At 35.5% G+C, this 72,089-nt stretch overlaps 4 protein-coding genes and 1 long non-coding RNA gene across 5 annotated transcripts; 4 read left to right on the top strand and 1 right to left on the bottom strand.

Annotated features, from left to right (window-relative positions):
• Positions 1 to 22,796: 22,796 nt before the first annotated feature.
• LOC111191767 (uncharacterized) lies at positions 22,797 to 24,388 on the top strand. The gene is made up of 3 exons (XR_002649652.2): positions 22,797 to 22,913; positions 23,030 to 23,111; positions 24,117 to 24,388. It is a non-coding gene; the product is annotated as an uncharacterized LOC111191767 (long non-coding RNA).
• A 3,463-nt stretch (positions 24,389 to 27,851) lies between these two features.
• Positions 27,852 to 29,048, top strand: LOC107196949 (C-C motif chemokine 24-like). The gene is made up of 4 exons (XM_015601398.3): positions 27,852 to 27,961; positions 28,113 to 28,224; positions 28,387 to 28,467; positions 28,584 to 29,048. The coding sequence occupies exons 1-4, from the start codon at positions 27,886 to 27,888 to the stop codon at positions 28,693 to 28,695; spliced, it is 381 nt and encodes a 126-aa protein (XP_015456884.2). The 5' UTR covers positions 27,852 to 27,885; the 3' UTR covers positions 28,696 to 29,048.
• Positions 29,049 to 34,437: 5,389 nt separating this feature from the next.
• Positions 34,438 to 35,578, top strand: LOC111191769 (C-C motif chemokine 5-like). The gene is made up of 4 exons (XM_022667656.2): positions 34,438 to 34,563; positions 34,717 to 34,828; positions 34,980 to 35,060; positions 35,182 to 35,578. Exons 1-4 carry the CDS (start codon positions 34,488 to 34,490, stop codon positions 35,264 to 35,266), a joined length of 354 nt encoding a protein of 117 aa, XP_022523377.1. The 5' UTR covers positions 34,438 to 34,487; the 3' UTR covers positions 35,267 to 35,578.
• Positions 35,579 to 38,644: 3,066 nt separating this feature from the next.
• On the bottom strand, positions 38,645 to 39,802 carry LOC111191773 (C-C motif chemokine 5-like). The gene is made up of 4 exons (XM_049463175.1): positions 39,660 to 39,802; positions 39,395 to 39,506; positions 39,163 to 39,243; positions 38,645 to 39,041 (listed from the first exon to the last, which is right to left on the bottom strand). Exons 1-4 carry the CDS (start codon positions 39,733 to 39,735, stop codon positions 38,957 to 38,959), a joined length of 354 nt encoding a protein of 117 aa, XP_049319132.1. The 5' UTR covers positions 39,736 to 39,802; the 3' UTR covers positions 38,645 to 38,956.
• Positions 39,803 to 51,656: 11,854 nt separating this feature from the next.
• ccl34b.4 (chemokine (C-C motif) ligand 34b, duplicate 4) lies at positions 51,657 to 54,592 on the top strand. Its single transcript, XM_049463154.1, has 4 exons — positions 51,657 to 51,829; positions 52,288 to 52,414; positions 52,521 to 52,588; positions 54,559 to 54,592. Exons 1-4 carry the CDS (start codon positions 51,748 to 51,750, stop codon positions 54,579 to 54,581), a joined length of 300 nt encoding a protein of 99 aa, XP_049319111.1. The 5' UTR covers positions 51,657 to 51,747; the 3' UTR covers positions 54,582 to 54,592.
• The last annotated feature ends 17,497 nt before the right edge of the window (positions 54,593 to 72,089 follow it).

Raw genomic sequence — 72,089 nt, 5'->3', positions numbered from 1 at the left:
TATCTCTTCACTATTTCTGGTTTTATCTAAAAGCAGCTGAGGTAGTTACTCTGGCAACAGCCAAAACATCAACAAATCACTTTTATTTGTCAATGTTTAATAGGGTTTCAGGACTTCCAATCAATGAAAATTTTAATCTGATAGTGTATTGTTGTGTCACTGCTTTCACCTGTTTTATGTATATTGGAATAATTCATAACTTATCTTTCCCTTTTTAACAGATCTGTTTTTCCCCAGCTTAATAAAGACAGAGCACGTGTCTCTGACTGCACTGCTTCCTATCCAGCTTCCAGTTTTGTAGTACACTAACATTTGTAGGAATAAATGTGGTAAAGTATGTCAGCAGTGCAGTGCGAGAAACTTGCCTAAAAAAGATGCTCATTCCCGCAGCTTAAAGGACCATTAAGAGTTATATTTTCTGTCTTAACTCATAAAATAATGAGGATGTGTCATCAGATATTTAGGAAACATGCTGAGTTAAAGCACTGTCAGCTCTTTTCAGCAGAGCTTCAGACAGTATTTTCTTATTTAAACTGTGTGGTGCCCAACGGCTTTCCCTCTGTCCCATTTCCACACTCAGGGTTGCCAGGTGTACACAATAGCATCAAATTGTGTGCTGTAGCCATTGAAATATGGGAGCTGGCTATTTTCTTCTGAACAGCTAGGTAATTATATTTATATATATATATATATATATATATATATATATATATATATATATATATATATATATATATATATATATATATATATATCTCACCAAAACTAACATAGTAGGGGTGCACATTTTGGACATTGAAACATATATTCACTAATCAGCTACAGCTACAGCTACAGAGAAAGACTCATCGCTGCTTGCCACAGTGTGTTAATCTGGCAACCCATGTGAGTTTTGCATCTGGGGAGGAGTGGATGAGACATAAGACTGAATATCTGTTAGTAAATTGAAATTATATAGCCATTTTACATACTTACTCTCATTTATTACTGATTGTTCCTTTAAATAATGATCTTGAACCTTAAAATAAAATAAATAATTTAATTAAACCACCAAGCCTACACCACAGATATGAAAGTTACAAGTCAATACAAGTGCAAAACTAGTTCTAGACTAGTATTGTCTGTATATCAGATTATTCATGTTATAGAAAAATAGATGATATACCCTGATATGTCCTGTATATGTATAAGTGTGTATGTGTATGTGGCCAGTCAGTCAGCAGTGGATATTAGGTTGTCTTTCCAAAGTAAAAAAGCAGATGTTTACAATAAAATTAATACACATGTCCCCTGTACATAAGAATTTGTGTGTTAGAACTGAATCAAATTGGTTCTTTGTTCTTATATACAGCTCTGGAACAAATTAAGAGAGCACTTCAGTTTCTAAATCAGTTTTTTCTGATGCTGCTATTTATAGCTGTATGTTTGAGTAAAATGAACATTGTTGTTTTATTCTATAAACTACAATTAAAAATATCGTCATTTACAGCATTTATTTTCAGAAAATGAGAAATGTCTTAAATAACAAAAAAGATGCAGAGATTTCAGACCTCAAATAATGCAAAGAAAAAAGTTCATATTCGAAATCAATATTTGGTGCAATAACCCTGGTTTTTAATCGTTTTTATGCATCTTGGCATGTCCTCCTCCACCAGTCTTACACACTGCTTTTGGATAACTTTATGCCACTCCTGGTGCAAAAATTCAAGCAGTTCAGTTTGGTTTGATGGCTTGTGTTTATCCATCTTCCTCTTGATTATATTACAGAGGTTTTAAATTTGGTAAAATCAATTATTTCCGAGCAGTATGTGACCCACTCTCCCCTCCTGCGGACTGTCCACAATGTCATTTACTTTTTTAAAGGAGGGCGATGTGGCTGAATTCGCTAGTTGCTTTTAAAAGTTAGAATGAGAACTGTATTGGCTGTTGGCTGTACACTGACAATCAGTTCTAGCAGGAAGACTCTAGAGACAAATGTGCAATAAGAAAAGTTTTAATTTCAATAGAGAGTGTATAACAATTAGTATTAGCAAAAGTAAAGTCTTTGGCGAAGGCCCGTCATTATTTCAGATCCATAGCATCAGGATCCTTGCAGATCCTTCCATATAGGTATGGCCGGGGCGGAGCCAGCGGAGCCAGCGGGACCAAACTGTGAGACAAAAAACGCATGTCAGCATCTGCGAGCAAAAGAGAACAGGTATAAGGTCTTATAAGGACAGGTGGAGGCTGGTGATTGGCTGGTGAGGTATGAGTGACGTGTTTCCGAGTTTCCTGCTTCCTGCGCAGAGCTTATAGTTCTGGATGATGCATTTGGCCTGGCACATCAACATCCACCTGACGTCCATATCTGCCATACTTTTATATTGATTTCGTAAGAGGCGGAGCACAGGTCTGCCAGGGTCTGTCTGCACAACAAGGAGACACTTTTGAAAAAAAAACTTAAAACACTCGAAACACTTGAAAAACCATCAGTATTAAGCTGAAGATGAATGCAGCTCAGTGATTAAGTGGACAAGCAGTTTGAATGACTGCATAACAAAGGTCACATTTTGCCTCAAAGGGAGTTTATAATGCATGCATCATCATTACTTCCCTTTATCCTACTGGATATAAACAGACACCTCTGAATCAGTGCAGTTTTACAGAAGATCACTAACATCTCTACAGCCTACAGACCTCCAGACCTCATCAGCCACAATGCGTTTCTCTCTGACCTTCCATCAAATGGCCTGCATCTTTTTTATAACAGTGTTTCTGTCCAGCTGTGTGCTCGGAGGTGAGTGCTACTTTTATGTTATCAGGTTTATTTACTGCATGCGTGTGAAAAATAATCTGATATTAGATTAAACAAATAGAAAAAAATTACACAGCTGATACAGTTTGTTTGGTTTATCTAACCAGATATTGAATGGTATCTGGTAACCTCAGACCTCCTCAAAGAAAATGTTTAAAAATAGGTTAATTAACGGATAGGTTTTATTAACAGCTCATATCTCTCAGTCATTAATCGTATTATTATATTACCACTAAGTGGTACTATAATAAAGTATAGTACAGTAAACACATTAAACACCACTACACTAACATAACTAGGGATGTCCTGAAGACCGATTCATTTTATTTGATTTGATCTGCCAATACCAAGTCTCATAGTTTGACAATGCAGTAAATTAAATTTAAATTAATTTTGAAACAAAGGTATCAAGACAATTTAGCACAAAATAAACAAGTACTAAATAAGTACTAAACTTAAATTATTTTTAATTTAAATATGCATGGATTCATAAATAAACAAATGAAAAAAGTCACACAACAACAAATCTGTGATTTATGATGATTATTTTTCCCTTCATTTTTAGTGTGAGGGACAGTAATAATAGTGTGGTGTGTAGTGTTTAGGCCTGGAAGATTTAGACTAGACTTTTTTTTTAGTGTATTTTAAGATCTATATTATAACATAGTGAAGTTATATGATTTTTAATTATAGTATTGTGTATTGTGAGTTACTGAGTTTAACAGAGCTTTAATGGAGAAAATTAATGCTAGTGTAGCTGCTTATATTATATATATTTGCAATTTCAGCTTTGAAAGATGAAACTTTGTGTTTGTGAGTGTGTGAGAGTGAAAGAGTGAGAAAACGCAACCTTTAGCAATTTATAGTGAACTCTATAGTCTATAGTGAACTCGTGGAGTAACAGCACAACATTACTCTCTTGATTAATTAGTGATTCTAATCTTTCCAAACAATTTAGATCCTTTAAAAAATGTGATTGAACATGATTTTCACATTGTCAGATTAAATATGACTAATATAAGCTCCTGTTAAATCAGTGTTAAATCATTCAGAAACTATAAAACATTTTCTTTACAACACCTGTTTTCAAGTCAAGGAAAGTAGATGGCACATGTTATTATAGAATAAATACTATATATGTTAGTAGTAGTAGTAGGTACTGTGTGTGGATGGTGAACTGAAGTGTGATCTTATTGGCCAATGTATTTGTAAATAATAATAATTATTATTTTAAAGCAGTATTGCCCATATCTTAACATTGCTTGTTCTGTTTTGCAGTGTTCTCTAATGACACAAAGAAGAAAACCTGCTGTCCCAGAGTCAGCAAAGCCGCTTTACATAGCCAAATCGAAATGTGTGCACGTGTTTCTGGCAGAAAAAATATCTTCGGCAAAACATTATGCCATGAGGCTTATCTGTAAGTTAACTGACTCTTGGAAAATTACTCTTTGCATTAGATGATTATCTCCAGTTAATCATTAAATCTAATAAAACACAGGCAGCTTTTAACTCCTGGTTTCCTAATCTGTATAGGTTCATCACAAAGAATGGAAAGAAGCACTGCATCGATGTAAACGCCAGATGGATCAATGAAATACTGGAACAATTAAAGGAGGTAAGGTGGTCAATGGATCTGAGTTATATTTTTTTGAAGAAGAAAATGTACGTAAAAAATACTGATGTGGTGTAATGAACATCATACAACTTATTATTATCTGTGTATTGTACACATCTTAGAAAACAAATGTAAAAAATGCGCTAAACACTGTTTAAATTGTTTAAAATCTTTGTTCTCTACAGGACGGATACCCGTGTAAGGGTACAACCAATTAAAAACGCACGCAGCCTAGATGGTCACCACTTCCGTCACTTCCTTCAGTTCTCTGAGAACCTACCTTCATTCCAGCAAAAAAAAAAGAAATCATTCTGTTTACATGACATTTAGCTATCAACTTTGTATTCATACAGAGTATTTGTATATTTTTGTATCTATTTAATTGTTTTGAAATACAATCACTGTTTTCAATATGTATTTAAATGTGACTTAAAAAACATCACATGTACATAGAGATTATTTATTTTTAATTAAATGAAATTGTTTAATAAATTATACCAGTATTCACTGTCTTCTTTATAATATTTTACAATTAAAAAAAATCCAAGAACTGACAACAAGACAGCTTTCCATAGTTTATAAAAACAATTCTGTGTGTCTTCAGTTTAGCAACACTCGTAGTGCACATCTGATATGAGTGAAGGCCTGAAACCATGACTGTGTGCAATCAAACACCTGGGAAGTGTAACAAATCTTCTATAGTTGAATTGGACCTAAATATAAAAATATTATAATTTATTGCTTTTATATTTTATTAGTATGCATGTGTTTCAGTAAATTGTTGGTTTCTATATACGTTTGGACACATGTTATAATTCAGTGTTTTTATTTATTTCCATATTTAATTTGTTTTCTACATAGAAGATTAATATCAAATAGATGAAATTGATTAATGGACACATTATGGAATTACATACTATTTGTCCTCCACAATATTCTGTCCTAAACACAACTCCTTTAAGGTGCTGAGAAAACTATTCCAGGTGACTCTCCCTCATGAAAACACAGATTAAAATACTAAGAGTATGCAGATCTGTCCTCAAAGCTACAGTGGTACAAAGTTGTTTGGGCACACATGATGAATTTCATAATTTTCCTTTATAAATCATTGCTTGTTCAGATCAGCAATTTAAGTTAAATATATCATATAGCAGATGAACACAGTGATTTTTGAGAAGTGAAATGAAGTTTATAGAATTTACAGAAAGTGTTAAATAATTCTTTAAACTAAATTCGGCAGGTGCATAAATTTGGACACCCCAAATGAAAGATTACATCAATATTTAGTGGATAGAGAAATAACAGCCTCTAAACTCTTCCCCTATAGCTTCCACTGAGAGTCTGTCTTCTGGTTGAAGACATTTTGGACCATTCTTCTTTACAAATATTACCAGTTCAGTCAGGTTTAATGGTTTCTGAGCATAAACAGCCCACTTTAAATCACACCACAGATTTTTTTATAATATTTACGTCTGGGGACTGAGATGATCATTCCAGAACGTTGCACTTGTTCCTCTGTATGAATGCTTTAATAGATGCTTTATGAATCTGTTGATATCATTAAAAAAATCATAAAAGGAAATAAAACACATTGAGAAGAGATGTGTCCAAATGTTTTGACTGGTACTGTTTTTTTCAGTATATCAGTGCTTGTAGCTAAAATGGTAAATCAAGTTATTGTACACATACATAGGTTCCACTGTTAATTCTAAGAACACCTGGGCAACATTACCAGAGCTTATTATTAAGAAGACCAGCCACTGACCGCTGTATGAATGGGAGTTTTAGTAACACTAATCATAAAAAAAAAGAGCCAAAAAAAAAAGTTAAATCAACTTACTGGCATCAAATTTTTACATATGTGGTCCAGCGGGTTAAGCGCTGCCACTAAGATCAGAAGATCGCCAGTTTGAATCCTGTTCATGTAGCTTGCTATCGATTACCGGAGCCCCGAAAGAGCACAATTGGCCTTGCTCTCTCTCTGAGTGGGTGATGTTGATCAGCACAAGGCGTCTGTGAGCTGGTGTATCGGAACTGAGTTGCTGTGCTTTCCTCCGAATGCACTGTGATGCTACTCAGCAAGTTCAAAAAGAGGCGGTGGCTGACTTTACATGTGTTGGAGGAGGCATGTGTTAGTCTTCACCCTCCTGGTGTTGGGGCATCACTAGTGATAGGGGGAATCTTAAGTGGGTTGAGTACTTGGCCGTGCAAATTGGGGATAAATTAGAAAAAAGAAATAAAATAATAAAAATGACTAAATGACCATCACATTCTAAACATAGCTTGACTGTTGTGCAAATGCAAAAAAATAATTACTGACACAACTATGAGTTGTTACCCAGATCAGTGTCACTTGAATTGTAACTTCACCTGTTACTCATGAGCTGAATTTCAAAGCCTAGGCTATCTAATGTTAGGGCAGATCCCTGGTATGACACTACTGTGTGACTGTCCTATGAAGTCGTATTATTAGCCTATTGGTCACTGAAATGGAACCGTCAAACAAGATAGCACTAGAAAGGTCCCGCCTCTTGCAGTTGTGGTGCAAACCTTGTAAGTGAACTTATTAGACAAAATGGAATTGTTTGTATTGTGTCACATCCTTGCCCTGTTCCCCAGTCATTTCCTTTCTGTGCTCGTGTTAACTTTAACCTAAACATAACATAACCATAATCTAAAAGTAACCAAAACACTCAGCCTAACCCCTACCTTAACTCTAACCTAAACTTAGCCAACCGGACATGGGGTGATGTCACCACAAAGCCGTGTTCGACTGTTCCATTTCAGTGACAAATAGGCTGCTAATAATATGACTTCATAGGACAGTCACACAGGACAGTCATACTAGGGATCTGCCCTAAAATAAGATAGCCTAGGCTTTGGAATTCAGCTCATGAATAACAGGTGACGTAGTTACAGTTCAGGTGACACTGATCTGGGTAACAGCTCACGGTTATATGGGAGTCATATTCAGTGATGTCAGTAACGCCTTACTTAGTAGTTACTCTAATCTGACCCTTTTTTTTAGTAACGCGTTACTATTTCCAATCCAGTAATCAGATTAAAGTTACTTATTCAAGTCTCTCTCTCCACCTCACACACTCACACACACAAACACACACTGCTCTCCCCCCATCACACGCGTCTCGCTTCTGTTAATGAGGTACAACCATTGGTTTACTCACTGCACTCCCCTGTTTCACTATTAACTTTACATTTCTCCCCTGTCTCTCTTTCGCTCTCGGCGTGTCTTTAGTTTTATCCTGTTCTCGTTTTTCCACCAGTTTTCGGGCTCCCTATCTCTTTATAAAGGCGTTTTTCCCGGCCGCGTCCCAATTCACTAGCCAGGGCAGCAGTCTGCGCAGATCTGATTGGCAGAGGAGAGCGTTTGAAGATTTTACACCACATGTGATTGGTCTGCAAGTTTACTGTGCCGCAGAGCGCGTATACCGTAAAGACAAGAAAAGTTCCGGTGCTTTAAATGAAAACTGTCAGAATTAAATCTTTCTCAGTAGTTTACTGGTTTGGGTCCGTATTGGACAACGTCTGGGTCCCGACCTGGACCACAGTCCGCATATATGTGATCCCTGGTCTAGACCATATACACGGTTCTGTTTTATAAAACCACTCCTTGCTGCCCTGCAGAGAACAACAAGTTCAATGTTCAGTTTTACAGTGTTAAATATGTCAGGTCAAGAAAGACTTTCTTTATTTAATATTTTTTTAATAAAAACAAGTATTTATCTTAAGTGAAATTAAGAAAGATCATATTTTATTTTTTATAAAAAAATATTTTATTATAGTAGAACTTTAGTAAAATAGTTAAACTTTAAATGTCTAAAGACATATTGTTGTTGTTAAAAATGCATTTTCCAATAAAGGGAATACTGGCAAAACTGGTTATAATGTTTATGTTAAGGCGGCGGGAGGTGGTGTCTGCAGCTGCTGAAAGTAACTAATAAAGTAACTTGTAAAGTCACCCTTGTGTGGTGTTCGGGTCTGTGAGACCCGTTTTCATTTTTCATCAAATGATACTAAAAATATATTTTTTCTAACTCAAACTCATTGGTATTGGCTCATTTTTTGTGAAAAACATATCAAAACACATTTTCGATAAACACACACTGTGCATCCCCCACCCCCCCACCCCCCCCACACACACATTTATATTACATACAGTATGTTTAGCCAAGGGCTAATAAACATTGCTTCATTTGTAAATTTGAAACTAAACAAATGTTTTACTCATATCTTGAGTTTAATTCATTTTCTTTTTAATTTTTTTTTTAAAACTAATAAACAAGAGTAGCACTTTTTGAAAGAAATGTAACATAAGAAAGGTAAATGGCAAATATTAACCATGTAAGCTGTTTATATTGCTTGCAGTTTAGGTGAAGCAAGCATGTGTAAAGCAGGCGGGAGGTGGTGTCTGCAGCTGCTGAAAGTAACTAATAAAGTAACTTGTAAAGTAACTTAGTTACTTTTAAAATCAAGTAATCCATAAAGTAACTAAGTTACTTTTTAAAGGAGTAATCAGTAATCAGTAATCAGATTACTTTTTCAAATAACTATTCCATCACTGGTCATATTGGAGTCCAGTCTAGATTCTGGGAAATAGAGTACGGTGAAGGTGAGTGGGTCAGTGGGAAGAAACAAGACAAGCTTAATAAAGCTCTCATTTGCAGATGAACTCCCACACTGACGTCTGTCATATGTCAAACCCACACTTTTTATCATATTTGTTTGGGTTTACATATGTAGCTGTGCAATACGCCTGCATCAGAGAGGAAACCGTATGAAGTAATGAAGATTCACGGTTAAGCAATCAAGCTGTTTGAGTGACTGCCCAACAACAATGCGTCACAACTGGCAGGGTGGTCAAAGTTTGTTCCTTTGATAGTAATTATAAGAAACAGAAATTAATGCATCATCATGACTCTGCTATACCCAACACAATATAAGCATGCTATATCTGAGGGAGTTCAGTTAAACAGAAGAACAGCAGCATCTCTACAGTCTTCAGTTCTCCAGACCTCCAGACCTTATCAGTACACAATGCGTCTCTCTCTGACCTCCGGACAGATCACCTGCATCTTTTACATAGCCATGTTTGTTTCCAGCTTTACGCTTGGAGGTGAGTAATTTATGAACTTTCTTACAGTTCGAATAGAAGTCAGATTAAACTTGATATTTTTTATGAAACAAAATATAAAATATATATTGTATAATATACAATTTTATATTTGTTTAGTTAATACTTTATGTAGAATATAGATTTTAATTTTGTTAGTGAATTATATTTTGTAAACTTCTTTTAAATAGTGTAAACACTTACACTCCAGATTAACCTGATTTGAGTTTAATTGAGCCTTCTTTTAAATCTTTACTTAAAATGACCTTTTAAGGGGTGCACACCATTATTAATTTACCTTTACTTGTAATCCTTACTTTACTATATGTTATTCAACATATTCTTATCCTGTTTATATACTTTTAAGATATTTTATATGGCTCTTATTTTATGTAATCTTTCTTGTTTTGTTTTTACTCCTGTTTTTATTGTTTGTTTTTATTATATTCTATGTTTTCAGGTTTAAATTTACATTATTTATTTTGTGTATTCTACCATATGTTTTTGAGATGCTCTAAGCTTTCAGAAAAGGTGCTATTATTATTATTATTATTATTATTATTATTATTATTATTATTATTATTATTATTATTATTATTATTATTATTATTATTATTATTATTATTAGTGTAAGCATGTGTTTTATGGTACTAATTAACTCTTGGTCTCCTAAAGACGTTTAGAGGTGGTTAAGCTAACAAACTGCAAACTGACTCCTTGAACTCTGGATTTATTTTTACTCACCTTTAGCTTGTAATTCAGTAATTAAATATATGATTTATTATATACTTCTACTCAAATTCAATTAATATATAGTATCAAATTTGCCAAAAGTTTGGACACACCAGTCCTAATGAGAGCCAGTTCCATCATAGGTTTTGATGGTTGTTGAAGTGTTTCAGATTGACTGACCTTCATTTCTTAAAGTATTTTTTTCCTTTATTTAGTTGAGTAGTTCTTGCCATAATTATGACCAGAACATTACTCAAATAGAGCTATTCACTGTATACCAACTCTGCCTCTTCACAACTTTACAACTGATGCTCTCAAACACATTAAGAGGGAAGGGAATTCAATTAATTAACTTTTGATAGGTTTAGCACAGCTGTTAAATGAAAGCCATTTCAGGTGACTCTACCTCATAAATATGTGCAAAGCTGTCATCTAAACAAGGGGCGCTACTTAAAAGAATCTAAAATATAAAACATATTTTAGTTTGTTTAACCCTTTTAACATTGTTTTTTTTATTGTAATTTGATGACTTTAGTATTAATCTACACTCCAGAACATTTAAAAACCATGAAAAACAACAGACTTTAAGTGTGAGGCCACAAACTTTTATTATTCAAGCTCTCAGCATCACTGACTTTTAACAATTTCTAACAAATGTTTCATATTTTTTGCGGTTGTTTTGTTTTACAGCATTCGCTTATGATGCAAAGGTATCCACATGTTGTCACACTTTAACCTCAGCTGAAGTGAAGGACCCTATTCAGAGCTGTGCACGTGTTCCTGGGAGAAGAAGGGGGAGAGGATACTGCTATGAGGCATATGTGTAAGTTACCAGACTTTATGGAAAGGAATGACTGTGTGTGTGATAGATAAAACACTTTTAACACTGTCAACTCCAGTTAATTAGCAAATCTACATTTCATATAAACTCTGAGAAGAATGTCAGAAATGCAAGTTTTTAATCCTGGTCTCTTAATCTGCTCAGGTTATCCACAGAGGGTACAACGAGCTGCATCAATATAAATGCCCCATGGATCGAAGAAACACTGGCGAAACTGAAGCAGGTAAATTCCAATACTTTTACTGATCAGCATGAACAGATAATCCTGGTTTAATATAGTAGATGAAATGTAATGCTGTTTTTTGTGGTGTCATGTACAGTATACATATTAAATCTGTGTGTCATTTTTATTTATATAAAAAGTTTATACATCATATTAAAGTGTATAAATCTTTCTTTCTAACAGGACGGTAACCCGTGTAAAGGTACACCCCAGTAAATGAGTATGCAGTCTAGAGCATCCGGAATTATTTCACCACTTCCTTCACTGATCTATCTGAAGCTCTTCTTCTTTACTTCCAGCCACCACCAGAACCCACAGCTGTAGAAATACATCTTCATATCAGCTTGGAATCCATATGTTTACATGCCTTTGTTTTCAGAAATGTAGCTCAATTTTGCATTCAGTATCAGAGTATTTATCTATTTTTGTATTTATTTAACTATTGTGCAAACACTGGCTGTTTTCACTGTTATTTAAACATTAATTTAAAACATCATATTAACATGTATTTATTTGTACATCTTTATTTTTTTTAATATTGGCAAATAAATTGTGCAAAATGTATTGTTTTTGTGTTGAGTACCTTTTTTATATAAAAAAAAGAAAAATACATAATAATAGAAAAAAACACTGTCATTAATAAACACAAGCTGTTTTCACACTAAATGCAGAAAACTGTTAAAAAAACATTGCAGTAACAAAAATGGGAGGTGCCTTCGAGGGTGGGTGCGTGTGTGTGTGTGTACTGGCTATTTGTACACAGAATGTTACCTGATCTGTATTTGTCCACATTTAGTTGCAGTGCAGCACAAATAGAATTTTTAATCATTTTTAACTTTTTCCTCCTTCCATGTAAAAGCAGCTTTAGACAATATAGATCATTTAATTGTTTTACACAGAATGATCTGTAGCATCTTCTATCTGTTGTAAATGTATTTAATTTACTTAACCCCTTTAACAGGCCAGGATTTTTGTCAGTTGTCTGCCTGACATTTGTTCTGGATCTGAAATTATTAAGTGGAGTAGAGAGTGAACAGGCAGTTTCTCCAAGTGTCCTGTAGGAGATTTCAAAGCCCTCAAACTTTCAGAATGTAAAAAAGTTGTTTTAATGCAGAACAAAGGGTTTTGTATCACCTACACCTGTAGCCCCTAAACAGGACAAGGCATGTTAAAGGATTAAACATCCATTTATGAGTCAAATTGGAGTCACACCCCAAAATCAGATTTTTGTTCCTCATACAGAGCAGGGGAACATGGCATGTCTTGGATCATTGAGCATAAATGATAGTTGGGCAATCGTACATGATCCGAATGGTCAATATAAATCAATACACTTCAGGAAGTAACAAAGATTTTATACTTTTTAGCTAAGTATATTTTCATACTTGTTTGAAGGGAGTTTCATTTATTTTTCCTTCCACGATCCGTAAGATTCTTGGACTGGGTCCTGTGCCACTGGCTGCAACACAAGTTCCACAACAACTTCCACAAAACATCCACAATTCACCCCTACATTTAAAGTAGAAGTCCGGTGTGAAATGAACTTGGGTTTAGTGGAACATGCTAACACATACAAACTTGAGTCGCTGTGCTTTTCTCCGAGCACGCTGTGATGCTACTCGACAATGCTGCATCACCCTCCTTGTGCTGTGGCATCACTTGTGATGGGGGGCATGTTGAGGAATGGATGGGACAATTGGCATAGCTAAATTGAGATAAAAATGAATATGGAGAAAATTTATATAAAAGGGTTGTAAAAGGATTAACAAAGAAGCTAAAGACACATATCTGTATAACCAGATCTTATTCAGATTGACAGATTAATCAATGAACAAAGCAGGCATGGGCTAGACTGTGGCATAAAAGTAGATCAGAAAATGAAAATAGGGAGAGAACCAATCAACAACCCAATCAAATGGGCAAAAACAAACAGAAACAGGCAGAAATGTATAACTAGCTGTCTAAACAAAGAAAGGAAGAACGAGTGGTATGCCATTGTTAAAAGTTGGCAATACTTCATAAAGAGTGGAACAAACTGAAAGGGTATTTATACAAAAAAAGGTACATTGTCCACAGGCAAAACAGATCAGGACCAATAATCTGGTGATGTAGAACGTGAGGACAGGTCATGATTAGCTGAAATCATGTGTGTGACATGACACCTCCATGACAGGTGAATTATGGGAGTTGTAGTTGGAATTAGTTAAGAGAGAAAGAGAGAGGGGGAATGCCAGGGAAATGTGACACATTTGTCAAAAATTTATATATTTTGTTAGATGTGAAGATGAATGAACCAACAGGAGGAATAGGAAGTGTGACACATGCCAGAGGGGGAAAAAAAATCAGGCAGTTGCAGAATTAATTCCATCCCTAACAATTTTTTTTGTAGATGGAGAAGCCCACCATTTTTCAGAATATTGTTTTAAGTTCGCACAAGTGCACATGCAACAAACAATGCATAAGTCTGCTACAGTATTGATGCACCAGAGAGGAACCTGGAGGAACTGTCAAAAGTGAAAACAGTTAAAATGAAGTAAGAATGTAGATCAGTGATAAAGACAGTGGACAGGCAGTGTGAATGACTGGACAATAGTGTGTCATAACGGACAGCGGTAGCTTCTTCCATTGATGGTATTTTTAAAAGAGACACATGTATGCATCATCTTTACTTCCTTTTATCTAACACAGTATAAACATGCTGTCTCTGAATGAGTGCAGTTAAAGAGAAGAACAGTATCATCCCCACAGCCTCAGACCTCCAGGCCTCATCTGCAACAATGCATTTCTGTCTGACCGTTCGTCAAATTACCTGCATCTTTTGCATGGCGATGTTTCTGTCCAGCTGTATACTAGGAGGTGAGTTTCTTAAATATTTACTGGAATGCTTTTTCTAGTGATATTTGGGAACTATTTAGAAAATATGATTTTGTCTGCATTATATTTATGAGGCACTGATGGTCTTATGCTTGCACCTATGTAGGATATAGGACATATATTCATGGTTGAATTAATGTCATATCAAGATTGAATCAACATTTAATTATGTTTGAATTTTTAAAGATAAATCAACACTTTATATTCTACTGTATTCTTCCAAATTTAACATTTAATTGTGCACTCTTAAAACTATGGTTCTTCAAGAGTTTAACATAGAACAATAAAAACTCAATAATATTTACATGCAGAAATTGTAAATGCAAACCTTTTACAACTTTTAAATTGTTATTGCTGTTTCCTATGCTTATCACATAGTGTACATTACATTAACCTATTTGAAGTTGTTTTCTAATCAATTATATCCTAAAATCATAATAATTATCAAATTATTAAGACTAAGACATTAAGTTAACTTCAAGTAAAAGTTCAAATGTTGAGGGGCTCCGAGTGTTCCAGTGGTCTAAGGAGCTGCCACTATGATCAGGAGATAGGTCGTTTGAATCCCGGCCATGCAGCTTGCCATCAGCTGCCGGAGCCCTGAGAGAGCACAACTGGCTATGCTCTTTCTGGGTGGGTAGATTGCGCTCTTTACCCAACATCACTTGTCTGTGAGCTGATATATCAGAATCGAATCAGTGTGCTTTCCTCCAAGCGTGCTGGCTACTCGGCAAAGCTTCAGTCTTACAAATTATTTCTGTTATGTTACAGGCTAAGCTCCCTGCAACCTTTACAAAATGTTGCAAAATGCTCTTATAATGTTCTAAGTTAGCTGAGTAACTCTTTTCCAACCTACTGTATCTATAACAAATTCTAACATTGTTGTTTTGCAGTGTTTTCTAATGATGCAAAAAAAGAAACATGCTGTCCCAGAGTCAGCAAAACACGCCCGCAGCGCCAAATTAAAGACTGCGCACACGTCCTCGGCAGAAAAGAAGGCAAAATCGTATGCCATGAGGCTTATGTGTAAGTTACCTGACTTTTAGAACATCAAAACTCTTTATTTGAATTTATGCTGTCTCCTAGAACAGGGGTTCTCAACTGATATCAGCCCGGGACTGATTGGTCTTTTGGTCATTAAGTGACAAGCCACTTTTATAGAATACAAACCAAACAAATGTATTTTTGGAAAATAGACAACTATGTGTATATTTATATGTATATAAAAGTTACTATAATAAAATGAAGTAAAACTTCACAAAATAGAAAATTCTCTTCTCTGCATATCTCTGCATTCAGAGTACACTTTTGGGTCCTGACCCACCAGTTGAGAATCGCTGCTTTAGATTAAAACACATCATATAGTCATCTCCAATAATCAGTAAAAATAAGTGTGTGTAAAAGAGTCATAAGGGCTCATAAAAATGTTATGTGATGAACATCAGAAATGCATTTTTTAACCATGGTATGTTATTCTGTCCAGTTTCACCACACAGAATGAAAAGAGACACTGCATCAATGTAAATGCCACATGGGTCAATGCAACACTGGAAGCATTAAAGAAGGTGAGTTCCAATACATGTGCTGCACAAAAAACATGACAATGGACAAGGGACACCTGGAGAAGTAACTAGGGGGTGGAGTTACAAGTTAGACAGACAGAGGACAGGAGCACATGGGACCCAAAGAGGGAAAAACACAAGACAGACACAGGCTAATGTGTGACACCATCAGCTTATGGCTATGCAGAAAAACAAGAAGAGGGAGAAAACTCTAGAGAACTTTGTGCTGAATGTATATATATTTACACATGAGGGAACATTGCTGTTTAACTTTTTAATTTTTTTCTACTTGTGTCCTTACAGAAACGCATCCCATGTAAAGGTACATCCATCTGAAAGTGCATGAAGTCTAGATAGTCACCACATCCTTCACTGCTCTGGCCAGTGTTCTCCTTCACAGCTTCAACCCACATCCAGCTCCCACAAACCCGGAGAATCCACCTTCATACCAGCGGGGGAATCAAGAGAATCTGTTTACATGACATAAACTCAGGAGGAATATAGCTTAACTTTACATCCAGCATCAAAGCATTTATCTATTTTTGTATTTAATATCTATTTAAATGTATTGAAACAGACTGGCTGTTTTCACTATTTTTATATTACTTTAAAAACATCATGTGTATTTATAGAGATCCTTTATTTTTATTGAATGATAAAACAAATAAATTATTCAAAATGTATGTCTCTGTATTCAGTACTTTTTTTTTGTCAATAACTAAACTTTTTCAATGCATGCATCTAAGAGGCTTCAATACTAGACTGATAGTACAACTCCAAATAATATAAATAAATTGAAGAAAAATAAAAATCAAAACAGAATAAAATTTGTGAATTTGTAAGACCCATGTTTTATTCACAATAGAACAAACAGCGCATATGATGGCCACAAAACTTTTATAAAAAGTTGAGACGAGGCTACTAAAGGTTTGAAATTGTTGTACTTGTAATAAGTTGTACTTGTATAACTGGGTATAAAAAGAGAATTTAAGATTGTCTAAATTTTGTGGAACAATTCCAGAAAAACAATGTTACTCAACTTTTTTTAAGATGTTTTGCTGCAGTTGTGAGTTTATAAGTTATAAAGTTAATATTTTTCATTAAATGTTAAAATGTCTCAATTTCAACACCTGATATGTATTTTATGTTCTATTGCGATTAATACAGTGCCAGTCAAAAGTTTGGACACATCTTCTCATTTTAGGTTTTTCTTTACTTTCTTTACTTTACTACCATAATCATATCTCTATGCAGTAGATGTATATATTTCTTCCTTTACTATATATAATTTTTAACTATCTTTTATATATTTCCAGTAATTGTTTTTTGTATATATAGATTTATCATTATTTGTTTATTATATTATTTTTTTTCCTGACCTGTTTCTCTGTCCTTTCTTCTGTACTGCTGTAACATTGTAAATATCCCCTTTGTGTGATTAATAAAGGATTATCTTATTTTATTTTATATCTTACCTATATTTTATTTATTTTCTACATTATATATTAATACTAAAGACATAAAACAATTAAGGGATACATGTTGAACTAAGTAGTAATCAAAATATTTGTTGTCCACAATCCCCTGACCTAAACCCAAATGAGATGGTGATTTGGGATGAGCTGGAGCTTCACAGCCTGAAAGAAAAGCAGCAACTATTGTTCATCACCTCCAGAAACTCCTTTCAAGAAGCTGAGAAAACTATTCCAGGTGACTCTCCCTCATGAAGTCACTGACATTAAAATACAAAGAGAGTGCAGATCTGCCCTCAAACCTAATTGTGATACTTAGAAGAGTCTAAAGTATAAAACATATCTTGGTTTGTTTAACACTTTTTGTTAACATATTAATCATAATAAAAAAAACATTGAATGGAAAGAGATGTGCCCAAACTTTTGACTGGTACTGTATATGGGTCTATAAGATCTGCAAACCATTGTATTTTGTCTTTAATTAAACTTATTAATAGTTTTTTTTATGTAAAACATTATACAATCTCTAGCCTTGTTGAGTTATGTTGAGTAAATCACAGTGAGTTTATTTAAAGGGCCATAGACCACTGAAGTTGTGTCATCATTTTGCAGTTGGCACTCGTTATCTTGTCATGTCCATATTTGGCACTCAGTTCTTAATGGCAGAAATAAACTGTGTAGAAAAACAAAAGGGGGGGGGGGGCAATATTAATGTATTGACTCATAAACTACTTTGTAACACAGATGATCCAGAGATGTACAGGAGAGAACTGTGCACAAAACAAAATTTTAAGGGTTCTGAATATATTTATTCGTCACAAAATGTGATACAGGCATTTTTAACTCAATTTTCCAGTGCCATATATGGGCATTATGAGGACTACAGAATTATGCACAACGTCAGTGGTCTATTTTGTCACACCTCATGTTTACTCACACTGAGCAAAGCAGTGTGCCCAGTCTTCTGTGGTAACTCTGACATGTAGTGCTTCTCATAAGTCTTAATATACACTACCAGTGAAAAGTTTTAGATACGCCTCTTCTCATTCAGTGTGGTTTTATTTCTATTTATGATTTTTACATTGTAAAATTAATATATATACAGGAACACATGCGGAATTATTCTGTGTACAAAAAGTGTTAAATAATTCAGAATATGTTTTATACTTAGTTTTAGATTATTATAAGTCACCACATTTAGCTTTGAGGACAGATCTGCACACTCTTGGTATTTTAATCTCAGTGTCTTCATGATGGAGAGTCACCTGGAATAGTTTTCTCAGTGTCTTGAAGGAGTTCCTGGAGGTGCTGGACAATAGTTACTGCTTTTCCTTCACACTGTGAAGCTCATCTCAAATCACCATCTCAGTTGGGTTTAGATCAGAGGATTGTGGAGGACCAAATTTTTTTTGTTTTTTGTATTATTTATTTATTATTTAAATAAAAAAAATATATATTTAAATATTTATTATTTAAATTGTATTATTTACTTATTTAATAAAAAACATTGAGTGAGACGGTGTATCCAGACTTTTGACTGGTACTGTTTATAGCTTAGTTTGAATTAGCCAACATGACTAAGCTCAGGCACCTTTGAAAAGCTTTAAAAACTTTACTGTATTTTAGATTGCAGATCTCAACAAATCGAGAGTTTGGAGGGAGACTTGAACTTTGAAAACCACGAAAACCAAAGACACACATCAGACTGCACATACTGCAATCTTGACAAAATATAAATGAAACAAACTACATTACTATTAATACAGTTTTTCAAGTGCTCTACTTATGAAATTTGGTAAAACAAATGCAGACTTAAATGTTGGTAGGCTAAACTCAAATATTTGATGTTTGAATTACAGACTTGAACTTCAGGAGTAAAGGGTTGGATAAATAAGTGAGTTCTGGTCTGGTGGCTCAGAAAGCCTAGCATATAACAGTGCAAAAAACATTCAATTGTCCTCTAATTATCCTTGCCCACGTGTGAGAGGATTTGTCCATTGTAAATCACTTTTTTTTACAGAATGTTTTTTTTTTTTTTTAAACAGATCCTCAACTGTATAGATAAAATGCTGGGGGCATCATTCTTAATCATAGGTTATTAAATATCAACCACATTCATATTCTCATTGTCTCATTATAGTCACTAAAACATTGACAGAAGTACATTCCGATACTGTGGAATTTAATCATCATAATTCTGACTACAAATATTCATCAAGTTTTAAGGTATCACTTTAAAATAAGACTACCTTTATAAAGGGTTTATAAATGGTTTACAATTAGTTTATTAATGGTTACTAATTAGGTTGTAAATGCCTTAGAAATCATTAATAATCAGTTATAACACATACGTAGAAAGGGCAATAATGACCTGTTGTTTATAAATGACTAAAAGAGTTAGTGGTAGAGTGAATAAACTTGGGAGTTAAATGGTTAAAGTGATGGAGAATATGGAGATGGAGAAGCAAGTTGAGTTAGATGGAAAAGACAAGTAGTAAGTTGAGTATCTGACCAGATCTGAAATTTAACAATATAGATGGCTGTGGGTTCACTATTTGGCAAACAACAGGTCATTGTTGCCTTTCTACGTATGTGTTATAACTGATTATTAATGATTTTTAAGGCATTTACAACCCAATTAGTAACCATTAATAAACTAATTGTAAACCATTTATAAACCCTTTATAAAGGTAGTCTTATTTTAAAGTGGTACCAGTTTTGTCTGTTGAACCTAAAGATGAATGTTTGTTTTGCTACATACAGTATAAGAAATTCTTAAAAAAAAAAATAGTTAAAAAAAGTCAACAAATTAACTCAAATGATTTGAGTAGGCTTAACTTATTAGAGTTTACAGTGCAGAGTGGGCTCTGTAGGCATAAGGTAGAGGTAGAGTAAGATCCCCAGTAAAGAACCTCAAAGAACAATTAGAAGTTGAAGCATTCTCCCCGTGTGTAAAATTTAGCTCAGTGATTAAGCAGACAAGCTTATGAATGACTGTACAGGAGTGTGTCACTGTGCGCTATAACTAGCAGACCGTGGTTCTCTATACAGCCAGCAACTTATTCCCGTGATGATATTTACGAGACGGATGCATGCATCACCACAGCTTCCCTATTTCCAGCACAATATTAAGGTGCTCTGTGTGGAGGAGTGCAGTATTAGGGGATTTCTCCACCGCCTCCAGTCCTCCAGAGCTCACCAGCAACAATGCAATTCTCTCTGACCTCTCGCCAAATTACCTGCCTCTTTTACACAGTGATGCTTCTGAACTGCAGTGTGCTGGGAGGTGAGTACGCCTGTTCTTTATATAGTACAGTGTTTTTACACCACAGCCCTGCAGTGGGCATGAATACAGTGTGGTGCACTTGAGTACAGGGGGCTTATACACTACAGTGTAGCCAGCTTATTTAGAGTAGCTGTACAGTAAGTGTGGGTGTTTATTTGTAGAAACTTGATGCAGCATTAAAATTAAGATGATTAAAGAGAATATAGCTGTAAGATAGTGGTCCATCAGGTTAAACGCTGCCACTATGATCAGGAGCTCCTGGTTTGCATCCTGTTCATGCAGCTTGCCATCAACTGCCAGAGCCCTGAGAGAGCACAGTTAGCTTTGCTCTCTCTGGGTGGGTAGATGGCACTCTCTCCCCACATCACTCCCAAAGGGTGATGTCGATCAGCACAAGGCGTCTGTGAGCTGATGTATCAGAACCACTTCCCTTCGAGTGTACTGTGATTTTATTCGGCAATGCTGCATCAGCAGCAGCTTGAAAAGAGGTGGTGGCTGACTTCACATGTGTAGGAAGAGGCATGTGCTAGTCTTCACCCTCCTGGTGTGTTGGGGCATTACTAGTAATAATGGGTTTGGTAATTGGCCTCGTAAATTAGGGAGAAATTGGAATAAAAATTATAAATATATTTAGAACTAAACAAAGAAAAGTAACTGTTTTGTTAACTGCTTAAAATAATTTATAATAGTCTCAATACAGTTATCCTTGACACCCCTGATATATTAAATGGATTTTTCAACTTCAACCACAGTAAATTACCCAAATACTGGGTTAGGTCAGTTAGAGAAATGAAAATTGCTAAAAAAAAAAATGTGTTTTCCTAATGTATTTGTTATTTATTTAAATGTATACCCTTGAAAATGAAAATTTTCAACTTAACAACTTATGGCTGCTTAAATATATTTCATTTGTAATTTAACCATATTTAAACACAACATAAAAGCATTTAATTGTGGTTTTAAATGCTTTTTTGTACAACTTCTGTGAACTTAAGTATATTTAAGTTTGTGTTTTTTAAACACCTTTTGAATACACTTGAAGTATATTGTAAATGCACTACTTTGCATATTGATGCACATATTGTATACACCTTAAGGCTACTGAAAAAAAATACGCTAAAGTGCACTTTAAGCAGTATTTAATGGCACTATATATATTTTCAATCAACACAACGTTTACTTTACAGCATATTGCTTAAAAATACATTTTATGAAAATATAGAAAATATATATAATGCATATTTTTATAAAGTACATACATTGAAAATGCACCTTTAGTATTCTTTACCTAATTTGAACATATGTAGGTATATTTCCTTTTCACAAGGGTATTTTGAGCAAATACAGGCCAAATGGCTCCATATACATAATAAATATGTTCTGTGTTCAGTAAATGGAGGATTTTCTAATGCTTTACATGCATTTTCATTAGTGTTTGCATGTTTGCTCTTAAATTAAACATATTTTTGACAGTAAGAAATTTCAGGTCAATTTCAGGGTTTTAAATGTTGCTAATTAAGATGTGAACACTATAACCTGTCACCTTTGCCATCAGCAGTCAGAATTAGAGAGAGCACAGTTGGTTTGGTCTTGCTCTGTCTAGGGTGGGACTCCGCCTAGTGAGGCTGCATTGGTGGCAGTTCAGTAAGAGGTGTTGGTGATTTCTTATGTGTCAGAGGAAGTAAGAACTTCTCCTTACCCCTCCTAATGTCCAGAGCTTTGCAATCATAGTGGGAGTCCTAGTAGTGAGAGGATGTGTTAATTGGCTTGGCTAATTTGGGGTGAAAAAAATGTAAAAAAAAAAAAAAATGGGTATGGGTAATGTATTTATTAGACTTTTAAACATTTCTTCAAGGAATTCTGCTATTTTTTGTAGATATCGTGCAGTTTTAGTTTTGGCTGGTTATATCAGGTGTGCTGTTGGTTGATTCATATAAGTCTTTGTGGTGTTAGGAGATATTGAGGAGAAACATGGAATCAAAACAAGAGCTCTTTATGCTTTTAACTAACACAATATTCATATTTAGATTTCTGTTTATAATGTCACTGTTGCGCAAAAACCTACTTATTTGTGATTTTTTTTTTGCACTTTGACTCACTGAATCTGCCATTTGTCAAAATTACACAATGAATAAAATGTTTTTTTTTTCTTTCTGCTATAAAGTTGACATTTTTGATATATTAGGTTTGTGTGTATTTCACGTCATTTTCAAGTCATTTTCATGTGTCATATCTAGATATATTTGTATTGCTGTTTTGCAGTGTTCTCGAGTGACAACAAGAAAACCACATGCTGTGTTGGAGTCACCCATGTACGAGTTAAGGGCCAGGTCTCACAGTGTGCATACGTCACTAAAAGAGGAAACTGCTCTGAGGCATATGTGTAAGATAAACCTACATATCTCAAGATCTTTATCTATTTGTTTATATTTAAAAAAAAAAAAAACAATCATTAAAAAATGTTGAATATATGAATATATGGTCTTTTAATCTGCTCAGGCTTGTGATGGAGGACGAAACACAACACTGTATCGCTGTAAACACCAAATGGATCAAACGGACTTTAAAAGCCTTAGCGATGGTAAGGAGTGGTACTTTTCTTGGTACTCAGATTCAATCAACAAAGAGGAAATATTCTGTCTGTTTTGTAAAATTTGGGCAGAATACTCTAATGAAAAAAAGTAGATTTAGTTGCACTAAAGTGTACTAAAGTGTTCTTGTAGCTACATTATTAATCAGTAAATTTAAAAAGGGGACAAAATGGAAAATTTAGAATGGAACAACTTTTTTGCACTTTAATTGTGCTAAGTGTACTTGACTGTACTAAAATGGAACTATTTTAAATATACTTTATAATTTAAATAATTTAAACATACATGTATGTAACCCAATATTTTAAATATGCTTACAGTACAAATATAATACATTTAATGAGTATTACAACTGTATCACTATTATACACTGGGTATATTACAAATGTACTAAGAATTGATGTTAAATATATTTACATTAAAGTACAAAAATTCTTCTTGTTCCCGTCTTTTGTAAGTAGAACACTTCTAGTATACTTCATTTGGTATAAAAATATATTTGAATATACTGTACTACGATTTTTAGCACGTTACAAATTTACTTAAAATTTTATAAATGTAGTAATTTTATTTACCTATTAAAAGTGGCATGATACATCGCACTTTAAGGGAACTACTTTAACAGTTTTTTTAACACATTTTCCTAAAAATGTACAAATGTTTGGAAATAAGTATTTTAGATGTATATTAAATTAAATTTAACTAAAAGTGTAATTCATAGTAATCAAATTTTTAAAAATATATTACTGTATTTTTACTGTAAATTTTACTGTATTGTATAATCTAATTTTACTTTCAAACATTTGATGAAACGTACACAGGAGCCTTTATAAAAGATACAGACTGTGAGCTGCATGTGTAGCTAAAACACCAACAAAAAAAGAAAAAAAAGAAGAAAAAAAGCAAACAACTCTATTCAGCATATTCTGAACTTTCAGAACTTTTCCCACAGGATAAATTTTAGTTACTAAATCTAAATCTCATCTTTCCTACAGAAAGGTAACCCGTGTGAGGGGACCACCAGGAGACTTCATTAGAGGAAGTAAAGAGCAGCTGAACAATTTGTCAGATATTCTTTCCCCACTTCCTGCACTGGTCACATTCATACTTTCCAATCCACTGTCACCATCCACGGAAAAGGATTTATCAATGTAGGAAGAAGAGATCAGCCTATTCACATCCTTTTACTCAAGAATTCAGCTCTGAACTTTGTATCCACTAACTATTTATTTTTATATATTCTTATATAAAGTGTTTAATTTAATCCTTAATTGGGACACAATTCATGTTTTTATTCTTTATTTAAGTGTTAATTTATCAACACCATATTTATTTATAAATATTTTTTATTATTATGATATAATAAATGTGTATTTATGGAGATTTCTTTTGTATTCTGTGTATTTTTAAATACAATTTAAACAAAGAAACACGTGTTCATTCATAATCACAATTAAAAGCAGAAGTACTACTTACATATGATTATTCTAAGAATTGTGTGAAACAAGGCTTCATATTTCTGATCTGACATCAGTGATTATAGTGATATGTAAAATCTAGGCACCTTTGGCCAAAATATCAATTACTGTAAATAGCCAGGCAAGAAAAATATGACCAAAATGATCACACAAAAATGTGTAAAATTAAAGATGGCATGTCTTTCTCATTTAAAAATGACTGGTAGTAAATCCATAACAGCACATACTGTATATTATTACCTAATATAGTGACATACATGTTTAGTGATGTTCAAATGTCTATTTGTTATTTATGTTCTGTAGGCCTCATTGACCTCTGAGTTCTTACAATTTTTTATTTTATTTTATTTTTACTAAAAAGAGCATAATCTAGAACATTTTAACATCATTTTCAATATATATAAAGTTTTACCATAATATTTAACATTAATATGTTTTATAGTGGCAAAAAACAACATTGTTGTCGCCAGTAAAAATAAAGCAGCATAATTTTATTTAATAAATAAAGCACACACATCCAAAAGTTTATTACTTCTGGTAATTAATTAATATTTTAGACAATGCATCACAATACTACAAGGGCACCAAACTCTCAGTCTTTACCTTACATTAGCGGTAATGTATGGGCAGGATTTTGCCACTATAAAATCACATCCATCATACAACCATACATCATCATACACCCCTGATAACTACATACATGCATCATGCTACCGTCCACCCATCAAACACTTCTGGCACTTCTGTAATTGAAACAGCCTGCCCCACATCCTCTTCACTTTGTTTGATAGGGGACACTTCAACCACAATGCACTAACATTTCCAAAAAGACAAGGAAAAACATCACTTAGTGGGAACACTCACTCACAGAACATATAGAAATTAAAAATATATAATATCTCATAGACACATTAACACATTCTTTCTTTTTTTCAAAGGAAACTAATAAAACAATTAGAGAATTTTAAAGAAGAGAAAAAAAGGAAAGACATATCTAGCTTATCTACACACTAAGAAAAGTAAGTACAGATTTGTACTTAATAGAGTACAAAGCTTGTTGCTGAGGCTGTACCTTTTATTGAGGTACAAAAAAGTACCTTTCAGTGAAAGTCCTTTTTTGTACCCATGGTTTTTATGCAAGTATAGATCATATAGATTATAAACATTATCATCAACTGAATATGTGTCAAGAACTTAATGATGCAAAATTGTCTGGCTTTCAAATAAAAAAATGTGCAAATACAATATATATAGTTTATTAGTACAGTCATACAGAATACAGAATGTACCCTTTGGCTGGTTAAATGGTACAAATTTGTACTTATTGCTGTTAGAAATGACTTTGTACTTCAGAGGGCACAAATCTGACCCTGTTAAGACCAATATTGTACCTTTGTGGGTACAATTATGAAGAGTGTACCTTTGAGTAAAAAAAAAGTACTCGTTTCGTACCTCTGTTTTTTAGAGTGTAATTCCATATCCATAGTCATTATTTCTGTTAAATTGTTCTCACTCAGTTCTGGACTGTTTGAATTTCTGGCTTGGTTATATGTTTATATTAAATGTGGGGGGATCAAAATGATTATCAACAGATTCCAAATTTCAACATAATTTTAAAGTAATAAACTGAGAAATTATTAGAAAAAGAAAACAGAATGTTAAACTTATACAGCCTCCATTTACATTTTACTGGAGTTTACAGTTGAATACTTTCTATTTTTACTCATTTTTACTCAGTTTCATCAGGAAATACTTTCACTTCCACAGACATAGAGGTAATTTATTATTGGTTTTATTCTTTTTAATATATATAGTAATGGAAAAAAGTTCCCATTAATGCCCTCAAATTATACAATTCAACGGAATTCACAGAAGTGAAATGCTGAAACATCGCTAATAGCCTGTGTTGTAGTCAGACTGGTTCAAGAGGGTTAAGAAGTGAACTTTCCCACTTCCTGATTTCCTCTTTTATTTCCACTGGTCTTCTGTCTGTGTATATTGCTCAATGTTCATGCAATTTAGAAGGAAAGGGAGTTGTAATAGAAACTGAAATGAATGGAAATCAAAAGTGAATTCTACACTGTAACAAAGTTTTGGTAGTTTTTACAGCATTACTGCTAGATATTGAAGATAATCTTGCATTATGTCCTGTATACAGCATGTCACTGTTAATCTGCAAAGTTATGGTACATTGTTTCATTATTTCATTATGGTCATATCCTCTGTAACTGTATATAGACACAGACACAGATGATATAAGGCTGAAAGGCAGCCAGTCTAATATTTGTAGTCTAATGTAGTCTAAAGCCCTATCTGGACGAGATTAGTTTCTCAGGGGGTCCTGGGGTCATTTTCTCTTTTATGGATTTGTGGATTTTATTCCTGTCCGGAAAAACTTTGTATATGTTTTTCTCAGACGTCCTCTGAGTTTTGTCTCCTCACGTTTAATAAAATAGCTATTTGTTCACCATCTAAACACAACAACGAGTGGAAATGGAGGAGCTACTGAACGTGATGTCACATGACCGAGAAACTCAAAAAACTCACTGTTCCTCTTGTTTTTTCAATCGCAGTCCGGATGCAAGAGTTTTATCACTGAGTAGAATAAATAATAGTAATAAATAGTTTGCATACTGAAAAACTTACTTTAGGCTCTTACTTGCTAATTGCTGACAACAAGTTACTGTAAATTTCTTACTGTTCTTATTACAGTGTAACAACTGACAACAATCAGTCAGTCCATTTTTAGATTTTTTGATCTTTAGATGTAAGCGTTTCCTGTAGTCAGTAATAATGTGAAGTCTACAGTCCGGTGTTGTAACTTCCAGTTCGAGGAAACACTAATGTTTCCACAGTGAAACTTCAAGCTGTAAGTTCACCTCATTTAAGAAACGATTCCTTTTGGACTTGCATTAAGGAATTAAGGAAACGAATTTGGAAAGAGAAAAATAAGTAAATGACATTAACTGTTAAAATTTGAATTAATTTTTCTCACCTTATCATATAATGTAGATTATACAATGTGATTCACTGGGCAGTGTCAGTGATCCACAGCCCCTCAGTCACTGTCAGTTTCAGCTTAAGTTTTGTGCTTGGTCATGAACAATGAGCTCATTTCCAGTGCAAAGCTGGAAAATACCCAGCTCAACCATTTATGGTGACCGGGCAGAAAAAAATGTAGGTGGTCTTCACGCTATGCAGTTCCTCTTTTGTTGCTACTTAAGGCCTGCCTTCATCCTTCGCTTATCAGTCGCTTCAACCGACGAGGTAGAGATCAGACGAGAACATGCAGATCAGTGCAGCAGTCATGAGGAGCCTGGCCATGGTAGCAATCATTGCTTTATCCATCTACACTCCAACAGGTAGAGTACTTTAATCTGTTTTATTTGTTAATTGATATACTGACATTGATCAGTCTATACACAAATGACAGTTGTTCAACCAGGGCTGAAATTATGTATTATTAAATAATGAAAAGAAGCTTACCGTGTTGTTGGTTTTGGTTTGACGTAGGCGCTGAGAAAGTCAGTCCATGCTGTGTCGCTGTCTCAAGATCCAGGGTTGTGGAGCCCATCCTAGACTTCAAGCTTCAGAAGAAGGACGCTCCATGCGTTGGCGCTATCATGTAAGGACCATTTCTGCCAAACAATGAGCTTTCACTGCACATCTCAAGCTATAAATACAATGTTACATACAGTACATCATCTTTAAGAAATACAATATACAGAATATACAGTATGTAAAGAGTCAGTCAGTGTATTGATGGCTTTTAATCTGCTTTTATCAGCTTTGTGACGGCAAAGAAACAGTACTGCATTGATCCAAGACAGTCCTGGGCACAAAAGACAGTTAAAGATATGGTGCAGAGGTGAGTTCAACATTTATATTCCAAATAAAAATAAATGCGGCATTTTGTAAAATCACCTTTTCATCATACACAATCAACTCTTGATTAACATTGTGTTTTTACTTATTTCTTTATAGCAGGAAAAACGCAACTGTGACTCCAACTTCATTGTCTCCTCGCCTGACATCCACCGTGCCACAGAACTCCACCAACAGCAATTCAATCCTCAAAAGAATTTTATTAAGATAGACTTCTCATCCTATTCCTATTTCTATTCCCTTTTAAGAAGTGCTTCCCATCTCTAAAACTCTAAACCCAAGTTTCATCCAGTTCTGTATCTGTTGCAATACTACTCATTTAATATATATATGTGTCAAATGTTAAAAATGGAGTAATTTATGCTTTCCTTTTATTTATTGTTTGTATGCAAATGCTGTTTGGCCTGTAAAGCAATGTGTATTTATTAGAACATTATAGAACAAATGTTATTTTATATTTATAACCTTTAAAATGTGCTATGTATCTACCCTAATTTATTTAACTGTGCTGAAAATGTTGAAAAATGTCTATTGAAAGACAATAAATCAATCTTATTAACTTAATTATTGAGTGTTTACTGATCCTTAATGAGTGGTGGATAAAAAAAAAACTCAAATTGTGGTGTGTCTAGCCTTGTTAAAGAAAAGTGCATTTAAGTATATTTTTTGAAAGTTTACATAACATGGAAAAGTACATACTTTTAGCATTAAAATTTATACATACTTAAACACATGTAATAAATGTACTATTCTGGAACAACATGGGGCAACTTAAGTATATTTCAATTGTCATTAAGCTATAATTAAATACAAGTATGTGTTTCTTAAACATAATTTTTCAATACACTTGAAGTATCTTGCAAATGTACTACTTTGTGTATTGATGCACATATTGTGTATACCTTAATGCTAATGGAAAAAAAAAACACACACACACACTAAAGTGAACTATTAGCAGTATTTGATGACACTACATATATTTTCTATTAACACAATGATTAATTCAAATCATATTGCTTAAACTATTACAAACACACAAACTATTATATACAGACAGATAGTGAGATAATAAAATAAAGCTGTAGGGCGTATATTTTTATTTATTTTTATATTAAACATTTCTCCCATATTAACTGTGGCAGCATTATCTGATACACATACAGACAGTACTTAATATAAACACACATACTGACCAATGGCAGCAGAGCTACCCTTGTGAAAAGGAAGTATACTTAAGAGCATTAAAAGTGTCTTAAAATTCGGTAAATAATACTAAAAGTATTGGCTAACAGTTAGCTGGCGATGCTAACTGTTTTTTGAGCTGAATTAATCGCTGTTTTATTAGCAAAATGATGTGACTGTGCTGGCTAGATAATGTAACTTCTGCTGGTTCATATGATATGTGTACTGTATCTTGTACATTACTGTGGTTCTCAGTTATTAATGTCAGAACAGAATGAATGTCAGAATTAAAAAAAAAAAATTATATTACTGTTATTGAAATATTTTATAGTGAAAAATATCAATATTGAATGATATATCATACAGCCCTAGGATGGAGTTTAGACATATCTAAGGCCAAGTCTTGCACACTGTTACATTTCCAGGCTTTTAAACCTGAGGTTACAGTCAATCTGGAAGATGGAGGGACTTTACTGTCACTTTGTGTTTGGTGGACTGCTATCTTCATAGATTGGAAACTTTTATTATTATTAATATTAATTATTATTATTACAATTATAAAATTATGATTGCCGTTTGATTGTATTATTTTTTTTCATTTTCTTTTTCTTTTTTTATTTTTTATTTATTTTTACAGATTATGAGCACTTTGAATACATACTCATGCCATCAGGGGGTGCTGCAGCTCCCATACTTCCCATGTTTATGGTGTTCACTCTCTCTGCCCACTCTATTCTCATAGCTGCTCCATTTTGTAGATGTGAAACCAGAGACAGAATCAAGTTTTTTATATAACATACTTGTTTAAAATGAATAAAATGAACTCAAATAATCATAATAAGTCAGAAGAACAAATAAAGTAAATTATTATTAAAATCCTATACAGCTCCCAGCTGGACCAGAACCTTCATTTGTCTCCAGCTTTATTTCTGCTTGGAAAGGGTTCTGCTCTTAATATTAATATGCAGGAAAAAAAGTGTTAATGGCTTCTAGTACATCTTATCATTCAGGATTAATCAGGGTTACTTTTGAAATCTTTTTCCTGGACGTTCTCATACTGGAATGAGTCACTGCCAAGATTGCATCATGTAAGGGCGCCACTGTTCAACAGGGGTCTGATGCTATAGAAAAGATTTGTCTAATCAGTCATAAAGATGTGTGGAGAGCAAAATTGTATTTTCTTTTATTTTATAATTTCTTTTTATTTTATTATACATTTGTAATATAGATTTAATTGCTATACACTTTGTACCATACTGAACTATTCTGCTACTTTCATACTATCTATAGAACTTGTAGCTTGTTTTAGCTATCTGTATTTAATTAGATTATTATTGTCACCCCTATTTTTACCATTTGTTTCAGACTTCAGTAAATGTTTGAAAGATAATAAACTAAATACTGTATTCACAAAAAATAGCCTGTAGAACAGTTTTTTCATTGTTTAAACTTGATTTAAAGTATAGGCTATACTAAAAAGCATTGGTTAGTACAGCATATACAACCGATCATTGTCAGTCACATGTGTTTACTACTTGTAACATCATATAGCGCCCTGTTTAAGGTAGTGTTAGTGTGAGCAGTACAGTGAAAGTAGTAGAAACAAACTAACTTTTTAATCTTTGGAGAGTTTAAAGCAATAAAACTGGAGAAACATACATCAGTTGTGGAAATAGCGCTTCCAGATGAGATAAGCAAGGAGGCCAGAGACTCTACTTTGTATTATTTAGCATCTATTAACATCTCTGATAAATACAACCTGGCTATAACTAGCTGCAATGCTACTTTTTCTGCATCCAGTCTCATAACATTCCCTGGATATTACTGGTATTATTTTATTTTCAGCATGAGTATGTACACTTGTGAAACTTGTGAAAACCAGCAGACGTTTTTCCACTTTAGCTGAAAGACTAAAAATAAAACAGTCTGACTGTATTAGCAGTAAAGCTAAGCTTCTCTAATCAGTGAAACTTGTGATTAGCAATGCAATTTTTTTAGTTTAGTTTTTTAATTTTTGTACATATGGATATGTGTGGATATGTGTGGACAAGCCTGAACAAATACTTTGGGCCCTGTCACCCCGTCAACAGTCTATTTTCACGCCTTGCGCACTCACCTTTAAAATAGCGCCAGAGTTTATGAATATATCTACGTTGATGGGTGTGGTGGTCTGGAAGTGAGATGTGTTCAGGTAAATCTCTGGTGTGTTGCTACCTTTGCGGCGGAAAACACGGGTGTGCTACTGACCAATTTAAACAGATTTAAACAGTGACAACAGTGACAACCTCAGGATCACTTATGTCCCAGACTGACGGAGTTTCTGAAGTCAGCTCTTCTCCATCACCCACCACAGATCAGCTGCCCATCATCCATCTTACTCTCCACTACGGATTACATCCAAGCTTAAATGAACTCTATCTGCTTCCATTACTGGTGCTGCTATACTCTTGAATACATAAGCCATATGTGGATGTATAAAATACATTTTAAAATTTATTTAAAAGCTGTTCGACCAGTGGTAGGATGGTCCTCTCCTTATATGTGAGTCTTGGTCCTTCCAAGTTTCTTCCTCCTCCTGCAGCTCTCAGGGAGTTTTTCCTTGCCTCCGCTCTCACTGGGGGTTCTGTATTCTGTATTTTTTATGTTTAATATTTTGCCTGATTCTTTGTCCTGTGATCATGTTTCTGTAAAGCTGCTTTATGACAACATCAGTTGTAAAAAGCCCTATACAAATAAGTTTGATTTGATTTGATTTAAAGAGTCAATAATCATCCATCCATGCCTTTCTTAGCCATGCAGGTGCACCATCCACGTGGCATGTGCTCAAGGCATGCTTTTTGCATCCTGACTTCACCAAAGACACACTGACACACTTTACATCAGGCTGTGTGATGCGCGGTTGATAGCTCACCTATAAAATGCTAAAATAGGCCCCCATGTCTTTGGTGACTGTAACTTGTACAAAGCCCTGCATGTCTGTGTCCACTATTTTGATGACATTTAATTCTAAGAACAGGTTTTAGATGCAAAATCTTACTAAAAATTAAAACTGATAAATAATCAGTGTGAAAATTACAAAAAAAACTCTTAACAAGTACAGCCAAAACTAGACAGCATACAGATTTATCCAGGCCATATTTGCTCGTTTCTGCTGCTTTTCCCTGGTGTCTGTGTACTAGCCTGGCTAATCCAAAACAATGCATGGGTGCAATGTTAGTGTTAGCATTAGCTACTTTAGAAAAATCAGCCCACATTAGAGCACCATTATAAGAAAAATTAAGAAAAAGAACTAAAATAAGGCAATATAAGATACTGCAGTACAGCCTGACTGCAGAATAATTTCAGCATGGCACTAAACACGAAAAAACCCTCACCGTGACATCACCTGTCAATTTCACCTAGTTTGGTTAAAGCAATTGTTTGGCATGCTTTTCTTAGATAAAATCAACTAATTGGATTATACAGTGTAGTAACATTTGTAGATGTATTCTTTCTAAATATTTTACATCAGAAACACTTCCCATACATGCACTGCAGTTTCGCAATTGTACATTCAATGGAATTCACAGAAACCAGTTGATGCAACATCACGAATAGCCTGGGTCAAGGTCAGGCTGCTTTAAGCAGTTGTGGGACTTTTCTACTTTCTTACTTTCTTACTTCCTGATTCCCCATGCCATGCCCATTGAACTCATTTCTCCTGCTACACACTGCTTAGTGTAATTTAGGAGGAGAAGAAACTTAAAAAATAGAAGAAAAAAAATCTGTTAAATACAATACGTTGATTTTTAAAAAACTTAAAATGTCATAAAAAAGCACTTATTTTGTATCCTGAGCTACTGCACTGAAAACCCTAATAAGTTAAGTCTAATCATTTAAGGTTATTCATTGCCTCAAATGAATTAAGTTAACTCTTTTTTAAATATTTTTTTAGTCATTTCCAATACTGTATGGTGTTGAACAAACATTCAACTTTAAATTCAACAGACAAACCACAAGTACTCGACACGCAAAATGGGGTGTACCTGAAACTTTCTTTAGTTAAAGTAACAACCAGTCTTATTTTATTTGTGTAAGTTTATTGCAATGATTACATTAAGTTCTTTTCACTGAACATGCATGCATATTGTAGTTGTTTTTACAGGCAAAAATCCTACATTAATTCTACAATCTAAACAAACAATGACATTAAAGTTAAGTGAACATAGACTCTTAATAGGATGCAGTAGACAAAACAAGCTTACACTAGTAGTCTTTTATCAAAGTCTTTAATCACCATAAACTAGCTATTGTATTGCAAACATTATAGAGAGCACAGCCAACACAGATTTACTGCAGCCCAGAAGAGGATGCTTGTTCTTAAAGCCTACAACACAGAGGCCATGCCCACAAATGTTAAACTAACTCAAAATAGTTGAGTAATGTTTATACATATATAATTTTAAAACAACGTATGGGTTTACAGTGTGTCTGATGAAATATCTAGGCTTCCACTGGGAAATGGCGAGCTGTAACAGTTTGTTAATGACAGGGTTGTGAGTTTGATACCTGAGTTCAACAAGCTACATTTTTTTATTTCGGAAATAAATGATGAGCTCACTCACTTCCATCCCCGAAACTGGAAAATGTCCAGCTGAACCATATATGGCGACCGGTAGCCGAAAAAAAAGGAAAACTGCTGACCTTAACATGTGCTATTAGGAAACAGTGTAAGTCGTGTCTTCACACTTCCGCTTTTTTGCTACTTAAGATTGAGGTTTTTGCACTTTGCTATTCAGTCACTTTGCTGTTCTGTCTGGAACGAAAAGATCAGGAGAGAAAATGCAGATCAACGCAGCTGTAATGAGGAGCCTGGCCATCATGGCAGTCATTGCTTTTACCGTCTGCACTGCTTCAGGTAGAGTATCTTAAACTCTTTCACTTATTAATAGCTACATTAGTCATTGTTTGGTCTAGAAATCTAGAAATATTGAACAAATTGAAGGTTTTTATCAGAGCTAATAGAAAATGAAAAGATGCTTCATGTCTTTTTGTTTTTTGTTTAATGCAGAAGAAAAGAAAGTCAGCCCCTGCTGTGTCGCTGTCTCAAGAGCCGCGGTGGACGAGCCCATCATAGACTTCAAGTTTCAGGCGAAGAGCCTTCCATGCGTTAGAGCTATCATGTAAGGAATATTTCTGCATACCCTGCATATTTAGAGCTATAAATACAATATTACATACATTATACAATCTTTAAAAATATATAATACACAGAATATACAGTATGTAAATAGTCAGTCAGTGTATTGATGGCTTTACATCTGCTTTTGACAGCTTTGTGACGGCAGAGAAACAGTACTGCATCGATCCAAGACAGTCCTGGGCACGAGAGAAGATTAATGAGCTGGTGCAGAGGTAAGTTCAACATGCACTTTACAAACGAAAATTGTAATCTAAAAAAACAAACTGTAAAATTTGGTGAAATCCCTCTTTATGAACTCCTGATTCACGTGTTCTTTTATCTTTTTCTATTTAGGAGGAAAAATTCAACTATGACTCCAACTTCAGTGTCACCACGCCTGACAGCCACCATTTCACAATACTCAACTGACAGCAATTAAAAGCTCAGAGGAAAGATGAACCAAGTGCTCCCTATCTCTAAAACTCTAAAACCATGCCATGTGGCTGTTTTTAAATTATTCCTTTAAAATGTATGTTTAAAATGTTTACCATGGCATTATTTAAGCTTATATTTTATTATTGTTTGTTGTGCCTTAAAGCAATGTGTATTTATTAAAATGTTCTCAGATGTTATTTTATATTTATGATTGACTTGACTGAAAACTAAAAACTGTCAAATGTATTTTAAACTGTATTTTTTTTTGATGGAGCACATTGTACAATTGAAGTGGAAAGAAAATAAAATCATTGAATCAGAATTATTTTTGTGCTTTTGTTATTATTATTACTATTTTTATTGTGTTATCAAAAAAACACCTCATACACAACTAGACAAGGCAAAACAACCATGTTCACCATATCTGAGCACTGAACTCATCCTAGCAGTCAATGTAACGTAATGTGACAAAAATGAGGACACCACGTTAAATCTTTTAGAATTCACATATATTTAATCAACTAAACTTCATTTGAACAGTATTATTTCAAACCGCCCAACAGCATCTCAATAGGATTAAGATCTGGGCTGTAACTTGGTCATTCCAGAACTTTCCATTTCTTTCTTTTGTTTTTTCCATCTGTTCTTTTTTTAGTTTTTTTTAGGGTCAATGTCATGTTGCATGGTCCACCTGTGCTATAACTTTTTTTTATAAATTTTGAACAGATAGCCTTTTTTCTTTAATTATCCTTTGATACAGTGAATAAATCATAGTAAATTTGAGATGCCAGGCCCTGCTGGTGCAAAGCAACCCCAAACTATGACATTTCTGCCTTCATGTTCAGAGTATGTATGGGTCCTGTGTTCAAATGTTAATTCAATTTTGAATTAATCTGATTAATCTGTACAAAACACATGTAGGAGGAATGATGCTTTCGTTAGTCTGATGAAGTGTTCATTTACTTATCATAAAATGTGAGCATTTCCTATAGTCAATAATGACTAACACTGATGTTTCTACAGTGAAAACTGCAACTTCAGTTCCACTTCAGTTCCACTCAATCATTGGTTTGTGTAAGAATTCCATTTTTCCATCCCTATCATCAAGTACTTTGAATATTCTGTGATTAATGTGACCAGATTTTAGTAGAGTTAGTCAATCCAGAGTAATGCATGGATGCATTGTTCGCTTTATGAACTGTATCCTACCATACAGCTCTGGAAAAAAACAAGAAACCTGAAACCTGAATAAGTTTTTCTGATTTTGCTATTTATAGGTATATAGTTGAGCAAAATTAACATTGTTATTTCATTCTATAAACTACAGGCAACATTTCTCAAAAAATCCAAATAAAAATATTGTCTTTTAGAGCATTTAGTTGCAGAAAATAAGAAAATGCTGAAATAAAAAAAAAAGATGCAGAGCTTTCAGACCTGCTTTTGGATAGCTTTATGCCACTCCTGGTGCAAAAATTCAAGCAGTTCAGCTTGGTTTGATGGCTTGTGATCATCCATCTTCCTCTTGGTTATATTCCAGAGGTTTTCTATGTGAGAGGTTTTCTATGTACACTGTAAAACTTGACAAGTTAAATAAACTCAAACGATTTGAGGAAACTGATTACCTTTAACCATTTAATTTTAATAACTCAAACAATTTGAGCATAAATTATTCTCTAAAATGAGTATGAATAATTCACATAATCTTTGTTATATAGAATTGAGTAAATCAAGTGACTTGTGCTAACCTTGTTCACAGTGTAATTGTTAGTTTATTTAAGTATTTTGGACTTGTGTGCACTAATGTGTAAACCCTAATAAGTTAAGTCTACCCAAATCATTTAGGTAATTTGCTGTCTCAAGTGAATTAAGTTTTTAAAACTATTTTTTTTAGTTAATTTTAACTGTGTGAATGAACAAACATTCATTCTCAAAATTAATTATTCACATAAATTAGCTACAGAGTGAACAGTATTGAGAGCACAGCCAATAGAGGGTTACTGTGCCAGCTCAGAAAAATGATGCTGCTTGTTCTTACAGCCTAAAACAACACAGAGGCCAAATAGTTATTATTATATATTATGATATATGAGCTACAAGTTTACCTATAAGGTAGCCCACACTGAAAAAAATAAATCTGAGCGTTAGTAAATGTAACGTAATTAAATCTGTGTTATTAACAACAAAAAAATATGTTTCTACCTTTACATAAATATATCTAGTTTTTAATTACTCCATATTTGTTCAAAATACAAGACATTGTGTATTTTTTCCTTAATATAATGTATTTATGTAATCCCAACAAATCTTTTTAGGTATACCTGCACAACAAACAAAAATCTTGTTATATTTACTAGGGTTAAACTCATCATTTTTTAGTGATCTCTTATTTTTTCTAGAGCTGTATACTTGTTTTAACACTGGTCTACAACTAAGAAACCTGGGTGGCACGGTGACTTAGTGGTTAGCACATTTGCTTTTTGCACTGAATCGGTTACTCTAAATTGCCCTGCTGTGCGAAATGTGAGAAAATGTGTATGTCTGTATGCCCAGATATAGATTGGCTCTCTGTCTGGGGTCAGTGCCTTAGTGCTGGGTGCAGTCTATTAAGTAGGGTAGACATAGTTTCGGTTGAAAGTACACTGTGTGTGTTGGTAGATTGTAAATGAATGTGTGTACAATGTTATTGCTAAGTGTCCATGTGTGGCTAGAAAGGCACTACATAAGTGTATCATCATCATCCTCATCTTCTAATCAGAAAAATGACAAAAAACTGTATCCTCTCCATATTAGGTCAACACAGTCTATTGTAGTGTATTTTTGCATTCTGTCCAAAGTGCATCTCTCTGGAAAATTAAATGGTTAAAGGTAATCAGTTTCCTCAAATCGTTTGAGTTTATTTAACTTGTCAAGTTTTACAGTGTACATAGAAAACCTCTCACATAGAAAACCTCTGGAATATAACCAAGAGGAAGATGGATGATCACAAGCCATCAAACCAAGCTGAACTGCTTGAATTTTTGCACCAGGAGTGGCATAAAGCTATCCAAAAGCAGGTCTGAAAGCTCTGCATCTTTTTTTTATTTCAGCATTTTCTTATTTTCTGCAACTAAATGCTCTAGAAGACAATATTTTTATTTGGATTTTTTGAGAAATGTTGCCTGTAGTTTATAGAATGAAATAACAATGTTAATTTTGCTCAACTATATACCTATAAATAGCAAAATCAGAAAAACGTATTCAGATTCAGGTTTCAGGTTTCTTGTTTTTTTCCAGAGCTGTATGGTAGGATACAGTTCATAAAGCGAACAATGCATCCATGCATTACTCTGGATTGACTAACTCTACTAAAATCTGGTCACATTAATCACACACATAATTCTGATTCAATGATTTTATTTTCTTTCCACTTCAATTGTACAATGTGCTCCATCAAAAAAAAATACAGTTTAAAATACATTTGACAGTTTTTAGTTTTCAGTCAAGTCAATCATAAATATAAAATAACATCTGAGAACATTTTAATAAATACACATTGCTTTAAGGCACAACAAACAATAATAAAATATAAGCTTAAATAATGCCATGGTAAACATTTTAAACATACATTTTAAAGGAATAATTTAAAAACAGCCACATGGCATGGTTTTAGAGTTTTAGAGATAGGGAGCACTTGGTTCATCTTTCCTCTGAGCTTTTAATTGCTGTCAGTTGAGTATTGTGAAATGGTGGCTGTCAGGCGTGGTGACACTGAAGTTGGAGTCATAGTTGAATTTTTCCTCCTAAATAGAAAAAGATAAAAGAACACGTGAATCAGGAGTTCATAAAGAGGGATTTCACCAAATTTTACAGTTTGTTTTTTTAGATTACAATTTTCGTTTGTAAAGTGCATGTTGAACTTACCTCTGCACCAGCTCATTAATCTTCTCTCGTGCCCAGGACTGTCTTGGATCGATGCAGTACTGTTTCTCTGCCGTCACAAAGCTGTCAAAAGCAGATGTAAAGCCATCAATACACTGACTGACTATTTACATACTGTATATTCTGTGTATTATATATTTTTAAAGATTGTATAATGTATGTAATATTGTATTTATAGCTCTAAATATGCAGGGTATGCAGAAATATTCCTTACATGATAGCTCTAACGCATGGAAGGCTCTTCGCCTGAAACTTGAAGTCTATGATGGGCTCGTCCACCGCGGCTCTTGAGACAGCGACACAGCAGGGGCTGACTTTCTTTTCTTCTGCATTAAACAAAAAACAAAAAGACATGAAGCATCTTTTCATTTTCTATTAGCTCTGATAAAAACCTTCAATTTGTTCAATATTTCTAGATTTCTAGACCAAACAATGACTAATGTAGCTATTAATAAGTGAAAGAGTTTAAGATACTCTACCTGAAGCAGTGCAGACGGTAAAAGCAATGACTGCCATGATGGCCAGGCTCCTCATTACAGCTGCGTTGATCTGCATTTTCTCTCCTGATCTTTTCGTTCCAGACAGAACAGCAAAGTGACTGAATAGCAAAGTGCAAAAACCTCAATCTTAAGTAGCAAAAAAGCGGAAGTGTGAAGACACGACTTACACTGTTTCCTAATAGCACATGTTAAGGTCAGCAGTTTTCCTTTTTTTTCGGCTACCGGTCGCCATATATGGTTCAGCTGGACATTTTCCAGTTTCGGGGATGGAAGTGAGTGAGCTCATCATTTATTTCCGAAATAAAAAAATGTAGCTTGTTGAACTCAGGTATCAAACTCACAACCCTGTCATTAACAAACTGTTACAGCTCGCCATTTCCCAGTGGAAGCCTAGATATTTCATCAGACACACTGTAAACCCATACGTTGTTTTAAAATTATATATGTATAAACATTACTCAACTATTTTGAGTTAGTTTAACATTTGTGGGCATGGCCTCTGTGTTGTAGGCTTTAAGAACAAGCATCCTCTTCTGGGCTGCAGTAAATCTGTGTTGGCTGTGCTCTCTATAGTGTTTGCAATACAATAGCTAGTTTATGGTGATTAAAGACTTTGATAAAAGACTACTAGTGTAAGCTTGTTTTGTCTACTGCATCCTATTAAGAGTCTATGTTCACTTAACTTTAATGTCATTGTTTGTTTAGATTGTAGAATTAATGTAGGATTTTTGGCTGTAAAAACAACTACAATATGCATGCATGTTCAGTGAAAAGAACTTTGGACAGAATGTTGTTCCAGACACCAAGCATGTTTGGCCTGGGTGATGTTGACCATCACAGAATCCTCCTGGCAGTCACCCCTGATCTGCTGATTTGAGCCAAACCTGGACCAAGTAGGAGAGTCAGTGCTAAATGCCCTAATCCTAATCTGGTCTAGTGTAAATTTGCTGTCTGGGTACTAATTTTACTTGTTTCTCTTCCAGGAAGCCAATCAGGTGCTTGTGCACTTCCCCACTTCCCCAACCTCACTTACATTCAAGTACACTTTACTCATGATTGGGTATTCACATTTTCACATTCTCTTTTTAGAACTGTCTTCTAACGTATGCATATTTATATTATATTATATTTCTACGTCACATCAGTCACTTCCGTAATCGATGTCATTGCACATTGCACTTTACTCTGTTAATTATTTAATTATTTATGACCATTAGCAACATCTACTGCACTGCTCTGTTTACAGATAGATCCTTACCTTGTATAGTTAGTTTTTTTATGGCCTTATATATTTTCTATTCTTCTGTGTTTTGATTTGTCTGAGTATGTTTCTTATTGTATTGTGTTGTTGCTGCTGGATGCCTAAATTTCCTTCGGGATAAATAAAGTATCTATCTATCTATCTATCTATCTATCTATCTATCTATCTACCTATCTATCTATCTATCTATCTATCTATCTATCTATCTACCTATCTATCTATCTATCTATCTATCTATCTATCTATCTATCTTTTGTCACCAGGGAAAGGACGCACACCAAATCACAAAATAACTTTTTTTGGGTATTTTATTCTGAATTAGTTGTATTTAAAACAACAAAAATAAAAATTAATACACTGTAAAAACCCTAACTAAGAACACAGTACAGTATTTGGTAGTGGCACTAATTACAGAAAATACATAAATAACATTAATACCACCTTAATACCATTAACAGAGCTCTTTTTATATTTGTTTTTAAGCTCACCTCGATTTACTCAGCTTTACTCAACAAGATTTGAGCATTTCTTTAAGAGAACTTGGATAAACAGCTTCTGTAACCCAGAAAAATACAAGGCTTGACCACGAGGAGCACACTACCCCACAGAAACAATGCCATCTGCCCGCATCTGGTTGTGATTCATTCAAAATACATGTTTAGAAAGGCAATATAGGCATCTACTACTGTTATAGGCCACCTAAACCTTATATTGTTCAGTATTTCCTGATTTTTACCTCTTATTTCATTAGGATGGCTCTGGATGGATCCTAAAATGGAGCACCACCATTCACTGCAGCTTGAGCCTCCTTCTCTACCATGCTCTTAGCTCCTCCCTTTCCTCTCTCAGGGTGACAACACTTCTGATTGTGTTTCTTAAAGTTACAGACACACATTTTAAAGGTGTATACTCAATTCACCACCTGGCTACATTCTCCCCTGCTCAGGAGTCAACGTCCTCGGTGACCTCATAAGATTTCTTTACCTCTTTCACAGCTTCTCTGAAAAATGCTGTACCCAAGCTGGATAAAATTTGTGAAACTGTCACTGAGTCAAGAGGGACGGACTCTAATATGGATCTGGGTTCATGATGCAGGTTAGAATGATGTCCTGCATTAGTTCTTTTGCTCCTACGAGGAGTAGGCACAGGTAATGAGTGAACCTCAAGATTGGACCCAGTATCTGATTCCACTGTCTCTGCTTCAGGACCAACCTCAACACTGGTCGGATTTGACTCTGTCCTGTCATAGGAGGGAACAGCATGACGGTCCATTTCTATCTGCAACCTTGGAACTCTCAACTCCTCCAAAACCACACCCTCCTCAATACATTCTGGATCTAACTCAGTGTCATTAACAGTAGTCGTCTCAGATCCTTTTACCATCCTGTTGCTGACATAAGACAGCTCCTAAACCGTGGCTACTCGCATCTGTCTCTACAGTGAAAGGGCAAGTAAAGTCTGCAAACCCGAGCACCGGAGCACTAACCAGCTTCTCCTTTAAAACATCAAAAGAGGTCTGACACTCAGTACTCCATAAGCTCAACAACCGCTCATTTACTCTAGAGGGAGGTCCAACCATTAGACAGTTATTTACCAGATCATGCAGTGGACCAGCTATCTTTGAAAACCCCTGCACAAATCTTCGGTAATAGCTACAGAACCCTAAGAATGAGCGTAAAGCTTTCAGAGTGGTAGGTACTGGCCACTGCTTCACAGCTTCTACCTTATCAGGGTCGGTCGCTATACCTTCTGCGGAGACCTGATGTCCTAGGAATTTTACCTTTTCCTGAAGGAAATGACATTTCTCTATTTTGATTTTGAGACCTGTCTCCTGGAGTCGTCTCAGTACTGTCTCTAATCTCTCAATGTGCTCTGAAAATGTCCTAGAGAAGACTAAAATGTCATCCAAGTATACTAAAATTATTTGAAAAATTAGGTCAGTCATAGTTGCCTGCATCAACCTTTGAAATGTAGCTGGTCCATTTACAACCCCCATCGGCATGCATAAATGTTCATATAACCCATATGGGGTTGTGAATGCAGTCTTGTGCCGGTCACGTTCATGTACTGCCACCTGGTGGTATCCACTAGCCAGGTCTATAGATGAGAAGAACTTTGCACCTCTCAGAGCATCAAAACTTTCGTCTATACGAGGTAAAGGAAATGCGTCTCGCTTAGTTTTTAAGTTTAGCTTACGATAGTCGACGCAGAGTCGTATACTACCATCAGACTTCCTCACTACTACCACAGGTGAAGCATAGGAGCTGGTACTCTCCTGAATCACTCCTTTCCTTAGAAGCTGAGAAATGTGATCTTTGACCTCCTTGTACTGGGTCGGTGGGATACGACGGTATGGAAGGTTCACTGGAGTGTCATCAACTAACACAATCTCATGTTTCACCTTTTCTGTGTAGCCTAGCTCATCATCTCCAACAGCAAACACATCTGAATATTTACCAAGTAAGGCCCTTAACTCTGCTTGTTCTTTTTCAGTGCCACCTATATCCAGCTTACTCAGTATATCAGACACCTTTTGACTCTTTTAAATCCACTGAAACCTGCTCTGTATTGGCTGAAATGTGCTGAAACGTTACTTCACAGTGCTGATTATTGGTAATGCACTGTACAGGTGATAAGACACCTATGCGAGTTCTTGGATTGAGCCACACATCCTCTCTAGAGAGATTAACTACTTGCACTGGAACCTGATGTCTGTGTTCCTTAACCAAAGAAGGCATTACTACAATACCTCCTGGTAATGGTAGTTTACCAGGCTCCAACAACCACAAACCTTGGTTTGGTGACTTGTCTGAGAAACCTCTGACCATGACAGTGACTACTGATTCAGCTGGGACATGTACAAAATCTTTCCCTGCTATTCGAGCCATCTTTGTCTTGTCAACATCACATGTATGCATCTGTTGGAAAACAGTCCTCCAATCTGAGTCTAGCTTTGCATCCAAAGTTCTATCAAATTCAGCCTGAACTAACTGACGACAACGACTGATGATGTTCATGCCTATGATAGCAGGTAGGGATGACTGAGAACTCTCAGGGTTTTTCACGACTAAAAATACACAATCAGGGATTTTAATACCCATGGTATCCATCTCTAACTCCAAATAGCCCAGGTAAGGAATATCTAATCCATTGGCGGCGGTTAATTTAAGCCAGCAAGAGGTCAAAAGCATGTCCCCCTCTTCTCCCCCTAACTGCTGGCGGAAGAACTCTTCTGTAATAGTGCTTACTTGGCTGCCTGTATCCAGCAAACATGAAAGAGGAACATTCCCAATGTTAACATCTATTGTAGGGCAAGTTCCTACCGCACGCTCCAACACCTGACCTTGGCTAAACTTGGCTTTAGGTGAGTCTGTAGTTTGCCCCTGAATTGCCCGACTCACAGCAATCGGGGCCTTTCGTTTCCCTGTGCATCAGTAAAGGCTGGATTTTTAGTATGCCGTTTTTGTGGACAATTTCTGGCAATGTGTCCCTCCTTCTGACACTTCAGACAGATAGGTTTGCCATCATCTGTAAATCTGAGTGGAGCCCTTGCCTTAGAGACGGGTTTGAAAGTGTGAGTTTTCTGAGTGGTCAACTCCATTCCTGCCTGCGTTAGCTCACTAAGCTGCTTTCCCTGCTCAGTAACAACCTGCATGACGTCATCCAAAGTCAATGGTTTGTGTTCACCAACACTTACTACAGCACAGTATGCACCCCTCTCAGAATCAGACACCTTGCTTCTAGTTCTAGATGGTTTTGAATTAGTAGGCTCTTCCATATTCCATAGGCAAGCTTCCTCACGTACTTCTACCATCGAGGAATCAGGTTTGTTTCTAACCCACCTCCTAAGCTCTCTCTTAAGTGCAGGGTCCCGAACTCCCTCGACAAACTGATCTCTCAATACTACCTTCATATTTGGTACTGCATCAGGTGTTTGTCTCAATACATTGTTAAGTGCTTGTGATAAGGCATGTGAAAATTCCAGTAAGCCTTCACTCTCTCTCTGTTTGCGGCTGTAAAAGTCATGCAATAGCTGAGCCCCACTTCGCCTATCACTAAAAGCTTCCCAAAGGTAGGTGAACAGGTCACTAACCTAAAGAGAGAACAAAGTCATACAGCTCAGGAGGAGACTGACTGCGTGCACGTAAGACGCGTTCAGTTTCCTCAATGAAATCATCTACTAGTCTTCCATCTTTTTCAAAATCACCAGTAAACGGAGCAATGTGACGCTCTCGTGGCACATAGACGTATGTTCTATCAGGCATCCTATTCAAGGAATCAATGGTTGCCATTGCTACAGCATGTTTTCTGTTCAGTTCACCAATTTGTTTCTGAATGTCCGATTCTTCTGGCTCAACCCCATCATCAGAGTCCCTCTCCTGCTCTGAATGGTCAGACATTTTAGGAAAAATAGTCTTTGCCAGATAAAGGATAAGGTTTCTGGATCAGTCCAGGAAGATGAACAGCAGCAGCCAGCAGCGATGAGTCCTCCACTCCACCGTCTCTGCAACTCCGTCTGCAGTCCGACGTCTGGTCTCTAGGTCCTCTATCACCACCACCAGGTCCTGGTTCCACTCTCTCCCTCTCGAACCTGCGACACTTCACCACTACCAAACAATTGTACTGTGTTCTAATGTGTATCACTCAAAGAACCTAACCAAACTATCAGAACCCCACTCCTGGTACCAATTTTTACCAAATCTTTTAATATTTGTTTTTAAGCTCACCTCGATTTACTCAGCTTTACTCAACAAGACTTGAGCATTTCATCAAGAGAACTTGGACAAACAGCTTCTGTAACCCAGAAAAATACAAGGCTTGAACACGAGGAGCACACTACCCCACAGAAACAATGCCATCTGCCCGCATCTGGTTGTGATTCATCCAAAATACATGTTTAGAAAGGCAATATAGGCATCTACTACTGTTATAGGCCAACTAAACCTTATATTGTTCAGTATTTCCTGATTTTTACCTCTTATTTCATTAGGATGGCTCTGGATGGATCCTAAAATGGAGCACCACCATTCACTGCAGCTTGAGCCTCCTTCTCTACCATGCTCTTAGCTCCTCCCTTTCCTCTCTCAGGGTGACAACACTTCTGATTGTGTTTCTTAAAGTTACAGACACACATTTTAAAGGTGTATACTCAATTCACCACCTGGCTACATATCTATCTATCTATCTATCTATCTATCTATCTATCTATCTATCTATCTATCTATCTATCTATCTATCTATCTATCTATCTATCTTGTGCAGTCTCTTGTCATCTCAAGACTTGAATACTGCAATTCTCTTCTGGTTGGTCTTTCACTGCGAGCCACCAAACCCCTACAACTCATTCAGAATGCGGCAGCACGACTCGTCTTCGAACTTCCGAAGTTCAGTCATGTGACTGAATGTGTGTATCAAATTCAAAACCCTGACGCTGGCCTACGAAGCCAAAAACAGACCAACTTCTTCTTACTTGATGGCAATGGTCAAAGCCACATCTATACCAAGAGCTCTTAGAGCTTCCAGTATGGCTCAGCTCAGCTCAGCTCAGCTCAACATCCACTGGGTATCAGGACAGCAGAGTTGCTTGCGGCCTTTAAGTGCTGATTTAAAGAGTACTTAAACTAAAGAGGGGGGGGGGGGTTCTAAACATTATCAAGCTTTCTGTATTTGTGTAAGATCCTAGTCTCTGCACACTATGGATATTTTCAAGTAAACAACAAAGCCCTGTTGTAAGTCGCTCTGGATAAGGGTGTCTGCTAAATACCGCAAATGTAAATATACCCTGATGTTTAATATTTAATGTTTAATCACACTACCACAGAGCAGGTATTGCTTGGGTGGTGGATTATTCTCAGCACTGCAGTGACACTTATATGGTGGTAGTGTATAAGGTGTTGGATGGATCAGACACAGCAGTGCTGCTGGAGTTTTTAAACACTGTGTTCACCCATTGTCCTCCACTCTATAAGACACTCCTAAGAAGCTGGTCCACCATATAGATAAAGAAAAATAGACAGAAGCTCTGAATCTGTTGAATCTGTTGCTCTGGAAGCTCGGTATCAGTTAGTCATCATCAGTGGGCACACAGGATGCTGCCCAAATGACCCTGCCTACAAGACACTGTTGACTGGATATTCCTTGTTTGTGGGTTATGCTCAGTTCAGCAGTGACACTCACTAATGTGTCTTTTATTCAATATCTATAACAATAAACACTGCATAAGGAATACAGTGCTTTCCATTATGTTTTGGAACAAATATATTTGTGATATTTCTCCTCTATAGTGTAAGGTAGGGCTGCACGATATTGGAAAACTTCAATTTATATAGTAGATTTATATTGCGTTATTAAACAATTTAAACAGTTTGTGAAATGTAAAAAAGAACAATTTTCTGGGATTAAAATTGTGATTTCGGCTGTAACTGGAAATATCTGCGCAAAAATGTGCACTGCTTTCGACAGGCTGTCAGCCGCTGTGTTTACAAGCATGTGCCCAACCATGTGGAGGCCATGCAGTTACCTCATTTTTAAGCCTGCTCCTCAGGCAGCAGCAGCCTGTCACTCACACAGAGGCAGAGAAAATCACAAAACATTGCAAACATTGCATGATGTGTTTATTTTTATTGCCTTAGATGACATCGCACATCTGCGATGTGATGATTGTGCATGCACACGTCGTGATGACAATGCTTAAATGATAAATCATGCAGCCCTAGTTTAAGGCCTATAAAACCATCGTCAATTGAATTTAAATTAGTTGACTGGTGACAACCTACCCCCTTTTTGAAACACTGAGTTTGGTAATACCAATGTTTGATAAATGTCTCTAATATATTCTTGTTTATCAACCTCAGAATAGTTTGTTTGACATTCACAGGCCCCTGCATGTCCTTGTGTTGAACAATGGCGGCTACTAAGTGTTCATTAATAAATTGTTGTGACTTAAAAAATTTACATATCAATCACATTTGAATTTTGGATTTTGCACTTTGCACAAAAAACTAATCAAATGAGCAGAGAAGATCAATGAGCGTACTCTGTCAACAGATCAAGACATTTATAACAAAATACTAATGAAGCACACTGATATAATCAGATCACTCTCGCCACAGAAATCATCTCCTCCAACCACTTCCCTTTGGTAGAAGATAACCAAGTGCTATGAAAGCCACCACAACTAGATATGCCAACAGCTTCTTCAAGCACGTATCAACTACAGTGTTGAGATTTGTATCTAGCTCAAACCATTGTGACTTTTTACACACTTTTAATTGTTTTGTTTCCATCTTTTTATTTCCAAATGTTAATCTTTCCCTATACCTTTCCCTGATTCAACGTTAGAGAGGAGAAATACTGCTCTGACCCCAAACAGCCTGTTAGATTCAAAGAAGACAAAAGGTTTCACAAACACTACTGAGGCAGGAGAGCCTGCCTGCATCTATACACACTACAGGAAACTGAAACTAGGCTTGTTAGAGTTACCAGTGAGATCTCTGCACTCTTGAAACTGAAGATGCTACAAAGATTTTTCTTGATCGATACAAGAGAAGATAATTTAATCATCTCTGCTACATCCATTGTTCTTCAATCTAAATGTGGTTCTTTATTGATATTCACATGTCAAGTCCATTCACACATCATCCATAACCATTTCATTTGGGTTGTCCACCTTAAAAAAACAAGCCAAACTTACAGCACATAATAGCACATAATAGAAGAATACAGAGAAGAATAGAGAAGAAGAAGAGAAGAGAACAGAAGAATAGAGAAGAAGAAGGGAAGAGTACAGAAGAATAGAGAAGAAGAAGAGAAGAGTACAGAAGAATAGAGAAGAACAGTGTGTGCAATCTGCTAAAACTTAATGTACAGTGGCCTGCAAAAGTATTCATACCCCTTGAAGCTTTTTCACATTTTGTCACCTTAAAACCACAAACCTAAAAGTATTTTATAGAGATTTTAAGTGATGAACCAACACAAAGTAGCACATAATTGTAAAGTGAAATAAAAAAAATGATACATTGTTGATTATAAAATAAAAATCTGAAAAGTATAATGTTCAAAAGTATTTAGCCCACTTTACTCTGATCTGCTTAAATAAAATCCAGTTTGATTAATTGCCTTTAGAGTCCAGATGTGTTTAAATTAGTCTCAGTATAAATACAGCTGTTCTGTATGGACCTCAGTGGTGTGTTGGAGACCCCTAGTGAACAAACAGCATCATGAAGACCAAGGAATTCACCAGACAGGTCAGAGATAAAGTTGTGGAGAAATTTAAAGCAGGCTTAGGTTATAAAAACATATCCCAAGCTTTGAGCTTCCCAATGAAAACTAATCAATCCATCATCCAAAAATGGAAAAAGTATTCTACAACTGCAAACCTACCAAGACATGGCTGTCCACCCTAACTGACAGATCAAGGAGAGCACTAGTCAGAGAAGCAGCCAAGAGGCCTATGGTCACTCTGGAGGAGCTGTGGAAATCCACAAATCAGGTGGGAGAATCTCTATAGAGGACAACTAAGTCATGCACTCAACAAATCTGGCCTTTATCGAAGAGTGGCAAAAAGAAAGCCTGTGTTGAAAGAAAGACATAAAAATTTCTCTTTGTACAGCAAATATGCTCTCCATCCAACCTGGCTGAGCTTGAGCTGTTTTGTAAAGAAGAATGAGCAATGATCTCAGTCTCCAGATGTGCAAAGCTGGGAGGGATATACCACAAAAGACTTGCATCTATAATTGCAGTGAAAGATGAGCCACAAAGTATTGATCTAGGGGGGCTAAATACACATCACACTTTTTTTTTTTTTAAATCTATGTATTGTTTTTGTTCCACTTCCCAATTATGTGCTACTTTGTGTTGGTCAATCACTTAAAAACTCAATAAAATACGTTTAAGTTTGTGGTTGTACGGTGACAAAATGTGAAAAAGTTGAAGTGGTATTAATACTTTTGCAAGTCACTGTACATATATAACACAAGACTAAAGAAGCACACTGAATCCTCTCACCACAGACATTAGCGCATCCAACCACTTCCTTATAACACATCTATACACGCTAACAGTTTCTTAAGCACTTATCAACTACAGTGGACTCCTCATGCTTCACAAACACTAACATATGATATAAATCTGCAAAAATAGTGTAAATAATGGTAGATTTTTAATTTCCTTCTATCTACACGTAGGCATATATTCATTAACATTCTACTTTTGGCTGTCATCTATATTATTTTATTTCCAGACAATTATCTTGGTGAAAAAAGTGATTCGAATCCCTTAACTAGTTTATATAAATGCCACCATGTACAGCAAAAAGTTGTCAGTGTTGCATTTTAACACTGACAGCTAACACTAGTTGTTTTTTTATTAGTGAGAAAATCCAGTATTTCAATGTGTTAATATTAAATTGTTGTATTTGAAGTATTCAGCTTTTTTTACATTACATTACATTACATTACATTACATTACATTTGGCAGACCATTTGTCCAAAGCGACTTACAATAGTCAAGTACAAGTAATAGGAATTAAGATAAACCATCTTTAGATAGGGCTTAAAGGAGGTCGAAGGGAAATAATGGGATAGAAGAGTGAAGGAGGGGAAGAAGGAAATGAGGTTAGAAGTAGTTAGTGTGTTAGAGGTGTTAGGAGAGTAAGTGCTCTTTAAAGAGCTCTGTCTTCAGGAGTTTCTTAAAGATAGCGAGAGATTCTCCTGATCTGGTAGTGGAAGGTAGTTTGTTCCACCATTGGGGAACTCTGTATGAGAAAAGTCTGGATTGCTTTGTGTGAGTGTTTGGCAAAGCGAGGCGACGTTCATTGGAGGAGCGCAGCAGCCGGGAGGTAGCGTAAGCCTTCAGGAGTGAGTGCAGGTAGGAAGGAGCCTGTACTGTCGTCACCTTGTAGGTGATAGTAAGAGTTTTGAATTTGATGCGAGCATCAACTGGTAGCCAGTGGAGCTCAATGAGCAGCGGGGTGACATGTGCCCGTTTTGACTGGTTGAAGACCAGACGTGCAGCTTTTTCCAAGTTCTAAAGTTGAATACTGATTGGTATTGTGTGTAAAACTAGCATCACAATGGCTGTGAGCTGCCATTATGCACTATGATTAGAAGATCATCAGTTTTATATTCCAGATCATGCTGCTTGCTATCAGCAGCCAGAGTCTGAGAGAGAACAACCGCCCTGCTCTCTCTGACTCTGACTGGGTAGGTAGATGGCGCTCTCTCTCTTTCCTCACATCACTCCTATTTTGATGTTGCTCAGCACAGAGGTCTGTTAGCTGATGTATAAAAGCTGTATCACTGCTCTTACCTCCAAGTGCGCTGGTTACCAGGTGATGTTGCATCAGCAGCAGTTGTAAAATGCGATATGCGATATGAGATAACATTAAAAATTAAATAATACAAATATTACAAAATGTTACAAAAAATGTTACAGCTGCAGTTAAGGCAAAATATATATATATATATTTTTTCTGACTAAATCTGTGCATCTATGTCATGCATCTACGAGCAAAAATCCACCTTTTACACATTCCCCCATCTTCATCATTTACCAACCTGCACACGCGTTGGCTGCTTGTTTTTTGCTGACTGCAGTGACGCTGGCTCAGTGTGGGTTCGAGGTGTGAACCGTAGTTTTACATGTGGTCAGAAGCAGAGTTGTGATGCTGGGGCTTCTTTGAGAAGGTGCAATGTTTGTGACGCAGTTCAATTTTTTTTCTACTTGAACAGGGTTGGCAATAAAAGAGAAGTCTCTAGATCACTGATAATCACTGACTGATCAGCTTTACAAGACCACCAGAGAACTATGCAGTGTTGGAGTTTTAAACTTGCTGCTTTGGCAGCACTGCTCGTACTTTTCGGATGTCTTGACGGTGTATCTGCTAACTGTAAGTGTCTGCTTAAGACTTTTTAACATATCAGTGACAGTGTTAACTGCTCGTATTTTGATTCCATGTTTGTTGGTCTGATAAACATTTAATAATGATTATATTTATTGCGTGTTGAAAAGGGCAAAGCGGGTATGTACTTCGATGCTGCGCGTTTGTTTTTGTCATGACAGTAAAAGTGAAAGGGTGAGTCGCTTTAAGTCATGCCAGTGCTTTGTTAAAACGGCATCTAAGCATGGCACTGTGGGCAAATCAAAGAATTGAGTATTTCTGCATGTCTATGAAGCAAATTTGCAAGTATTATATCAGCACTGTTATTGTTAAATCAGCTAATAGTGTTAATACTGTAAAATTGTGAGCTGTTTTTAACTGTTACAAACCGTCCTTCATGTCGTAACTTTAATGGGGTCAGAGTTATTCATTTGGAAATCTTTTCTGTGTCTCTGTTTCTCTTTCAGATCGCCGGCCTACTCGAGTCGGTCTGTTATGCTGTGATCAGGTGTCTACTGCACCTATTCCACGTGAAATAAAGCTCACCGGATACAAGCACCAAAATGCCCTGGCTCCTTGTGTTGAAGCAATCATGTAAATACACCATTTTTACATCAAATCTACTAAAAAAATCTCCAATAAGCACCACTTCCACACTTGAAGAACATATTATTTTATTACTTTTTTTTTGTTTTTGTAGATTCTTTGCCGGCGAAGACAAGTACTGCTCTGACCCCAAAGCCCGCTGGATCCAAAGGAGACAAAAAGGTATTTATGCCCACAAATACCCTTGTGTGGTGTTCATATTTTTGTTACTCATTTACTTTGTTACTTGTATTTAATTCAGCAAAATTAAGCAATTTTACATTAAAATGCTTTACACATGCTTGCTTCACCTAAATTACAAGCAATATAAACAGCTTACATGGTTAATATTTGCCCTTTACCTTTCTTATGTTACATTTCTTTCAAAAAGTGCTACTCTTTTTTTATTAGTTTTTTTAATAAAATGTAAAAGAAAATGAATTAAACTCAAGATATGAGTAGAAAATTTGTTTAGTTTCAAATTTACAAATGAAGTAATGTTTATTAGCCTTTGGCCAAACATACTGTATGTAATACTGTATGTAATATAAATGGTTGGGGGGGGAGTGTACAGTGTGTGTTTTGATATATGTTTTGAGTTTGAGTTAGAAAAAATATTTTTTTAGTATCATTTGATGAAAAATGAAAACGGGTCCCACAGACCCGAGCACCACACAAGGGTTAAAAAAAGAGCCTGTCTGTATATAACTGCAACAGAAACTGAGACTGGGTTTGTTAGAGGCACCAATCAGATCTCTGATTAAGGTGCTACAATATTTTTTAGAATGATGCCGCAGCAAAACCACTCTTGGTTCCCTAAAACAACCATGTTTGTGATAGAAATGAGTGTGATGGTGAAGAATCCTGGTTGAGCTTAAATATAAACCCTTACTCACATTTATTTTACAAGAATTGTTCTTCTGGGAACCAAATGTGGTTTCTTTGAAGGCATTGCTCAAAAACCCTTTGTGGCATCTTTATATTTGTGTTTAGTATGTAAGACCAAACTGCAATGGACATATAAACCCTAAAATTTTATAGTTTATGTGACCGAAAGGACCCGTTTTAATCTCCAATACTCTGTATCTTACATTTCTTTACACTTCTTTACCTTTAACACCTACATTTCTGTCACAATTAACATCAGTTTCATAGCTCCAAGAACCCTGAATAGAACAGAACCCTGGGGTACTACACAAACTATTCTAAATCAAACAGAAAACAAGTCATATACAACAGTTTCTGCAAGATTATTAAGATTAATAACTGAATAATAAATATAGGGTTCAAGAGGGGGACCCTATCACTGTTAAAAGTTTAAGTTCCTTGAGGAATATTTAGAGGTTCTTTAATTTAAAATTATGGAAGAATCTTTCAAGAGGCTTTGAGGAACCTTCAAGAAAAGTTCTAAAAGTTCCTCAAAGCACCTTTAGGGGTTCTTCCACAGTTTTAAAATAAAGAACCCCTAAATGTTTCTTAAATAACTGAAACTTTTAATACTTTTAATAGTAACTAGGCCCATTTTTTTAGCCAACACCCCTGGCAATGGTTAAAGATACTGGGTAACAATGTGAACTCTGGGTTTTCCAAGGACCAGCTAAATCTTTCCAAAGATCGACGTCCCCCAAAAACTTAAATATATTATTTATGGTTCATTTGTCAGGAACAGCAATGGTGATCCCTGGTCAGTTTAACCCGGTGCATGTATAACCATCCAAAATATGTCTGAAACAAAAAACATCCTTACCTCCAGTGTTAATATTCCATTACTAACTCCATTACTAATTATTCTATCAATAATTAGTGCAGTGGTGGTCCTTACCTCTAACAGGTAATGCTTCAATTAGAATAATTCACTCATTTTTTATAAAAAAAAAAAATTCTAACTTTTTTTAATGTTTCACTGCTTTATTAATTTTGAAAGACCAACATATACAACACAATAGCTTTACACTAAAACACTAAAACATAACATTGAAATATTGTTTTAGTTTTAGTGTTTGCAGGTGGTGGTTGCAAATATGTTAGATAAACCATTTTCATGTTATATGCAGAAGTTTTATACTGAAAAAAACACTTTTAACTGTTTTTCCTAGATCTTCAAACTTGAACTTCAAACACTGAACTCTTACTAACTCTACTCTGTCTTGCAGGTCTGCCAGAATTCAAGAACTGAATACACCAAAAGATGAAGCACAAATGTATTATTCAGCTTTCGGCTGCCTATAATTTAACATCATTTATTATGCATTATAATTTCTATTTAGCTGCTTAGCTTTAACATGCATGTATGTTGCAATCACTGTGACCTTGGAAATTATTATAATCCTATTTTCCTTCTTTTGTCTGGATATTATTTCATTATAACTGTTGGCACTAAAGGTCTGTAAGCAATAAACTGGCATTACTTTGCAAAAAAAGAACTGTGTGTAATGTGTTTCACTTCCCTTACTTATTACTTGTGCGTATAGATGACGATGCTTCCCATGACTAATGTCCTGTTCCGTTACCCAGTCACTGACATTCCACGTCAGTTCTAAGAAATGCAATCTGGATTAAATATAAGATTTATATTTGCATCACGTGTGTTCTGGTAAACAATGTAAAACATTGAAGTTCATTATAAACAGTATTTAAAACAAATTATTGTAACTTAAAAGTCTGTGATTACAGTTTTGTAATCATATAAGGTATAATAATCTACATATTAGAACATGTAAATTGGTAAATAAGATAAAATATGTCATTTTACATAAAAAAAACATTGTGGTGGTTACAAATAAGCACAGATTATTTAAATCATCCTTTAATTACACATCCTCTTTCTGAGCATCCTATGGTCTCACACTTTAGTTCATAATGTATTATGATAAACTGCAGGTCGATTTTAGATTTTTAGAAATCCAAGCGCTTTCCAAATCTTCTCATGTATATATTTTTAAATGTATATACAGTGGGGTCCAGAAGTCTAATGTGACTTATTTTTCCCTTTAACCTGGCAATAAATAACAGAGTGTTCTAGAATAAAAATATAGATAAGAACATTTTAATTAAATGTTCAGACTAATCTTTAATTTTCTATTTTATTTTAATCATTTTTTACAGCATTAGCAATAATAAATGCTGTATATCAAATTGGAGCAAAATACAAAGCAGAAAAGGCAATTATGCAGGCCCGTAGCCAGCATTGTGATGGGGGGGATCTTTTTCCCCCAAAAGTGGACTTCATTTGGCTCTCTACTCCAATGCCCCCTAAATACATGAGCACACTTCAAACCTTTTAATTTAGACATATTTTATTTATTATAAGTTTGTTGTGAATCTGTTGTTGCTGTCCTTATTTGTTCATCTGTTGCTCCCCACTGTTAACATACATTTGATATAAATGTAAGTGTTACTCAAACTTCCTACATCTGTGATGTGACTTCATTGTCTGTCTCTGTTGCTCACCTCAGTTGTCTGTTGCTTTGTTCCATTGTCTCTGTTGCTGCCCTCCATTGTCTGTCTCTGATGTTGCTGTCCTTTATTGTCTATCTCTCTACTATTGACATAAATAGATAAGAATTACTTCATTAGGAACACTATCGGTATGGTCATTAAAACTTAAACATGAATTAATAATAATATAAACTGAAGTGTTCTGTCTTATTAAAATCTTCCTATAACTGTGCTGGGACTTCGTTGCCCCCCCCCCCCCCCTCCCTTCAGCTCGCTGAACTCGGCGCCTGTTTGGCTGACAGAGCTCATTTGCATACCGTCTGGTCTGTGAGGGTCTGCTGATTCATTAGATATGCGTGGATTCATGGAGCGACCAATAATCAGCTTTTAATAACGCGTTAAAGTTGATATTATTTTTTTCTGCCTAAAATTATTTCAAGCACTGTTTGGATATATGTGAGAATTACTGGTGACTGGATTGATGGATTTTCTTAAATTTGGAGGCGTTTTGAAGGTAAGAGTGTGGGGGAAGCGCTGGAGGGGGTTGGGTGTGAAACACAAGCAGATTTAAACTCTAAACACAGTTCCGTAATCTGGAGAGGCAGACGGTTCGAATGGTGTATAACATGTCCGCTTTCGACCAAATATGGACGTACGAAAAAATCAACTAAAATCCAGACTTTGAAGTTATCGCAATAATAACAGTAATAATCCGGTGTTAACTTTCCCCTGATTCTTATTCTTTCCACAAGCTTAGAACAGAAATGGGGGAATTACCGCCACCTACTGGATTGGTGTAAAACAGTCTGAACAAAATGTGTAAAGAGAAACATTAACAATTTTTCTTACTCGTCACTACTCTGGGGGCAGGCGGGGGGGGGGGGGGTTGGGGTGGCTGAGGGGGGGTTGTGGGGGATGGGGGGGGATTGAACAAACCCTTCAATCCCCCCTGGCTACGGGCCTGTTATGTATGAATAATCCATGGAAAAATAAAATTAGTCCACGTCATGAAAAATCTAAACTTTTGGCATAAAAATAATTCGCAAACAATGTCAATATTTGCCCAGAACATAACACTTTAGTTGGGTTTCATTAATTTATAACCTTTTTTGTTTGTTTGTTTCTTTTGTTTTTAATGGTTTTTCCTGTTGTTTATGCTTGTTGTTTGGTCTTAAAAATAAAAAAATGAATAGTTTTGATGTGTATGCTAGTTGCTATTTTACATTAAAGATCTATGTTTTTTTTTGGTTCCCACAGGAAAGCAAACATTGAGATCAAGTTTATGATAAATGTATTAAACACTGAGGTAGGAAGGACCACCCTCATGCAACTATATGACTCAAGAGCTTTTCAAATGGGGACTCTGCTTACATAGAAAGTAACATTACTCTGTTTACCAGCAGAAGAAAAAAGTGATGAGGCTAGTTCTAAGCAAGATTTCAAAATGCAAATGCAGGAGGGATGTGGGGGGTGTTGGGGAAGTGGGGTGGTGGTGGTGGGGGGGGGGTGGAAATTCAGATGAAGAGCACAACTGTTTCTCTTTAACTAAGTTGAATGACATGTAAAGAGAAGATGCCTCTTTGGACAATTTGTAAGCATACCATCCAGGAATCAAAGTTTTTATTTCAGCAGTCTGAGGTATCTGTGTTCTACAACCATACTTAAATCCCCTGTACGGTCTGTGGATTTCATATCTGAGGTGCCCTTGTGTAAAAAAACAACTAACCCTTCATTGCTGAGATTTCTGGCCACTGTCCCTCATCACTAATCCCTAATTAGTGACTAAAATCTAAAGACTAATCGTCTGGGTAACACTTCATTTTAAGGAACACAAATTCGGCGCTTAATAATGTCTTATTATTTGCTTAATAAAGCCTTAATTAGACATTTGTAAACGATTTATTCAGTACTTATTAGACTTTGTTCTGTGCAAGTGTTATTGGTGCTTAATAAAGGCTCTGTTATGTGGAAATGATTAATAATGGCTGTATTAGTTCTTACACTGCACAATAAACAGTTATGTTAGCACCCTGTTAAGCAGATTAGATTATTAAGCAAGGTGACGTAGAACTGGAATCTAGCAGAACTTACGCTGCACTTTCATGTTTGTCTGTCTGTCTGTTAGTTAGACTCGCCCTCCTCTCCTTCTGAGTATAGTTCCAAAGTGACTTTCATTACTCTGCAAAATAAGTGTATGATTCAGTGCTTCTTCCATGTTACTCATGTGTTAGTGGAATCAGGTTTCCACTATGAACTCTGACCTGCATTATAGTTCTGAGAAATGCAATCAGTTTAATACATCGTTTGAATTTTAGACTAATTCTCTGGACTGGTCTCAATGCTTAATCCTCCTTTTACCCAAATAATTACCTCGGACATTGGAGCTCATATTTTACGCTTGACCTCCACATGGTACTAAAAGCTTCTTAGTAGATCTGGACTGACTTCCTGTGAAAAACACTTTCATTATTTTTTTACATGTTTATATATACATTTTCTTCTTCTTCTTGCATACATCCCTTACACTACTTGTTTGTTTGTGTTATTTTTATTTTATCGCACTTTTTCTACCACAATTTTAGCTATGCCAATTACTCCACCAACTCAGCTGCACCCCCCCCCCCCCCCCCATTACCAGCAAGACCAATTGTGTTCTCTCAGACTCCAGCAGCTGATGACGAGCTGCATGACCCAGGATTCAATCCAGTGGTCTCCTGATCATAATGACAGCCTTAGTCTGCTGGACCACCCAGATCCTGTGCAAAGAGACGTGTTTCTATTGTTTACCTTATGTTACTTTGGTCTTCTTACTGCATGGAAAACTCTACATTTGCAAGTTCTGGGCATGCCCTAGTGTGTTTAGTTTAAGGACAAGGGTGTCACAAAGAAAAGATGTCCTCTATTCTCACTGTGCTCTTCTTTAAATGATGATTCTGAATGTAATCATCTCAAAACGAACAAGGTCAATACTGGTAAACAACAGCCAGAGAAAAAAAAAAACATATCAAACACAGTTAACAGTCCAAAGGTCATACACAAGAAGGCAGCAATGGAGACAAGGTAAAAATCAGGAAAAACGAGGGAGTCAAGAGAAAACAAAAAAAACAAAAACAAGGTCTCAACAGGTAGGCAAAAAATGAGGGTGAATAGTGCTGTGAATCGGTGATCATAATACTCAGGTGATTAACTTCCTGTAGTTGTCGTGTGCAGTGTCCTGCTATCGTGAATGGGTGTGATGCTATTGTGTGGTGCATTCTGGGTATCGTAGTCCATCGACTGGAGAACGCAGTTCGAGCTAAGTGTGGGAGAGACAGGAGGGCCTTTGGCACCAGGTGTGCCACTAAGATACAAAGTGCTAAAAGATCCTTAGTATATCTGGTCAAATGCTGCTAAGAAGGTGGGTGGATGTTATGTCAGTTTGTGGAGTTTGTCCATTTAGAGAATTTGTGTAAAATGTCCTTGTATTTATAATCCTCCTTTAAATAAAATAAATATATATACTTGATCACAAAAAAAATACCTGAGCCAGACATTACTTCAAGGGTTGAGTTCTGTAAACACAATAGCTGTGTTAAAAAACGACACCTAAATAACACCTAAAATAACGTTTCAAAGACAGATGGAAGATGCAGACCACTCCATCTTCATATTTTCACACCTACATGCTCAAAAGAGATGATACGTGAAACACCACACGTTTGCAATTACAGACAACTCATTTAGTGTTACTTCAGGAGATGTGTTCAGATAGCAAAACGAAGGTTTAAATATGCTGTGCTCCTGAAGTTTACAACAAAATGTAGTTTTAAAATGTAAAATAAATGTAGTTTTAAAGTTTATCGCTGGTCACTGTCACTGTCTGTTGTGCAACCTTATACTCCCGAGTTTCAGAGACTAATCTCTTTATGACTTTCATCACTTTGAAAAACGTGTGATTTAGTGTCTCATTTCCCCTCCATGTTACTCATGTGTTGAACAAAGGGGTTTCCACTATGAACCCGTATTTCACTTCTGCATTTCAGAGAAATGCAATCAGGGTGCCTTTACCTAAAGATTAAAGTTTTAATTCTTAAAAAATGTGTTTTTTAATTGCATTTACACTACTTACACTAATTACACGAATTGTTTTAGGTCAGACAATACACACTGTCAGAAATAATGTATTTATTAAACACAGTTTTTATTTTAGCACTATTGTAACACAGGCAAAAGACACATCTTAAACACAGATTGTGTACCTTTGTGTTAAAAATATGAACTTCTTCTTGTATTAAAATATTTATTATATTGTATTGTATATATATATTTTAAACAATAAATACAAAATTCAGAGCACATTCTTTAACTAAATCCCTAATAGAGTTTTTTTTAAGCCTGAACTGATCCAACACAATATGTGGTGCCAAATTCTACAATAAACCAACATTTTTAATTGAAAAACTGAAATGATTACATTTCTCTCTCCAGAATAATAACCTTGTACTTTGAACTTGAGTTTACTGACTGTTTAGGGTAATAAAAGTGAGGAAGAGGTGGGAGAAAAAGCAAACCTGGGGTAAAATCAGATCAAGTCTGTTAAGGATCACATGCAGCCTATGAAAAAATCTGAATCTAAGCCCATTAAATATTTCAAAATTAAAAAGTGAGGATGACAAAACTTGGAAGAGGTTCCATCTAAATTCATCCAAATGACAGATGCACTAAAAACACTGTTTTTAACACCTGCATTCTAAAACTGCTGGCGGAAAGTTAATGTGCAAAAAATGCAGACCACTCACTCTGACCCCGCCTTCATATATTTCACACCTACATGCTGAAAAGAGACGGTGTGTTAAACCCACACAATTACAGACATTTAGAAAGCGTTTAGATTTGCAAGTCTTCAGATTTATAATGTAGAACACAGGATACATTCATTAGATTAGCTGAAGTTGAGTCACACCAGAAAATAGCAAATATTGAAAATTCAGCTATATTCAGGGGCACAACTATATACTTTTGGGGTGTATGCAAACGTAGTATCTGCGCCCCCGGGGGAGAGATACGTTTTAAAATCATCATCATTTGGGGGGGTGGGAGAGGGGGGTTAGTGTTCATAGAAATGTATCACCAAATTAGAGCACTTTCTATTAAAATCCACCGACCTATTTCTGTGACACGTCATAAAAAAAATCTGACTAGACTTCCAAACTCTACAGAGACTCATTTTTGTTTGCATGTTTCTTTAGTTTATCCTGTTTATTTATTTATTTATTTATTTATTTATTTTGACTAACTTGTTTAACTGTATTTGCCAAAATAGTATTTCATTTTACTTATTTTTGAGTGGGATGGACAGTGGTGGCACAGTGGCTTAGTTATTAGCACTGGGGTCCTGGGTTCAAGTCCTTATCTGGGGGGGGGGGGGGGGGGGGGGTTCCATGTTCCCTGTGTCTGTGTGGATTTTATTCCACAGCCCAAAAACATGGAGATGTGATGAAAAATGTGAAACTATAAATTGCCCTGGTTTGAATGTGTGTATGCCCAGATATGGATTGGCACTTTGTTCAGCATCAGCACCTAAGTGCCCAATGTTCACGTCAAAAAGTCTGATTATATGCCCAAACTCTACAGGGAGTCATTTTTGTATTAATGTAGTTGAATTTTGTAGAGTAAGCTAGAAAAAGCTACAATTTCTCCGACTTTAATCATTTTTAAGTTGTTCTGTGTGTAAAATACCATTTTCAAAGTTTACACATTCTCACAATCATTACTAAAATAAAAAAGAAGATTTTTAAAGTGCATCAGCAGGATCATGTTGGGTTTTATTTTGCCAGTGTCCTCAAAAGTGTGGTTTCTTTTGTCGTAATAAGTATCAAAACTTCGAACAATCAAATTGGAGAATCATCACTTTACTTTCAATACTTAGCTGGTATAACGCCAATGCCCACGAACAACACTATGTTACACCTCCTCATTCATTGCTTCTTGTAAAATCAAGATAATAAAATAAGATAACAGTTTATTCAGCATTTGTTGGAGTAGCTGTCTAAACAGTTAAAACCTACTCTGACCTTTTTGGTCAGATCAAAACCAACACAACCAAAGCTTTCACACCATGGTTTGTTTTCTGTAGTAATGTTACCCACCTTTGGTTACACTAAGGGTACAGAGATTTTAAAGCTTCATGTCATTTTGTGTCATAAACAATATTTTATAGCACCTTTACAGCACAACGTCTCTGTAACCCTATTACACTGAGAAAAGAGTAATATTGCTAATCTACATAAAACCGCCTTAAATAAAGCGTGCTGCATGCATATGGTTAACACATACTAACTAATAGCTGTTCCATTTCGTCTATGAGAGCTGCTAGGCCACAAACGATGATACTTCCTCTAGATGTTGCACGACTATACTTTGTAAAGAGTAGCAGCATCCGGAGTGAATGAAGAGCAGAACCAAACATCTAACAACAAATTCTGATATTGTTTTGAAAAAAAAGTACAGCTCTGGACAAAAATAAGAGATCACTTAAAAAGTTGATGAGTTTCTTTTGATGAGTTAATGAATACAAATGTTTTGTACCAGAAGTGGCATAAAGTTATCCAAAAGCAGTGTGCAAGACTGGTGGAGGAGAATATGGAAAGATGCCTTTTTTGTTTTTGCATTATTTGAGGTCTGAAAGCTCAGTATTTTTCATTTCAGCCATTTCTAGTTTTCTGCAAGTTAATGCTCTAAACAAAAATATATTTTTTGTCTGTAATTTATAGAATAAAACAACAATGTTCATTTTACTCAAACATATACCTATAAATAGCAAAATCTGAGAAATTAATTAAAAAAACAGAGCCGTATATTGTTAAATGTACTCCATTATTAGCTTTTCTTATTGTCTCGTATTAATCTTACTCTTGTGGATGAATCTATAATAAACAGAAACTAAATAATTTATAGAGCACAGTGGTTTATTGTTAAGAACGTTCACCTGCCAGTGCTGGGGTTCCGGGTTCAAGTCCCTATCTGGGTGGTGTTTCCATGTCCTCCCCATGTCTGAGTGGGCTTCCTTTAGGGACTTTCTCCCCACAGTCCAAAAAACATAGAGATCAGGTACATTAGATACATAAATTGCTGTGGTGTGAATGTGTGTATGACTGTTTGCATAGATATGTACCGGCACTCTGTCCCAGATCAGTACTTTAGTGCTCAATGTAGTCCTGTTGGTGGATGGTCATTTTCTGTACACCTTTTGAAGTTTTATAATAATCTGTATTGTTGTGAGGTGCTATTATTATTATTTTTTTGTTTATTTAAAGGAGAACCCCGATGTAAAATGGACTTTTGGTGTGGTAAAACATGAATAAAAGTACCTAAAATAAAATAACAACTTAAAAAGTGCACAAGACCCTTATTAAAAACCTCTTTTTACATGTCATAACGCAAGCTTTAGCTCCAAGCGCCACCATGATACCACTGCACTAATAATAACATAGACATACATATACATAGATTCCGCATAGCCTGCCTCCTGGCGTCGGCTGCGATGCTATGCAGAATCTCTGTATATATATGTCTATGTCATTATCAGTACAGTAAATGTTTTTTTTAAATAAGCTTCTTGTGCACTTTTTAAGTTATTAATGCCTCTTTTTAAATGCCAGGGCTCTCTGGATTCTAGTAAGGAGGTGTGGAGCTACTTTGAGCTGGATAACGGTGGAAAAAGCTAATTTATTGGGGAAAATTATGCACCGTGCCACCCAGTCTGAAGGGTGTTTGGACAAACTGTTAAAATTTCTTGATCTGGGAATGCTGTGTGAGAACGGAGGTGTGCTATTCATCAAAAGTGGGTACTTTTTATCATATTTTATTACACCAACAGCCCATTTTACACCAGGGTTCTCCTTTAAGTGTGAATGAGTCATGCATTTTTTTTGTGCAACACACCAGAAATGTGTAACAACATTACATCAAATCATAGAAGGCATTACCACCCACAGTGCACAGGACAGTGCAGTGAGTGGTAATGATTACGACTCAAAATCACTGCAGAAATCCTATTTAGTTTACCTGCCTTTTTCCTCTCTTTACTGTTTATTCTATATTCTGTTCACTATATTCTGTTTATCCCTTCATTTGTCTTCATCTGCACATTCATACTATATGTCTGCTGTTTGTTCATTCATGTTGATCTCTGCTGATGCCACAACCATATAGATAGCTTGGATGTCCCTCCCTTTCCTCCATTTTAGCATTTAGCATGGGAAAGAACTGGAGCAAAGAAGTTAGCATTCTCCTCCAATCGTGTTCAGCTGTTCATTAAAGCTGTGTTAATGGTAGTTTTGAAAAGATGCGGTGGTGTGTCGTGTCTGTTTCCCACTTTGCAATTCTGCCCGTATCTTTATTAATATGAGACCAGACATCCTGTTGAATAGAGAGAAACCAGAATACTCTAAACCAAAGGTCATGGCTACTGTGCAGCTGAGTAAGGGCTTTCCCCTTTAGCAGACTCACTTTCTTATACTTGTGCCACAGTCAGCAAAGAGATTGTCTCTTTTTGTTAAACGGCAGGAGTTTATATATAAACAGACTTCATGTTAAATGTTACAAAAACTCTCATTCATATTGCAATCAGTGTCTGGTCTCATTATTAGTAACATCTCTGGGGAAGCAAATGCTTACTTCCTTCTCCCAGCATTGAAACCAGTGCATGATGATGGGAGTCTTGACTCCTGAGTGAAAACTGAAAATGATTGAAAGTGGGAAAAAGATTGACAAAAAAAAAGAAGTAAGACGTTGTCATATGGATAAAGACTAGTGTTTTTTATCCTGTCCTGTTTAAACATGTCTGCATGTTTACCATCATAAAAAATGTTGTTAAACTTTTCAGACCTGAATTATGTTCCGCTGATGGGAAGATATAAGAATACAAGAATATAAGGACTAAAATATGAATTGCTTTTTAATGTCTCTTGCATTGTTTAGCATTTGTATTTTTTATTTGATATTGACCTTTTTATTTCACAAACATTACCAGTAGTATAAAGTAAAAAAAACATTATAAAATGTGTTCTAAACCATTTAGAATTAGTAAAATATTAGCTTAGTTAACTTTTTCATTGGCTGGTAAACTTTCTCTTTGGCTGGTAAACTTTTTTATTGGATGGTAAGCTTTGTCATTGGGTGATAAACTTTGTCATTGGCTGGTAAACTTTTTCATTGGCTGGTAAACTTTTTCATTGGCTGGTGAACTTTTTATTTGCTGGTGAACTTTTTCATTGGCTGGTTCTTGGTCTATTCTGATGGAAACAGGCCTCAATTGCTGTTATATGCAACACAACGTTATTGTTTGTTTAACTTCATGTTTAACATCTTAACTTCATTATAATGGATGCAGGGTCTGAAAAGGTTAATATTTTTATACAGTGGTTGTTAAGCATTTTATGATAAATGTTTTGCACAGACAATATTTAGGTAGTGAAAAAGAAAGGAACCTCTTAAAAGTGTAATTTAGTCAAAAGGAAACCAACCTACTCTAACAGTAGATGAAGTGTGGGGGCAGGAGGAAGTGTGAAAATGTTTCATGTCTGTGGTCAATGAACAGAATCAGTCTCAAGCTGTCTTCCCAGCGTTTACTGTATACTTCACAAAAAAGCAGAACTAGTTCAGCTACAGATTAAATACTGCATGTTTTATAATGCATGCTTCACCTTTTTTCACTTTTGGAACAATTTTAGGAGTCTAAAATGAGCTTGTGATAAACTATATATCAAAGTGTTTGTGGACACCCTGTCTAAGGCATGCATTCAGCCACTTTATGTTTTGCACATTACTGACAGAGATGTGTAAATGGACACACACTGCTTGTCAAGTTCCTGTTGTCAAGGGATGTAATTTCATTGCACTGTGTACTTGTGCTTAGATGAAATGACAATAACAGCCTTATGACTTGACTTGAATGTAGAAAAGTTATTTTCCTAATAGAATAGGACTCTCTAGATGAGAAAACCATAAAGCTTGTTGGCACCATGCCTTATGTCAGGAATATAGGCGCTAGAGGGGCTTCAAAACTGCTCACATTACTGAACTGTGAAGCAGTGGAATTGTGTTTTCTGAAATGATGGTGCATCTTCCAACATTATTGAAGTGAGTTGGGAAGTAGGTGGGGCCATCCAACATCCTGACCTTTCTAAAGCTCTTGCTGCTGAATGCAGTCAAAGCCTTGTCCAAAATCTATTAGAAATTCTCTACTGTAGAGAGTAGAGACAGTAACTCCAACAAAAGCAGGATAAACTTGCACATTCTAGCTCATTTCTACAACATTCATTCCATTTTGTTCAACTCCAAATGCTTTTATCACTGTCTTCCTGACTTTCTGACTTAAATACCACATTTTCTGCAAACAAATAAATTGTTTTATCAATCTGGTCGTGGTAACCCTTGTAAAAAAAGTATATTAAGTATATTTTTTCAAAGTATACTTAACATTCAAAAGTACATACTTTTTAAAAGTAAAATATATTTCAGTTAAATTAAGCTATATTTAAACACAACATAAAAGCATTAGGCTGTGCTTTTTAGTGCTTTTTTCATACCACTTCTGCAAACTTAAGTAGATTTAATTATGTGTTTTTTAAACATAAATTTTAATACATTTGAAGTATACTGTAAATGTACTACTTTGCATAATGATACATATATTGTGTAAATCTTAATGATACTGAAAAAAATACATTAAGTGCACTGTAAGCAGTATTTAATGTCACTATATATATATTTCTGGCAATAATATATCTATCTGACTTTAAAGCATATTGCTTAAAATATGGAAATAGAAATGGAAATAGAAATAAATTATATTTAATGTGTATTTTCATAAAGTATATTAAATTGAAAATGCACTTTAATATTCTTTACCAAATTTAAACATACTTTTAATGCTCTTAAGTGACACAAGATTCTGGAACAGACATACCAACATCACAACATTATAAAGAAAGTAAACAGAGCTGGATTACGGGCCCAAAGTTTGACGACATTTCACCAGAAAACAACAAGCTACTAAGAACTGGCATATGTAACAGGATGTGGCCCATGTCTACACCTTGCCACACTGAAAGTTATGCCTGAAAATGTTGTTGTTGTTCCTACAATACACAGACATATACATTTCAGCAATATTGGAAACAAATGTACATGTACATTACACTTATCTCTTCTTTCCAGAACAGTCAGTTAAATAACTCTAGAAATAACACTGTATCTCACACAGCACTGCAGTGTGTGAAATTTTCAGACCACAGATGAAACAGCAACAACAGACAGGTCTCTACTGCAAACCACAGAAACAGAGCGTAACGAAGCACTGAAAGAAAATACAAAAATGAAGGAGTGCAGAGGTCACAGAGGTTAAGCAAAAAAGACAATCTCAGGATACGGACTTCACACAGAAAATACTGAAAGTGGTTCCGACCACATGCACCCACAAAAAAATACCAGGTCTGTCCCAGAGCAAAAAAAAACTTCTGGTCATACCATCTTAGTAAAGAAATACAAATAAAGTGCAAAAGCATGTGGCAGGATGACTAAAACTGTTGCAATGTTGCGGACGAAACAGGGTTTTATCAGGGTTTTGTCAGAAGTCCCTTTTCTGAGATTTTTGTGATTTTATAGGCAGGTACACATCATCATAAGATAAATACAGTATCTATTCTGCTGCTTTGGTGTATTGAAATATATTAGACCACACTAAAAACACTGCTCACTCACCAGCTACAGTATTTATTCATTATAAGTTTTGATTTTGTGCATATAAATGCTTTTCCTAATAATGTATTTTTTTACACACTCACATTTTCCTGTATGTCACACATCTTAATGTTTGGCTTCCCTGACTTTATCATAACCCACAAAAAAAGAGATTTTACATTTCCTTTTGGTTGTTTGCTTCATTTTTGTTTGTTTTGTTTTTACCAGACATGTAAGGTAAGGGATTAAGTTTTTTTCTGTCATGTAGATCTGTTGAGTGTTTTTTTTAGATGTGTTCCATTAACACAAAATTAGTGTCTTCTAAAAGTTTTTAGTGTCTTCACATCACATCATTTTAAGATTCAGCTTACAGTTAATTTGCTCAGTCTAAAATTTTGTCTATCTGTCAAGAAAATAAAAGGAATTATGTTACAAATTATTACAAATATTTAAGCAAAAATACACTTGAGGTTTGTGCTATAATGTGTAATATTGGCACTGCTGTGCTCATGCGGCCATAGATCACGTTATAGCATGAACCTCGAGTGTATTATTGTGATTATACCGCAGTTCCATTATCACTGTTTATTAAAAAAAAACATGTAAGTTACAGTAGACAAGAAAATACGTTTTGTTGGTTATAAACACTCTGTGAGTTAAAACAGTTCCATTGTTGCTCAGTTGTAGCTGTGCTGTTTGGCTTGTAAGCGCTGCATCATTGCTAGGTTACCTGTATGTGGTGGAGTAATACATGGAAAGCTTCAGGTAAAGTGCATTACCGGCTTATAACGGCACTCTTCAGCCAATCGCATTGCAGGGTCAGAACTAACTGTGGTAAAATTAAGTGCAAATTCAGAAAGTCACAATGCTGAAAGGTTCCAGATTCCAACACCAGTCAAAAATAGCATGAAATGGGACATTCCAATATATAATATAGTATATAAAATTATTCATAACTTTATGTAATGTTCTGTAATGCAGAATTATGTTCCTCAGTTTCAAAACACTTTTACTTACTTCACATTAATTGTGTGTAGAAATCTGCTGTAGAGGCAAATAAATACTAAATAGCTTAAATATAAAAATCTTTTGAGACTCTTACAAAATCAAAGTAGGAGACAGGGAGTTGTGTGTACAGCAAATACATGTTTTAATGTCTATGTTCAAGCTGGTCAGTAAACATCTTTCAGAGTATAAGATTATATATAACATATATTCTACCCCCCCCTCCTCCCTCCAAGATGTCCATTTGACATTCCTTCTATTGTGTTAACTACCAGAAATCTGCATCATACATATAATTAATCAAGCTTTCATAAACTGAAGAAAGTCACCAGCATAAATAATAAAAATGGGCAAATATATCTATATAACTTCAGCTGAAATGCATATTGTTTAGATATGGATATGGCGCAGTAGTTTTGTAGACTCCTTCTGCAGCGTAATTCAAGTTTCTTAAAGTTTCTGAGGCAAATCCAGTGGAAACACTGAGAACTGGAATATCCGTTAAGATGCCTTAAGGGTTTCCCCAAGACCAAATGAAGATGGGGAAGTCTGAGACTGCCTTTCTTCTCCGGAACTGAAACCACGGGCTAGTCAGGCATTCAAGTCTAACTTCCCTGTGATAAAATTAGAAAATAATTCATTCAATAAGTTCCCACGAACCATTCAACTTTATTACCAACATTTTATCCCAGATCCAGTTAAACATCAGAGAATTTAGTTCTGAGCACAGAAAACTAAATATTCAGTGTTTTATAATTAAATCACATTTAATAAAATCCTGGATGATGATCCTAAATGATGATACTGTAATAGTTTTAAAAGTTTTGTATCAGATTTATTCCACATTTAAAAGCTACTAATTATATTAAAATAACATGAACTGAATAAATTCCTATCCAGACGGGATTCGTTTCTCAAGGGGACGTCTGTAAAAAAGAAAAATTACACTTCTATTCAGTAATAAAACTCTGGACTACAATAAAAAAAACAGGAGGACTAGTGAGTTTTTTTGGCTTCTCTGTCACATGACATCACGTTCAGTAGCTCCTCCATTTCCACCCGCTGTTGTGTTTACGTAGATTCCCATGTAAACGCGCTCCCAAAGTGTAATTACGGTGCGCGGCAATGGACAAATAGCTATTTTATTAAACTCGAGGTGACGAAACTTAAAGATGTGCTTCTGGACGGGACTAAAATTACCGGACGACCACGGAGTTCAGCAAAAACAGTAGGTAAATCAGCCTATCATTTTTGTGTGAAGAAAATGTTAATGTCCAATGACAATAACATACTCCCATCAAGTTTATTTTTACAGATGGGTACTGTGATACTGTGATGACTGAGTTGACTGGTGCACAAAAGCATCAGCTATTGAGAAGCATTGGGTCATTCACTGCGTTAAAGTAAAATTAGATAACATTTTAAGCTGCAACACTGAACTATTTTCATTATACAATATTTATGTTTTACCTGAAGGTCCTGTCCTCAAATGAGTTTAAGATTAGGTTCTCATCAAACTGAGACAGTTTAAATAAAGTGGTGTAACTGATACATTTGCAAAAATGTGTATAATTTATGTATGGTGCTATATATAGGGTACTTTTGAAATACACTGTAAGATAAAAACATTCCAAAAGATTTTGAAGCTATTTAAGTTTTACAATCATGCAAAAAAAACTTGTGTTGACACCTTTTCTTTTTTCACTTTTAAAGATAAAAATAAATCTGACAGTTGTTTTCTTTTGTCACGCCTGTCTCTGCACCTATTGTCATGCCTGTTCATCTCTAGTCTCCAGACTGCAATACACAAAATGCACCACACACTGACATTAATCCCGATTATGATCACAAGACACTGCACACGGCACTTCCTGGAAGTCAATCACCTGAGTATTGATTTCACCTGTTACAGGCACTATTAATACACCCTCACTTCACATACTCCTCAATGAGTATTGTTAGATTTATTCATACAAACCGTTTATTTAATTGCCTGTGTTAACTCTCTCACCTTATTTTTTGTATCACTGACCCTGCTCTTTGATATTGCCTCGCTATGTATGACCTCTGGACTGATTCTCATGTTTGGTATTTTTACTCCCTGTTGCTGCTTTTTTCCGGCGTTGACCCTGCACGTTTTGACCACTCTCTGTGCCCTGCTCTTATTTAATAAAGTTCCTAAACTGCATCTGCATTTGTCCAAGTCCTTTCCAGCCATGACATCTAAGTTGCTATTATACTGTGGAATGTACAGTATATAACTGGTTTGGGGTCTGCTACTATGCTGTAAGCATTTACTTTCAATGGACTTATTTTAATTATCTGGGAAGGGAGAATTGAGCACAGTCATTCATTCAGTTTCTTTCTTTCAGACGTGTGGGCGAGCAATAAAGCTGATTTCTCATTTTTATTGTTGCTGAATCATTGAGGAAGGCTTCTAGGGAACTAGATGTATAAATACAGAATTATAAACCATAATGTGGGTTAATTGCTATAATCGGTAGCTAATTCTCCTTTTATTACTTTCAATGAAATTTATTTAAACCCAAAGATGTTCAGGTGTCCAGTTTTGCCCCTAGCTAGCTAATTTAGCTAACATTTCATTAAAGCTTACTTTCCACTTGTGGTTTATGACACTGTTTGACTGTTATGTAACTTATTAATACTTTGAGAAACACAAACATATGTCACTTTGCTAAAAACAGAAGCCAGAGTTGTTTTGAATCTAACTTTAGTCTGTTTTATGGTCAACAGTGTGCCACAATGTGTGCAGAAACAACATAGATAAGACCTTTTTCAGAAAACACCTGAATTCTTATATGACTGCTCCAATATTCAATTAGACTTTCAGACTTTCAGGATGGCTTTTTACTCATTCGGTTTTCTTTTTAATATTTTTCCCTCATGCATTTTTCCTTCTTTTACATGTTTTACTTGCTTTTTTCATGCTTGTCATTTGAGGGTGTTTTCACACCAGCACTATTTGGTCCGGTTAAAACGGACTCTGATTCGTTTGTAGCCTTATTGCGGTTCAATTGTGCCGGTGTAAAAAGTAATCTATGGTGCGGATTTAAACAACCAGACTGAGACCATTGAGAGGAGGTGGTCTTGGTCTGGTTCCAAACGAACTCTGGAGCGGTTTACTTGTGGTGAGAGCGTGATCTGGTCTCGATCCGACCCAGCTATCAAATATAATCCTTTTAAATGAGCTAAACTGCTGATAAGGCGCAGTTTAATCTGATATATTAGCCATATAATGCTAATTATCACAGCTTTGAAGAAACGAACTACAGGTGTGAAAACGCACTTAGAAAGCTCTAACTCCCATAATGCACCTAGCATTAGTTTGACTGGCCTCTGGTAAAAGTCACTAGAGTTGTAATTGTTTCCACCTGTCCCAGCTTGTATAAATACCCTGTCCTTTGTTTGTCTGTTGTAGATAGGCCTCCATATATGGTGTTCAATTTGTGTCTATTTTCTGATTCTCCGTGTATGATCCTGTTTTTCTTTACTGATT

Source organism: Astyanax mexicanus, chromosome 1, assembly GCF_023375975.1.
Source record: "Astyanax mexicanus isolate ESR-SI-001 chromosome 1, AstMex3_surface, whole genome shotgun sequence".
Lineage (NCBI taxonomy): Eukaryota > Metazoa > Chordata > Actinopteri > Characiformes > Acestrorhamphidae > Astyanax > Astyanax mexicanus.
The sequence above is the reverse complement of the archived record's forward strand: the minus strand, read 5'-3'. Positions and strand labels throughout refer to the sequence as shown.

Coding starts and splice junctions, on each gene's coding strand:
- LOC107196949 (XM_015601398.3), top strand. CDS start 27,886: ATGCAGATCAGTGCAGCAGTCATGAGGAGCCTGGCCATGGTAGCAATC. Junction 27,962..28,112: donor ATCCATCTACACTCCAACAG/GTAGAGTACTTT, acceptor GGTTTGACGTAG/GCGCTGAGAAAGTCAGTCCA. Junction 28,225..28,386: donor CCATGCGTTGGCGCTATCAT/GTAAGGACCATT, acceptor TGCTTTTATCAG/CTTTGTGACGGCAAAGAAAC.
- LOC111191769 (XM_022667656.2), top strand. CDS start 34,488: ATGCAGATCAACGCAGCTGTAATGAGGAGCCTGGCCATCATGGCAGTC. Junction 34,829..34,979: donor CCATGCGTTAGAGCTATCAT/GTAAGGAATATT, acceptor TGCTTTTGACAG/CTTTGTGACGGCAGAGAAAC. Junction 35,061..35,181: donor ATTAATGAGCTGGTGCAGAG/GTAAGTTCAACA, acceptor TTTTCTATTTAG/GAGGAAAAATTCAACTATGA.
- LOC111191773 (XM_049463175.1), bottom strand. CDS start 39,735: ATGCAGATCAACGCAGCTGTAATGAGGAGCCTGGCCATCATGGCAGTC. Junction 39,244..39,394: donor CCATGCGTTAGAGCTATCAT/GTAAGGAATATT, acceptor TGCTTTTGACAG/CTTTGTGACGGCAGAGAAAC. Junction 39,042..39,162: donor ATTAATGAGCTGGTGCAGAG/GTAAGTTCAACA, acceptor TTTTCTATTTAG/GAGGAAAAATTCAACTATGA.
- ccl34b.4 (XM_049463154.1), top strand. CDS start 51,748: ATGCAGTGTTGGAGTTTTAAACTTGCTGCTTTGGCAGCACTGCTCGTA. Junction 51,830..52,287: donor TGACGGTGTATCTGCTAACT/GTAAGTGTCTGC, acceptor TTTCTCTTTCAG/ATCGCCGGCCTACTCGAGTC. Junction 52,589..54,558: donor GATCCAAAGGAGACAAAAAG/GTATTTATGCCC, acceptor TCTGTCTTGCAG/GTCTGCCAGAATTCAAGAAC.